Below are 72089 nucleotides of genomic sequence, written 5' to 3' on the forward strand. Positions count from 1 at the left end.
CGTCGTGCAGATTCCGACCACCTAGTTCAAATGAACACGTCACAGTGCACGGACGTTTTAACGCGATATCGCTAAGGTTCCCCTTGTGCAGAAACCCGGCCGTCGTCGTCGGCGATGTGAGCACAAAATGCGCGGAGAAGGAACCCAGTTGTGCTGCCCAGGTCACGTGACCTTGTGGCGTCGTCGTAACTGGCCTATCGGACTGTGAGGAAACTGCCCACCGTGGAGGGAGGCACTTACTGATTATACTCCGTTTTATACATAGCAGGCATCGCTGCCAAAGCTAGCGTGCCTGTTCACGCAGGCTAAGTACGCGACCAAAAAAAAATTTCTGCCTCTCCCGTAACTGAGAGTGGAGTAAGCATGAAATGTTTACGGGCATAACACATCGGTTGTAGATGGTACTAGTCAAAATCTTTAAATGGGTCTAGTGTTCAACACACCACACCACACTCTTCTTGTTGCGTCCAAGCAATCGCCTGCAATAGTGCGGGCTTAGGTAGGCAGCCGCGAACCGTGGCGGCCTGGTCGCTTTCGGGAGCGGCCGCATAATCATGGCGTTGTCGGCAGGTGTGAGCAGTCTTCTGTTGTGGCGTATCACTCGCAAAGCGATCGCTTTCCGCAAGACGCTTCCTACCTCTCCTTTCTTCAGGCTCCATTGCTCGGCTTAAGCAGCTTTTACGGTGGCTGCATTGAAATGCAGGACGATGCAGAAGCGTACGCGGACACGACGAGACGCATGCCTGACAAGAATGTATATGCAGCGCGTTCGAATGCTCCGCGAGCGTGTATACATCTGCCTACCAAAGGGGGAAACGTCATGAGCTGAAGGCCCAGCGGCCGGTCTTTTACGTGCATGAGTATGGGACCGCGGCGCCATCCTTGGGGACGGCGCGGGAGCAGTTTTTCCGCCCAAAGCCCTTCTCGCCCTGGAGCTCCCCTCCTGCTTTAAGCGGCCCACTCTCAAAGCCCCTAACAGATCACGTATGAGTCTCGTTAAATCTCGTACGGTACCCAGATGCTCTCGTTTAAGCTCACGGATGTGTGGAATTCAGTGTCCGGATGTTGGCTCTCGGTCTCGGTGTGACGTCACCACACTGCCAACAACGGGGGCTAAAAGCATTTCACGCTGAAAACAGTTCGCCACTCTACCAAAGGGAACACAAGCATATTTCGTTGTGGCAAACTATAAGTGCTGTGGCTGGCACCTTCTGGAGCTCGTTTGACCTCTTTCCAAAATTTCGTCCAGCGGCTCAACGAGATTTCGGGAAGCAAGAATTGCATGTGGCGATATGATACGTAGTTGGTAGGGCGAACCACTCTTACTCAATCCGCGCATTGAAAGTAGTTCACATTGGCTGAAAATTGTGCCCACGGGACCTGAACACTGAGCGCCTCACAGCTTCGACTATGATTTTCAAAGCTACAATTTCGGTTTAAATCGCTCTTAGTATCCGTACAGATGCTGACATAAGTTTCGAGAAGAACGAATGATACGTAGCGGAGTAATGTGGTTCCGCGGAAGCACTACTTCCGCAGCCTCTGCAGCGTTGCCTGCTATGCATGGAACGGAGTATAGTCGCGAGAGGCTGCTATACCGCTGCGCCAAGAGCAATTAGGACTCGTTCCCTTACGTCGCGGTTTAGGTGTCCACCGAGATATGCGAGGAAGTTACTGCGTCGATTCCTTTCCTCAAACAAATTTTCATTCTCATTTTACCGCCAGCGATCTATGAATGCAAAGTCCAGAAGGACCAACTCCGCATATATGAGCATTAAACCATTACGCTATCGCACCATATCCTTAATAAGGCGGAGCGTAAGTGTCCCATCCATTTTTGTTATTGCGTCCCTAGAGCTTCTATCGATGCAGTGTCACGACTCGGGCTCAGCAGTAGGACGCAACAGCCGCTCAGCCACAGCGGGAGGCCGGTGTCAACGTAATCAATTAATTGCTTAAATAAATATAAAATTAGTTTGAAATTATTGGGGTCGCGCAGAGGTTGTATATATGATCCGAAAGGCCCGAGCGATCAACACAACGAATTTAATGGCTGAGAATACATTTCCAAAGGTACTTTCAGGATCTCTTCGGAATTGGTAATGAAGCGGAATTAGCGACACCGGGGGTATCTTTTAACTCTTTACAGGTCGTTATTTTAAACCTTGCGAAAGATAGGTCGGCGCAGTTTGCGCAGGTGCATTGTGCAGAACGGCGGGCATTATGCATGTCATAGAGCTGAGGGATTAAACAATTAATTGACTAAATTAACTAATATACTCTTTCACTTTTGTTCTGAAGGGCCAACATTTTAGTAAGAAATTGAAGGTTGTCTATACAGAAGCTGAGTGAGGTTTTTAAACTGTATTTATTGACAATGCATTTCGAAGCAATTAACGTCAAAAACACGCATTTTTTAAGCACGGAAAGTTGGTTTCCCGCAATGCACATTTTTAAAATGGCGTCTCTGGGCGCAGTAGTGTCGAAGAAACCGCGCTAACTGATTCTACGGCATAGAATCGACAAACGGCTACCGTATTTGCTGTATTGGAAATGCGAGCGACGCTATTTAAGAATTGTGCATTGCGGGAAGCCAACTTTAGAAATAAAACATGAGTCTTTTTGACGTTCAATATTTCGAACCGCATTGCCGATAAAGAAAATTTAAACACTGGACTCAGATTCAAAGTAGATGGCCTTCAATTTCTGATTATAATCATGGCCCTTGAAATCCAAAGTAAAAAGTTGGTTAGTGAAATAGCAGCGAGGGACTCAGACGTGTCAACATCGAAATTGTACGTGACCGCAACGTATTTTGCAGATCGACCGTTAAGAGCCAAGCCAGCGCACTGCATCGGCTGCCACCATCATCGCACGGTGTCATCGTATGACACCCACGGAAGGCAGCTACGAGCACTATACTCCGTTTCATACATAGCAGTAAACGCAGCCAAGGCTGCGGCGCCTGTTCGCGCTCCTCGTCCGCATCGTAATGTAGTGCGTCAAAAGTAAAAATCGTGATGAACTCAGAACTAAAGTAAATGTTGGTTGATATTGCAGTATAATGATAACGGTGTTTTATTTTGCGAAAAGATTGCTTTTTTTATGTTCTACAAAACAGGGTGCCTTAGTTTTTTGGGTTCTTTTTTTCGGTCCCTCCTGTATCAGGTTTTCGCAGCTAGGCCGGCCGCGCAGGCCGGCCGGTCATGTTGTCTGCTTGAGCGGTTCACCTGAAGCATTTCCTTCCTCCGAGACCTGGTGCGCTGTTCTCTTTTCTGTAAAAATCACCGACCGTACAACCACTGGAGGCCACTCACATGATACGCGTAGCAAATGTTATATATAGACCAGATTTTTTTACCCTCGCACGCAGGCTGCGGGCGCGCTCCTACTCTCGACACCAGTCGCCATCTGTCGGCGCGCGCGGCCCGAGGAACTGCGGATCGCGCCGGCGCCGCGCGTAGAACGCATGTTTACGTGTTCGCTTCTGCCGTTGTTGTGCTCCATCAGCTAACGTATAAGGGTGTGTGCTGTGCGTCACTACTCACATTTTCCCTCTTCCAGACAGTACTGCGGTTATCTTGTGCGCAGTTACTCGTTAACGTGACATCCGAGGGTAGTCGACCAGGTAGTGTGCGGACTGGAAACCGGCACTTCTAAGCAGATTTCTGCGCTGTCGTGTCGATTGTTGTCGCCTTTTACGTGCGATATCATCTATGATAATTTTATGCATCAGAATGCAGATCTATTGATTTGACTCAGTGGAGTAGTAACTGGATAGGCGAGCTGCCGACTGAAGGTTGTCCCGACGGAGCGCGTGTTTTAGATCACCAGTACGTGTTCGGCATCCTTGCGCTGAGCTTGCACTTGTTCCCATTAAACACATTTCATGCACAGGATTGTAAGCACGACCGCTACCAATTTCAGCTGCTTTTTCCGCACGCATGTCACGGGGATCTGGAGGGTAAAGGTTTATCTAAAGTATCTTTCTACTGTTGGTATCTGCACTAGTTTGGTTTGGTTTATTAAGGTTTTACGTCCCAAAGCGACTCAGGCTATGAGGGACGCCGTAGAGAAGGGCTCCGGAAATTTCGACCACGTGGGGTTCTTTAACGTGCACTGACACCGCACAGTACACGGGCCTCTAGAATTTCGCCTCCATCGAAATTCGGCCGCCGCGGCCGGGGTAGAACCCGCGTCTTTTGGGCCAGAGCCGAGAGCCGTAACCACTGAGCCACCGCAGCGGTGCGGTATCTACCTTATTCACAGGAAAATACTATGCGCGATTTCATTACATTTTCCACACTTAGCCAAACGGCTACGCAACGCTCTCACACGCGGCGCGAGCTCCTGAATAAAATAACGCGACCTCGGACCTCAGAATTTGTGAAAGCTGGATTAGCTGCTCATATCTATTCAAGCTTTGATAAATTAAGCGAAAGTACGTTTTTATGCACCAGGTTGCATAAACCACGACAAAATTTGTTTTCTGTTGGCGCTGCGATTCATTTGAGCTCACAGCGGTAATTTGTTGATAAACTGGCGCGGCGACAAGAAAGCCCTGTTTGTGGAAGGGGGGGGGGGGCTTTATGGCCGGCCGGCAGGAAGGAATAAGAGTGCATGGGAATTGGAACTGCATGCTGGCCGCACACCTAATGCTTGATATTGAACAAAAAGGTTCTTTGCGGTGGAGCACCAGGACGGAATTCGATATAAGCACGAGCGCGTTCTAAGCGCCGGCACAATTAACCTGAATGTCAAACTAAATGTCATTAAAACGTGTCAATGTTATCGCTTTGATAACGTAAATACTTCCTGCAACACAGCCACGCAGCAGAAGTATGCTCGACAGTGTTTTTTTAGCGCCCGAAGCGCGGCTATATGCAGGCGCGGCCGCGGAACTGCCGCAGCCCCGCAGTCCCCAAAGAAACGCCCGCACCGCGGCGCGCCAGTCGGTGGAAAATGGCCGCGCCCGGGAGAGGCTCAAAATTCTGGTCTATACCATTCCATAACCTACAGCACCAGTTGCTACACTACCAGCACCAGTTGTGACAGCAGTGAAAAACAACGATAGTGGATTACGATCGAGCAAATGGACAACTTTAGTTACAAAGATGATATTTACAAAGATTAAAAACATGAGAGCGGATGTCAACAATTAAATGCCAGCCACAACGTTCACTCACGCTGCGCTTACATCTCATTGGTGTGTAAGAAGCCCGAATTTTTACTCGTATATATTGTTACCGCGAGAGGACGATGACGAGCTACTGTGTGGAGAACGAACAGCGAGCTTCGTCAACCTCTTTGTGCGCCCTATTCAGGAACCACGGAACCTCATCGTCGGCTTCTCATAATAACAATGTCAACTGCAGCGGCAAGTGTGCTAATATACGACACCACTTGTTGCGTTCGATGACCTGCGCAGCAGAATCTCTGCTCACTGCCCAAATACACAGCTTTCAACAATCCCCATCCATCTCGCCGCACTAGCTCACACCCATAACACACCGAATCCGACATCTAATACAAAACATTACTACGAACGGAAGCACTTCAAAGAATTTTCCTTGTGACAACAGCTCAAAAGTGTATACTTCCCGAATCAGCGGCTTTAAAGTGAGCGGCGTCTGAGTACGCCGATCAATGGCGGGTTGCCGCTAGCCGAAGCTGCTCGGAATAATCGACGCCGCTCTGAATTCTACCACCACACAATTAATGATTCATTGTGTGCCGCATGCAAAAGAGTCACTGAACGCCCGAGAACAGCACTTCGCAATCACGTCCGTCGCCAATACACTACACTGCTTTTTCCCTTCGAAACAAGTAAGCAGCGCAAGTAAATAGCGCAGTGTTTTTCAAAGTATTCATTCGAGTTTGACAGTGTCGACTTTCTACCTAAGGGTAATTATAAGAAAGATAAAAAAGAAATGAAAAAGAAAACCCAGCCAAGCCGGGAGTCGAACCTAGGCCCTTTGTAAAATGAACACACAGGCGCGCGCTTCGTACCACTCAGCCACGACTTTTTTTTTCTTTAATGCATTTTCACAATGGGTACAAAGAAGTAAAACTTGTCAGCAACACTTGCACTGACACGGTAGGTTAAATTTTTTTCAGTTCAACCAAGTCATCGAACACATTTAACCAAGTTGGCTGATCAGGCAGTGCCTGATACACTTCCCTCAGACGTATGACACCTTCAATGAAATGCTCGCGTGGAGATCTCACAACTACTTCTGCATTGTTGAATTGTGTCCTTGTGTTCCATAAACTATGGAGGCCAAGGAGCATAATAGTGTTATAAGGGATGTCCTGTTTTACTACCGGTAAGAACCTGATGCCATGCGGGTGTAACGGTAAATCTTTCTTTAAGGTTTTTTGAAGCACATCCCAGAAAGAAACCGCATCCCAACAATCTAAAAACACGTGATGTATTGTTTAAGGTTTTTTACATAGAAAACAATCTGTTGACCAAGGGACAAAGCGTCCTTTATCATGCATCCATGTTTTGACCGACAGAGTTCCTGTATGAAGTTTGAAGAAGAAAGTTTTCAATGATGGGTAAACTGGCATTCTTTTAACCCTTTTGAGCACATCTGCTCCTGGGCCTCCGCAGTTTGACAATCGGTAAATGGGTACAGGGAGCATTTGATTCAATTAAATCTTTATACCGTTTTTTTTCTAGTGGCATTGGAGAGGTACTACATTGAAAATCGCACTTGTAACATTCTGTACGCAAGCACAACTTCCCGCAGATAACCTCTCACTGTACCACGCATGTTTTCAACAGAGCATACTACAACTCCTGGTAGCAATCGACATAAACGAACTTGCACAACTGTGCGAAGAAAAATATCGTTCTGGTCGCGAAGAAACATAAAGCGGGACCCGATCTGTCGTACAAACAACTCAACAAGACCGAGACCTCCTCTCTTCACGGGCAAGAATAAGTTTGTTCGACTAGTTCTTTCCCATGTCGACGCCCAAATAAATACAGCAAAAACCCGATGGATCCTTTGAATATTGATCCGCGAGGAGCTCAACACATTCATGACATACCATATTTTGGAGATGAGGAACAGGTTACACACAGTGGCGCGCGACAACATTGATAGTGGTCGCCCCTGCCACCCACTGGCCTTTTCCTTTGCCATTGCCACCTGTTCATTCCAGTATGGTTCGGGGTTGCTATAAGAGTTCAGCGGTACTCCAAGATACGTCGTCGGAGTTGTGGCCCACCGAAGTCGGGAGTAATAGTCTGGCGTCTCCTCCTAGTCACCATGCCAGAATCCATAACTCTTCTCCCAATTTATTTGCACCCCGGTGCATTTGCAAAACTTCTCAACAACAGCCGTGGCTTCACAGATACTCTGTTTACTTGAGCAGAACACGGCGATGTCGTCAGCATAAGCTAAGATTTTAACATGCACTGACAGTGACCTGAAGCCAGTTATACACTCAGCGTTTAGTATAGCGAGACAAAGGGGCTCAAGATAGATTGCGAACAAGAGGGGTGACAAAGGACATCCCTGCCTCACTGAAGATCGTACGTGTAGGCTTTCAGTCAGCTCCCCATTAACAATGACGCGCGTTGTGCAGTTCGCGTACGCCATTGGTACGCCCTCCGTTATTACACACCCCACATTAGCCTGATCTAGCAAGCTGAACAGAACCTCATGAGATACACGGTCAAAGGCCTTTGCGAGATCTAGCTGCATCATTGCCACCCCTTCGCCTAGTGCATCGCAGCATTCAAGCACACTTCGCGCTATGTGTATATTAGTGGCTATGCTCCGACCCTTGATACCGCAAGTTTGATGACTCCCCACTAGCATGGTTATGACGCCCTGAATTCGCGTTGCCAGAATCTTCATGAATATCTTATAATCTACGTTGGTGTGTTCTCTTTATTAGGAACAACAAAGGCATAACAATGCAATCGCTCTTTTCGTGTGAAAGCGGTCGTCTCCTGGTCGCCGATTTTTTGTACTGCGATCTGCCTTTTCGAGTTATGTGTGTGTATGCACCAAATGTAGAAAAAGAACGTAAATTGTTTTTTTGACCACTCAGCCACGACGCGAGGCTTTTTTTTTCTTTATTGCATGGAAGAACTTCCGTAAAAAGGGGGAAAACTTCAATCAAACTGGTTCGCGTCTCAAGGTACCGGGCTGCTTAATGCGAGCCCGCCATAGCCCTAACTCAACACTGCATCCCCATCAAAACATCAAAATTCAGGGAGGCACACACATGCATCTAGGCACGGCAGCCAGCTCGGAGGTTCTTCGCGTGCAGCATATACACTCCTCACCAAAGCACACTGTTCACGAAACACAGATTTGGGCGATCTAGGGGGCTCGGCATGTCTGTCCATCATACGGCTTTTTCAAAGACTGAATAGTCCCATCAACACAAACAGATCATAAGGCACAAAAGAGTTTTTGCCAACCGGCAGAAATCTAATAGCGTATGGTGTAATTTCAATGTCCTTCTTAAGAGTTCGTTGTAGTATTTCCCAAAAGAACATGGCCTCACGGCACAGGATGAAGCAATGATCAATTGTCTTAGGCACATTACACAGACGGCAATTCACATTCCAGGGTACAAACATCTCCTTGTCATTAAGAAATGTCTTGACAGGCAGCGTCGCTGTGTGTAGTTTGAAAAAGAACCTTTTAGCGGCTGCCTGAATGCACATCCGCCTAACACGCTTTAGAACACTGATGTCCAAAGACCCCAGATAAGGCTGCTGATACAATGGTGTAGGGAACAAATAGTCTGTGAGAGCCTGGGTCATCTGTTTTCTCGAGAGGCTATAGAGGTAATCTAAAGAGAAGCGCACAGTGAGGAAATTGAAAGTGTCAGCAACCTCCTTAAGGAATCCGAATAAAGTCCCCTCACGAGCCTGCACAGTCGGTGCGAATGAGTAAGGCAAATGAAAACTAAGCCGCCTAATGGGCACAGCTACCAGAAACGGGTGGTTTGCCGATTTCAAATAGAAAAAAACGGGAAACAAGTTGATGCACGAACAGGTGAACAAGGCCCACTCCACCACCCTCTAAGGGAAGGAACAAGTTGTCACGCCTCATGGGCTCCCATTGAGAGCGGACGGATACATTTTGCTTGTTTTTTGCAGCGGACTACTTTCGTACCTTTGGCAGCGTTGACAGCTATGTATGAAACGGAGTAAAGGCGCCTGCGCAAGACCGGAAAAAGAGCCTGGCGACGGCACGGACTACATAAGGAGCAGCGGTGTCACACCCCTGGCATAGCAGCGAGCGACTCAGTCGTGTCAACATCGAAATTGTACCTGACCGCAACGTATTTTGCAGGTGAGTAAATTTTTCCTTGCGTTAGTTGCTACACTGAGTCGCTCGCTGCTTGAGATTCACTATGGGTGAAAAACAGCCTACTACAATCAAAGAGCTTGCTAAAATCTTAAATGAGCTTACGGCTAATATTGTAAAGCTGGGAGATGATGTTACAAAAGTCAAAACATCCGTTCAGTTTATGAGTGACAAATTTGATGCCATTCAAACTACCCTTACTGAAGTCTGCACAGAGCTAAAGGATCTGCGGAAGGATCACGACGCCCTGAAAAAAGAAAATGAAGAACTGAAGAAGGAATTAGCTGACACTAGAGCAGACCTTATTGAAATGAAACAGTACAGTAGACAAAACAACATTGAAATTAAAGGACTGCCACACAACTCCTCGGAATGTCTTGAGGACACTATCCAACTTCTTGGTGAGCAACTAGGCACTCCGATTGAAACTTCCGAAATTGATGTTGTACACAGGGTCCCCAGAAAAGAAAAAGGAAAACGAAACGTTATCGTCAGGTTCATCAGTCGTTCTTCTCGAAACAAGGTGCTCCAGGCAGCAAACAAGAAAAGGCTAACTGCAGCAGATTTTGGGCTTGAAGGCACAAATCCGGTCTACATAAACGAACGTCTTTGTCCGGAGTACAAGATACTGCTTGGAAAGGCCACTCAGCTGCGCAAAGAAAAGGAGTGGAAAATTTCATGGGTATCGCAGGGCAAGATTCTTGTACGCAAGACTGAAACATCCTCTGTCATCCACATTTCACGAGGAGACGGTCTTGGAAATATTGTATAAATTTCATATTCGTGAATGAACTCTGAGATGTTCTCGGTACAGGAAGTAAATAACTGCAATACTTTGGCCAATAACTTCAAGGTCTTAAATTGTAATATCCTTAGCATTAATAGAAACCTGAACAGCCTGTCTTTATTATTAGCTCAACATAACTATCAGTATGATGTGATCACTTTGACAGAAACATGGCTAAAACCAAAGGAACATATTAATATAACTGGATTTAACATGGTCGCTGCTCCTCGCCCTGGTACACACAGAGGAGGCGGTGTGTTGTTGTGCGTGAAAGAAGAACTTGAATACAAAATTATCTCCTCAGTGGATAATCAGACGCAGCAGGAACATGACATATTAATCATTGAACTAGTTAATGCAATAAACATTGAAGTAATTTACCGGCCTCCTAGTTCTAATGTGGGCACGTTTCTTGATTGTCTGGAAACAGTTTTTGAACAGCTAGCGTGAAGGAATAAAATTGTATGGTGTGTGGTTATATTAACTTAGATTTGCTTGGAAGTTCTTACGATGCTTACAGAACACTTTTTGAGTCTTACGGATTTTCTAGTGTCATAACACACCCTACTCACGTTAGTGATACTTCTGCTACGCTTATTGACCATATTTTGTGCAATTTTAACTCGGACGACACAGTCTCCGCAGTAATCGATGATAGCCTCTTTACCGTCTAACGTACCCAAAGCCGCGATTCGTTGCCGCCGCGGTGGCTCAGTGGCTATGGTGCTCTGCTGGCCCGAAAGACGCGGGTTCGATCCCGGCCGCGGCGGTTGAATTTCTTTGGAGGAGAAATTCGAGGCCCGTGTACTGTGCGATGTCAGTGCACGTTAAAGAACCCCAGGTGGTCGAAATTTCCGGAGCCCTCCACTACGGCGTCTCTCATAGCCTTAGTCGCTTTGGGACGTTAAATCCCATAAACCAACCAACCAACCAACCAACCAACCCAACCCAACCCAACCCAACCCAACCCGACCCGACCCGACCCGACCCGACCCGACCCGGCCCGACCCGGCCCGACCCGGCCCGACCCGGCCCGACCCGGCCCGGCCCGACCCGGCCCGACCCGGCCCGACCCGGCCCGACCCGGCCCGACCCGGCCCGACCCGGCCCGACCCGGCCCGACCCGGCCCGACCCGGCCCGACCCGGCCCGACCCGGCCCGACCCGGCCCGACCCGGCCCGACCCGACCCGACCCGACCCGACCCGACCCGACCCGACCCGACCCGACCCGACCCGACCCGACCCGACCCGACCCGACCCGACCCGACCCGACCCGACCCGACCCGACCCGACCCGACCCGACCCGACCCGACCCGACCCGACCCGACCCGACCCGACCCGACCCGACCCGACCCGACCCGACCCGACCCGACCCGACCCGACCCGACCCGACCCGACCCGACCCGACCCGACCCGACCCGACCCGACCCGACCCGACCCGACCCGACCCGACCCGACCCGACCCGACCCGACCCGACCCGACCCGACCCGACCCGACCCGACCCGACCCGACCCGACCCGACCCGACCCGACCCGACCCGACCCGACCCGACCCGACCCGACCCGACCCGACCCGACCCGACCCGACCCGACCCGACCCGACCCGACCCGACCCGACCCGACCCGACCCGACCCGACCCGACCCGACCCGACCCGACCCGACCCGACCCGACCCGACCCGACCCGACCCGACCCGACCCGACCCGACCCGACCCGACCCGACCCGACCCGACCCGACCCGACCCGACCCGACCCGACCCGACCCGACCCGACCCGACCCGACCCGACCCGACCCGACCCGACCCGACCCGACCGACCGACCGACCGACCAAAGCCGCGATTCGCACGGCTACCCGTTTTGTCAGCAACTTACTGCGCGGAAATATCACTGCAGTTTGAGATAAGATTCTACGCGACAGTGACGTAAACAGAATGTACGCTTGCTTTGATAATGCACTTTCCCAATCTGTAATAACTACACCCATTCGAAAGAAGTATTTTGAGCAGCCGGTTCAGCCATGGATAACACGCAATGCTTTGGAACGTTCCCGCAGCAAAGATTACTGATACAAAAATCACAAGCAACACAAAGAAAACTGCTTTTACAGAAACCAATAGAAGTTTTTCAGGAACAAGCTAGTTGGAATGCTACGCGGTTGCAAGAAAGCATACTACAGTCGAATTATTTTGGAAAACCAACAAAACTCAAAAAAGCTATGGCAGGTAATTAACTCGGTTTTCAAGGGGCAAGTGCACCTACCGAAGCTCCCAGATTGCGCCCTGTATGAATTTTCAAAGCTGAAGATGGCAAATAGCTTTAATGAATATTTCATTAATGTTGGTCGTAGCCTTTGTATTTTTTGATTTAACATCCACCGAAATAAAGTCCTTGGTGTTGTCTTTACCCACTGGTAAAGCCGCCGGTTGTGATGCTATAACCACAAAGTTTCTAAAAGCGACTATCGATATACTTTGTCCATTCCTAGAAAAGATATTTAACTCCGCCTTTCACTCCGGCACGTACCCTGATATTCTTAAAAAGGCAAGGGTCTCTCCTGTGTTCAAGTGTGGGAATCCAGATCTGTTAGAAAACTACCGGCCTGTATCAGTCCTATCTGCAATTAATACATTATTTGAGAAACTTATAACAAAACGAATGTTAGACTTTTTATTAAAATACATTCTCATTGTATCCAATCTGCACGGTTTCCGACCCAACAAATCAACAAGCACAGGCGTTACATCCATTGTAAATAGTATATATAATAGTTTACAAAATAGAGAAGTAGTTTTTGGCATATTTTTGGACTTAAGGAAAGCTTTCGATACGGTTGATCATGAATTATTATTGATGAAATTAGCTTGCTATGGGTTCCGCGACGTAGCGTTAAACTTCTTTCGAAGCTATCTCACAAACCGACAGCAAAGAGTACACATAGAATCAGACACGTCCGACTTTTTGCTAGTCTCCCATGGGGTACCACAAGGATCGGTATTAGGGCCAATTCTGTTTTCCTTATACATAAATGATTTTCCCAACTGCTTAAAAGATGGTGATGCCGTAATATACGCCGATGATACAGCTGTACTCATTTACAGTAAAGATATAAATAGACTAGAAGAAATTGTTAATAAAGAATTAAATAATATAGCTGAATGGTTTACTGCTAATAAATTAACGGTAAACTGCACAAAAACAAATTACGTAATTTTCACATCTGCAGGCAGCAAAAACAAAGGTTCTATTAACTTAAGGATTGGTCAGAAAGACATTGATCAAGTCGAATCATGCCGATAGCTAGGTGTCACGCTGGACTCGTCATTGCATTTTAAGGAGCACATCAGTAACGTCTGCAAGAAACTAAGCCATGCATGTTTTGTACTTTTTCAAGCCCGACAATACTTTCCCCTTAAAACGCTCAGAGCAATATACTTCGCAATTTTTCACTGGCTGCATTTGTTTTTCAGTCCCGGACTGTCCGGGACTACTTGCGGACTCGAGTCCGGTATTTGTTTTTCTCGGGCAGCCCGAAAGCTCCGCCCACCTGCCTGCATCGCCATAGCAACGCGTTCGTTTTTAGCCTATGGCAGTCCGCGGGCTGCTGAGAAGGCAGCAGACGATAGCTGCGCGCCGCGCTAGCAGCCATATTGAGTTAGACTCCGTGTGCATTTTGAGTGCTTTTCGTGTTCTTGGAGGTCGATATCATGCGTTAAACCTTCACATGAGCTCCGCAACTCATCTCTGAGCCATCGCAAGACTTTTTGTTCTTGCATCTTCGTTTATTTTCTTGAAATCCACCGCACACGGACGCGCGTTCGAAGCTGCGAGCGCGTATTGTTTGCTCGTGTCGTCAAGAGGTTCTTGTTTCCTTGTTTTGCGACATGCTGTCTGTACGCTTACCTGAAAGCATCGCAGGTGAATCACTCGTATACTGGAGCAGCTATAGAGCTTGTTGTCAACATTTTTGCGAAGGCTTTCGTCTGTCTGCCTATCCGCAACGAGTTGGACTACTTTGTGCGAACTTCGCCGCAAGCAGTAGCGGCAAGCATACCTCCGAAGCTGAGTTCTGTAATGCACCTACGCTAAGCTGACAGTACAGTCTTTAAATCGACTCAGTATCATGATCGACCGCTCGGCGTTGCTTCGGCGTCGTGGTGGCCGTGGCTTGCGTCGTCTGCTAGCAGATGACAGCGTCCTTGTACGGTAACCGAGGGGGAGCCAGGCTCTGGCGCCGAGTTCGAAAGCAGCCTATGGCAAGTCGGTCATGTGACCATGACGCTATTTCCTGTCAGAGCGGAAGCCGAGACCTGTCAGCAAGTAGTCCGGTACTGGAAAAACAAATGCGTCCACTCTCATTTCACATACTGCGTTTAATCATGGGGCTATACCTATCCTTCATATCTAGAGCCACTCATCATTCTGCAGAAACGTGCTCTGCGCATTCTAACTTTTTATCTTACAGAGAACACACTGCAGCACTATTTCCCGAACTGCAGATTATGCCATTCACAGTCGCACGGGATTACAAAACAGCCTGTGCTGTGCATAAAATACTGTCAAGCAATAACCCATTTCCCTCGACCATCTTTATACCCCCAAAAAGGCTCACACGAAATGAGAATAATTATAATTTTAACTTACCCGCCATTTACAACACATACAGCAGGCGATTATTAACATATACAGGTACAAAAATCTGGAATGCTCTTCCAGTAATGGTTAAAATTTCTCTCGCTTGGTAAAGGACATTATCTATAAAAATAACTTTCAATCTATAGCAGAAATGTAGTCTACTAAAAAGTGTATTACTTGGTTTGTATAGAATGAGCTAATACTCTTTAATCTGCATTTATATATGATTCAATGCTTGTAACGAACGTCCTCTGTTGTCTTTTCTTTCATTCATTGGTTGCATATGCTTGCTTCAGTTGATTGTAGTTTTGTGTAACATCTTCTATTCATATAAAATGTACATTTTGTTTCTTATGTTGACGCCTGGGCACGCTATTTTGTACACTTATTACATGGGCCCGAACTAGCAGCTTGCTAAGGGCCCAGATGCTTTTATCACCCGGTTTGTATAACCTTCATTCAAAGGGAATAAACTGAAACTGAAACACCTTGCTGTACAGTCCACCCGCCTAGACCGCACCAAGTGTCTCTCGCAGCGCTTAAAATAATGAACTGTAAACAGCAAAAAAAAAAAAAACGCCCGGTAGAATGGCCTGCACTTTCTAACGAATTAATTCAATGAACGGAGTATTCCACTTGAACGCACTCTCTACTGCTAAGCACCGAACAGAGGCGCATGGCGGTAGGTAGGCCATAACTTATAATTCTCGTGTTTTTTTTCTGACTTTTAGCCATTTTTAGCACTTAGTTACGTTTATTGGCTAGTATATTCACGGGATGTTCAAGCCTCCGCGACTCGTGATTATAAAATGCTTAACAATGCTTTCTCTCTCCACAATGACGTTGATTTCCAGGCGAAATCAATGTCATAAATTTTAATGTATGCCTGTATCTTCGCAATAAGCGAACAGCGTGTTGGCGTGATGCTAAGTTAACGAGGAGATTGCTTTTTTTGTGTGTTACTCCGTGAACCGTTGGATAAAACAAGATCATCTCTGCTTCTCATTCTTGCACTCTTACAGCGCTTGTTAGGCAAGTGCACCGTGTCTGCGTTTCTATTAGACCTAGCGTTGTTTCTAGCGGACCGTTATCGCGCGACGTACTGCCATTTGTTCCCTCTCTGAAAACGAACCTGCCTTCCGAGATTACGACCAACGCGTCAGACGGGTCCGTGGAAGGGCGAAGAAGTAATCATTGCTGTTATGGGTGCGAACCCTTATCTCAGTGCCGCTGGATCGCGTAAAATCTAATCCAAAGCGCAGGAACTTCCCCGTCGGCCGGGTTACCCCCCTGTTGCACGATTCGTTCGTAAGAGCCCTCTCCAAGCGGTTCCCCGTTTCGCTTGTCGGGACCCGCTAGGGTCCTCACTTCACTCGAATGCCAGCCTTCAAATAGGTCACTTTTCTTAGGGGGAATTAAGGGAGGGCTCTGACAGCAACTGGCAGTTTCATGTGTCAGTGGAAAATATTTGCCAAACAGCCTGCCACGCGTTAACTGCCACACCGCTGGACCTGTAAAATATTTAGAATAGCCACTTTGGTCGCAATGGTCATGCCTAGTTTAGAGAAAAGCAGATCACAACGCTCCCACAATTCAGCTGCCGGGACCATTACTGGTGCGCCGGGAAATAATGTACATTTAGGAGCAGAACTTGGCATTAAGCTTCAAACGGTAATCGCATCCCTCGCGCAGGCGACTCAAGCGACACGTGTCGACTGCAAATTGAAGCACAGGTTAACTGCTTTCAGGATTCGTAATGGGGCTGCAGAACTTGTGAGCCTAAGATAGACTTTGTTTTCAAGACGGCCGCCCACTGCCAGACTGAGTTTGTACGTTGACGTCAATTTCACATGTTACGGCGTACATGGTAAATTCTGGCAGGCGCAATCCAGCCCCGTTTTTTGAGCTCTTATGAGTTTTCAATGCATAGTTAGTCATTGCCAATTTAATTTTGTATTTTATCAAGGTACTAATCAGCACGCATTCATCCTTTACATCAGTACCGTAATACCATAACGCTGCACACAGACACAAAATCACATTAGTTCACGGGCTAGTACTTGTATAACTTAACGCTATGGGCGTACTAACATTTAGTCGGTGAATGCAGAGTCCTTGATCTTTCCTCTGCGCTAAAATCTTCTTAGTTCGACATTTACACAAGTATTTCAGTGTATAAATTCATCAGTGGCAACCTCGCATATCCATAACACGTAAAGACCCACCAGGGTCTCCTTTATGTGACAATGAACAAAACATTTCTTATGGTAAAACCGTGAATAGTTACGACAAAGCCACTGTTTATTTTCATAGGTAATTGTGGAAATCAGTAGCGGTAAGCATAAATAAGATATCATGTACTCGCCCTTATAAAGGCGAGCTGAGGCACTTTCTACAACTTGAAACGGGAATACACTGCATCAAAAAAAAAAAAAAAAAACTTTCTGACAGCAAAGAAAGACATGGGCATGGGCACTGGGCGACAACTTTTCTGGCAAGGAGCAGAAGGTTCGGGGTTGAAGTACACTATCTTTCTTCCTACGCAGCACAATATAGACGACGGTTGTAGTTATAGGGTTCCTCTTAAAACACGGTGAATTGACAACACTCAACATTTAAGGCTTATTAACAGCACAACTGCCAACTTTAAACATTACAGGCTCACGGAAAAAGCAGTTTCTTTGATTTTAAGTTGTTTTGGCACGCCCGGATCCAAGAAGCTTCCATAGATGGCGCGTGCGGCGACGCAGCGTTAAAAGTGGTAAGATTTTAAAGTAGCTAAACCGAGCAGACGTGCAAAAGCATGTGTTTATCCTGGTTGGCTCATGGTTCTGCTTTGCTGGCTCGTCAGCACGTCTGGCAACGATATTAGAGCCAGGTGAAGCTCTGGTGGAGGTTAAGGTGACCTGATATGTTCGCACCGCAGATGGAAGTCGCAGAAAACGACGATATGCAAAGCAGAGCGCGAAAGTGTGCTGCAGTCTAACACGAGTTGTGGTTAGTGACGGCGATATATCACAGTGCCCTCTTGCAGTGGCAAGCGAAGCTCATCTGTTCGCACAGCCGTGGGTTCGGGACCCAGTCGCGGCAATATGCTAGGTTTTGCCAAGGTCACCTTCAAGGTCAAGCTTCAAAGAAACTGGAGCCGGTTAGGCTTTTGTCAAAACTGTCTTGAAAATCATTTACCACTCCATATTTCATTGTCACCTGGCTTATTGTTGCAACTCTTTACATGCCTACAAAAACGGGTGGCAGCAGTCAATTCCTTCATATTACATTCCGAAATTGGAAGAGAGGAATGTGATGCAGAAGCTAACAACTCCTCTTATGTTTCACTTCCGGGATCATCCAAACCATGAATTATAAGGTTGCTCCTTCGGGATCTGTTTTCTAGGTCATATACAGATTATGGCTGCAATGATTTTTTTTCACGATTTTATGAAAAGATACACGAACGTTTCTGGTTCGGTTTACAGTCTAAAAGTGCTTCTTAACAACTATAGGTGACGGTGTCTGTTGAGGCTTTAAATCAGGTTTCTTTTCATGTTCAATAAAGTTCGTGTACACATGTGAGTGCTGCAGTTTACTTATAGGTTTTTACTCCTTACGAGAGGCATCCTCGGACTCTGAATTCGAAATATCGTTTTGTATAAAATGTACACACAGCCTTTAGCGAAAATACCAAAAAAAAAGTGAACACAAGAAGTTCTGTCCAATCAAAACATGAACTTTTGAAAGGAGCACGCATATCGCTGGCACTCATTCAGGTGGTGTGTGTTACAATGTTGCCGAAACACATACACACACACGCACACTTGCCATGAAAAACACATGCTCAAGCGAATGAAAATACGAACACACGCGCGCACACACACACGCAAGCAATCCCGCATTGGCATTTCGAGGCATGAAATTCTGTTAACAACCTTGGCCTCTTTTACGCTGGTGCGAATGAGCACGTACGCCTTCGTGGTAAAGAACTCTCGCTACGAAAACCTTACTATAGATTAAGCGGAAGTACAAAACAAAGCAGATTCATACTATCATAATGCTGAGGTTTTCAGAGTGCATCAGGATTCAGGCAATCCCTGAAATTTTCTCCTGTTACTGCGGGTAGCAAATGTGCCCGATTGTCGTTGCATACATTACACCGACAACAGCCCCTGGAAATTCTCCAGGAGTACTATCTAGCGTGCGTCTTATTGTTCTAGATAAGCCTGTGGGGCCTTCTTAGTTTCTCAGTCTTTACACCTATCTCGAGGAGAGGGCAACTGCCCTGAAGTTCATTTACAGGTAAAATCTCCTATCCCGAGAATTATTACTTGCACATGGAAACCTTCCAGAGTGCAGCTGTGTGTAAGTCGGCGTTGTTGGTACGGCCTATGATAGCACTAGGTTTCGTGGGCTTCGAGTGGCTTGTTATCATCGTACACAGATTCCTTCTTACCGCGGAGTTCTCGAACGTACGTTCGTCTAGAGGTCTTTAGGTTTGCTTTTGCCAGACAGATATCCTTTGCTCTTTCGTTTCCATTTCGGTTTAGTTGGATTGACGTTACTCTCAAGGCAATTTATTCTTATCTTAAAAGAAAAGGGTACCAGTGGAACTGTGGTTACGTCATGAAATAAGAAAGAGAGGGGCAGGGGGGGGGGTGCTCAGACATGATATTACTACTGTCGCCTCCCTTCGTCTAATTTTCCTTTTATGCTTATTTAAGGCCTAATAAACCTTATGCAGTTCTCCGGCTGCTGTATAACCAGTGCTATACTTTTTTTGGAATCTGTAGTCTTTTTTTTCTCGATAAACTGAATTTAATGCTGTTTCTGGTTTGCTTGGCTACGAAGGCAGATATAGAATGGAAAGATCTCCCTTCTGTCACGGAGTGTTTTGTCGGCCCTGATGGTAGCACGGTCGCAGGTTTTTATTTTCAAATTTCGCAACTTTATCTGTTAGACCAAGAGCGCACTAAGCTGTGATTGGAAATAGGTTAAAAAAAAATCTCACTATTCCACAGCTGGCTAAGCTTCAGCCCACAGGCTTTGCTGCTTTAGGTGCTTACGAGGCAGTGCTTGATTTAAGAGGCTGATGTTTTTATCTACAACGCGTGCTGTTGTGAGAGAGCTGGAACTGCAAAATTCAGTCGGTAATAACATACTATGAGGAATAAAAGGGTTGCTAATGCAAACGTAGCTGGCTAGAATGCTTCCTTTCAAGCACACCAGCATGTTACTAATGCCAAGTTGAGAACTCGAGGTTTGTTTGTATACAGGACGAAAAATAGTCAGCGGCTTTCGTCATGTAAACTTATGATTTACCGGCTATTTTCAAATTCTTGGCAGAAAATTTTGAGGGGGCGTGTTCTATTTTGGCTCCGAGCCTTGCGGCCCATTTCAGAGCAGTAAATGAAAGTGGGGTGTGGGGCAAGTGTAATTTCTTTTTTTTTCTGTTGATTCCATTTCATATTAAAGGGCTCGTGGGTCAATTTACAGGCTTAGTTTATAACGATATTGTATTATCACCCCAGCAAGTTAAGAATCGCAATGGAAACCAAACTAAAATTGGAATAAAAAGGTTACACTATCGTGCTACACTGCTATTAGTGCTGTCTATGCAATTAAAGGGGCGTGTACATTCATACCGATTGCGATAGACTGAAGGCTCGCCTCAGAGACCTGCGTAATCAGTATCGAGAGCTGCGCGACCAGTGAACGGTGCGAGCGAGAGGGATAAGGTGTGACTTCAGAGGGTAACACCGCAGCTCACCTTATCAGAGGAACACGTGGTCATAACCGCCGATAGAAAAGGAGATTCGCCATGTCCCGCTGCAGCAAGAGCGGTTTTATTAGCCGACACGTAGGTCGTACCTCCAAACCAGCGACTCCTGGAAGCACCGGTTGGACTTCCCAGTAAAGGGTTTGGAGGTAAGTGTCAGCACAAGAGAAAGATTTATGACTGGCGGGCCAGCGTAACCATTCGCGCTAAGTATTCGTTTTGCGTAGGACACAAACGCTAATGGACCATGGTGAGCTCATTATCTGCTAAAGGCGGCAGGGTATCTATCCGCAAAAAAATGTACTGCGTGATTTTCTTACTTCTGATTTGAGCAAGAGCTCTGCAAACGATATGAGAAATCTCGCTCAGCTGCTATTTATTGCCTCTGCGGCAAATAGCGGTGTACGCTGTAGGAGAAGTTATTTTTCTGTTTGATTAGGTAAGAGAGGAACTGCGAGTTAAACAATCGTAGGGCATTTTAAGGCTGAACAGTGCCGACGAGGGCCGGTCCGGAAGCTACATTGTGTACCACTCTACACATTTAAAGGAAGTTAGCGGTGTTTATGATTCACATTCTTACACCGTTAAAAATACATTTATAGAAACAGTTACTCCTTGCGCGAGAGTGCTTGCCGTTCCGATGCGTCATTTTCTTGAGGGGTGATAAATGTAGGGAGCAGCTGTTTTTCCGTGACGCCCAGCCCCCACGAACAACAATTAGCAGTAGGCTCTCTTTGACACATGAATTGATAATATGGCTTTAGCAAACAAAGGTTCTTAGGATTTCCGATTTGGAAACGGCCATCCCGTCCGCATGTATAGACATACTGAATTGGCAACGAACGCTATTCGTCCAACTCGTGAAGAGAGACGTAGAATAACTACTTTGTCTGGTTGGTTTATTACAGCCTGAGGCCTCTTCTCGAGCAAAGAAGAAATGAGCAGCACAGGCTCTCTTCTCGCTATGTTATGTTTGCGCTAGCAGCATGCTAAATCCGGCACCTGATGTATAAAACTTTCACAAGCAGGTGGCTATACCGAAAGAAATAGTTATCCTAATCCCAGCTTTGTAATGCATTCAATCGCCGTTTATTGTAAAGACCATTAAACAAGAGCAATGGAGACACCTGCAGTTCTTGGTTCATTTTTTCAAGCCTCAGACCGTGCGAACGTGTTCTCACCTATAAGAACAGACAAAGGAAATTTCACCGCAGCGGAGATCAAACCGAAACTGACACTAGAATGAAAAAAAAAATGGCCTTCAGCATTCTTATTTGGTCATATAGACATTTACGGGGACTCTGGGGAGTTTAAAGGTCATAGTTTTGGCAAGTCGGCTGCTTTGGTTTTTTTTCTCGCGAAACGATGAAACGCTTCCCGTTATTTGGCTGCTTTTTGCATGAATGAACAAAAATAAAGGAGCGCTTATAATTTGCTAAAAGTGTTTATGTGCGTAATAAGCAGCTACATTGAAAAGGTGACAATATTGTGCGTGATAATTATAATGGCACACAATGCGACTTACTGAGACCGTAGAAATTCTGGGGCAGACGAGCGCCTACCACATTAGCCCAGTGAGATCTCGCCTGTAGCGCTTTGTCACTTTGTATGGCGGTAATGGCATGAGGGACTTTGGGAGAAACTGCGCCTATTGTTAGCATGTTGATTATTGTCGACACAACTTATCATAACCGAAAATTAATGCGTTCCCTGCCTACGAATGGAACATCATGAAGGCGCGCCTTGCATAAACAGCAGCACTTTAAGAGACGGCACTCTCGAAAACCTGCCGTGGGTAATCATGGTCAAGTTCACCGGTTTCTATGGCTTTACTAAACACTGGAGGAATTTTAGCATGTGTCCAGAATTACTGAGAGGCAGCTTTTTTTTTATTCGAAACAGTGCCAAAAATTCTGCTCGCATATATCATTTTGAAACTTGCACAAGCCGTGATTTCTACCTCGATCAGCAAAACAATGTTCCACTGCGCCGAGATCCTTTATAGAAAGTAAAGAGAAATGAACCACAAGGCTGATGTGAATAAAAGCCATTTCCTTGCCATGCCTGTTCTACAATATGAAATATGCGTGTACAGTAGTTGTGCCATTGTGTCATGCGAGCTGCTGTCCTTTGCGCTGCAGTTATTGGCTTGTGTGTATCCGTATAACGTTTGGTTGCTACCACATAGCTATTCGTTGTGACCCGGCTTTGTATGTTTGTGTTATATCTCGCTTGTAATTCCATTTGTTGTTCCTTTGGGTGTTAAAATGAATATGTAAAAAAAATATTAAGTGTGTAAATAAATATGCCCTACGTATATCGTCTTATGGGGGAAGAGGGCATTATAAACTTTTTTTAACATACCTTGCTGAAACTTAGTACGCAGATATATCATAGAATGCTGATTTCGAATATGCATTAAGATTTGAAGTATCCCGGGTGGAAATAAATATATATCAAAATAAGATATCCTAATTATGTCAATGTTTTATGGGCCTTTATAGTAATTTATGAGTTAAAGTGTTTTTAATAATAAGCATACATTTGAAGAGGCCCACAATACATCCTAAAACAAAGAAAATGCCAATAAAGTCATTTTGTTCATCATAAATAGATAACAAAGTCGAAAAGAGCAAATATTACGGCAGTAATTACCTCACACTTGGTCCAATTGCTAATCTATGTCTTTTGAAGGAAAAAAAAAACTTTAGGGTGTGCGGTGGACCTTTGTAAACGCTTACATATTCTGAAGAAAGCTTTTTTTGGCGATAAATTGCTATAAAGGCCCGAAAGAAATGGCCTAATAGGGACGTTTTTCTGCGATAAATTTCCTTCCCGGAGAGACATTTGAAATCTAAATGCATATCTGACATCAGCATTTTGATACACCTGCATGTCAAAGTTTAACAAGTTATGTGGACAAATAAAAAAAGAAATTTTTAAGACCCTCATCTCTTCTTAGGGTGGAGGGAAATTTTAGATTTTGGCACGGTATATAGCGAAGCTTGGGAGTCTCTTTAAGCTTTCTCTCAAGACTTGCTTAATGAAAGGTCAAGTGGTAACGCAGCTTCTACCCTTGTTGTAGTCATTTTCATGTGTGGCTAAAAGCCACTTTATAGTCATGTTGCCTAATTTGGTCTCGAGCTTTATAAGGGACCTTATTGCAATATATACTTTATTTATTCCACTGAGTTGCTTTTTAAGTGCTTTAATATGCCTCCTGTACCACTCGAACCCAACTTTATGTAAAATTATAACCATGTCGCATAATTCGCCTAAGCGAAGATACTTGTGCGCCTGCAACACTTCGTTAAACAGCTGCATTCTTCTTCATTCCAACAGCTCTCCGGCATAGAGGAAAAAATGAGCATCAGCCAAAAAGAAATTGAAATTCAGGAACGGTAAGAATGCAGTTCTTCGATAGTAGTTTTCGCATGTTTGCCGTCACTATTCAATGTGTGTTTGTGCAGGCATAATTTGATGAGTTCAGAGAGAGACCCTGGTTCCTGAGAGGGGAGGGGTTTTGCGTAGGGGATCACTGTAGTGACCAAGTGATTAGGTCAAACCTGTTGAAATTGAAAGCAGCTGCCACTACGAATGCCTGTCCTCTGTTATGCGTCCATGGTGTGCATGGGCAAGTACTGAGGACAGTAGTGTGTTGTCGCTCTGCTGTCGAATCTGCATCGTTGACTTACCGTCAGCTTAATTAACGAAGCGTGGGTAACTACTTCCACTGCCCCGTTGATATACTCTGCAGCCTGGTGAAATTAACGGCGGCGCAACACGGACACTAACAAGAAAGGGGACACCACAGTGCCCCCTTGTTAGTGGACTGTCTTGTTAGTGTCCATGTTCCACCGCCATTCATTTCATCGTGCACAAACTCGCCCCTCAGGCCATTCTTCTGTAGCCTGTGGTGCCTAGCTGCTATTTGGTCGTTTTTTGGTCTGAGCTTCATGTGCGTACAGTTGGGGACAAATGTCTTTGGACCGCGTGCGCCGTAGACTAAGGCGATAGCTCTATTGTTAGTCGCTGACTGGGGACCACATTGGCGGTCGGGAAAGTCAAAATCCTCTTCTTTCACCTCCAGTGTGGGCTCGAGACGACAGCTAATAACAGAGCTGTCGTCTTTGTTTAAGGCACACGTAAAACTCTAGTTTGGCGAGTTGGTTCATGTTGAAAGAAAAAACTGGTAATGGCGCAAGAAACAGGGACACAGAAGGCACACAAAAGACAGGACTGACGCCAACTTGCAACTGGGGTTTATTGCACCAAGCCTGCCTTTTATACCACAACCAAGCCATATCAACAAATGCGCAAACGTTGTACATATGAAACGGCAATTCATGCGAACACTGGCAATAAAGTAACGCTGATCATTACAGAATCTAATCTAAACAGAACTTGGGAAGCCAACTTATTTTCTGGCCAGTGTGTTGCTTTCTTGTTTCTTTTTTCTTTTTGCCTTGGTTGACGTTGTTATTGTTTCTGCTGGCCAGAAAATAAGTTGGCTTCCCAAGTTCTGTTTAGATTAGATTCTGTAATGATCAGCGTTACTTTAATGCCAGTGTTCGCATGAATTGCCCTTTGATATGTGCAACGTTTACGCATTTGTTGATATGGCTTGGTTGTGGTATAAAAGGCAGGTTTGGTGCAGTAAACCCCAGTTGCAAGTTGGCGTCAGTCCTGTCTTTTGTGTGCCTTCTGTGTCCCCGTTTCTTGCGCCATTACCAGTTATTTCTTTCAAGGCACACTTGGTCGAGAAACGTTTGTCCCCTATAGTAAGTGCAACACTTTTGCACCAAAACCTCCACTCTCCTTTTTTCCTTCTCATCCCTTCAGCTTTGTAACAAGCCAGTCTGGCCAACCCTTCCTTGAAAGTGTTTCCTTCGCCCTGCAGATAGTGCAGAGCTAACTAGTATGCTGTGTTCGAGAGTATTTTTAGACTTCTATCTCACGCTTTACCGCGCAATAGCATGAACGCAAGCAAGTTTGGTCGCGTGATGCCTCAGCCAATGCTGGCATCCTAGTTTCAGCGGCTCATTCAGAGCTCTCAATGGAAGCTAGCTCGTGGATGAAAGAACAGGGAATAACACCTGGGTTGATTTGATCGCCAGTCAGGAACTGCGTGTTACGAGTAGGGACTGACGACCAACGCATTATTTAATATTAATACTGCCTTCAGCTTGCGCTTCTCGACGCGGTGACAAGCCTTTGTAAGCTAGTACACAAATCGCCAACTCAAAATAATTTACGAAGTGCTCTTGACCCTGCATCTTTGTTTTAGGATTCAATAGTTACCGCGATTTTCATTAGAAATCTTCACACCATAAAGAAATAATGTGTGTGCGCTAAGTGGGGCCAAAGAGCATTGGATCATTGTTCCCAGCAGCGTACTATCAAGCGCGGGAAAGAAATGGTGAAATATGTTGACACACGGCATCGTGAGTGAACAACTTAGCAACTGCGCATTACAGGATGGTTCGGTTTAGGGGGGTTTAACGTCCCAAAGCGACTCAGGCCATGGGAGATGCCATTATAGAATGGTTATTGTATTTATTCATTAGTTCGTACTATGCTCTTCGCGGCTTTGGGAACTGAACATCGTTTTTCTTTTTTCTTTTTTTTTGTGTGCAGCGAGCTGAGAAGCCAGCTTGAGTCAGGACTTAGGAAACATGGAGCATACAGCCCGGAGGAGATTGACGAAGTGATGAAAACGTTCAAGTATTTCGGACTGAAAGCTATTGATCACTTGAAGCACGTAAGCAAGGAGCAGCTGATCGCGAAGGGTATACCTACAGTAACGGCGACAATACTCAAGGAGGAATTTTCAGGAGGAGATGGTAAGTAAAGGAATGAAAACAATAATTTGCGATACACCCTTAGGCGAAAAGTTTATGATTTGGTAAAGAGCAACACTGATGTGTTGCATGTCTCATAAAAGGCCTGAATCCGATTGTCACCTTGACACCTGCGGTGAGTCATCCATACGAGAGCCGGCAAGTACTGAACCTCGAATCTCTGTGTGCTCTTTTCTTTAAAAAGAATAATGGCCTGTGTGAATAATAGCGTTTAACATTTTATTTTTCGAGGTCCCGCAGAACAACCTAGGCACAACTGCTCACGAAACCACATGGACTGAGCCCCAGAAATGTCATTAATCCGACAGAAAAAAACGTTTTAAAACCTACAATGTAACACATTCACCGAGCTGAAATCCTTGCAGATCTGTATTTCTCAAGAGCGATAAGAAACGTGGTCCGAACGTTTCAGTAAGCTGAAAGTGCTCACGGTCCAACAATATTGTAAGATTTCGTTCTGCAATCGCGGAGCTCATACTGCACACGAATTGACTTTGTCTTCAGAATTGGGCTCCTTTTCTCCTGCGGTGTCTCGAGCCGGAAAGGCGTTCACGCATTGGTCAAGAGGCTAAGGATATCCACTATATTCGTGAAAATCTTACCGCCAAGGCAGGAATTGAGCAGCATACAGACTGAGATGCTACAGAGAAGCGTCTTACTCTTTGTAGTGGAGAGTCGGGTGCCAGTACAATGCTATCAAGCGTTATAGTTGGCAGTGGAGAACTCTGGAAGTCGAAGGATCGGCGAAACGATTTTCTTAATCACAGCAGCTGTGTGTTCGCTTGATGTGGCTGGAATCCTTGCTACAAGCACAGATCGGGCCTGAGGTCGACCCGCTATCGTCGTTACCGTGAGTATCTCGGTGCTTAGCAAAGGAAGAAATACGGAAGCTTTTAAAGAGCGATGGAGAAGGCATTGTCTAGAAGGGAGAACGAATTTACAAGGTTATTACGACACAGTAAAAAGAAATTCTTTCATCAGGACTTGCCGAACGTTATTCGTAATAATCCTAAGAAATTTTGGTCCATACTAGCACTACGCACTCACCGTTCACGAGACATCGCCTTGTTTGACGAACGTGGTGTATCTGTTCTCACAGAGCTCCGCTCAGATACAATGAATTCATATTTTTCATCGGTGTTCACCCATGAGCACCCTCAAATATACCATCATTTCCCAATTCAAATTTTTCCCAAATGCCCCCATTCACATTACAGCGGAAGGCATTGTGAAAATAATTGATGGGCTTAAAATGTCGAGCGCACCAGGCCCTGACGGAATACCTGCGAAATTTCTTAAGACCACTAAGGAAAGCTCTAGCCTATTGCTTCAAGTGAGTTTTGAACAGTCATTGTTAACGGGTTTGCTTCCGAAAGATTGGGAAATAAGCAAAGTTGTGCCGGTGTTTAAAGCGGCTAACAGATCAGTTCCCTCTAATTATCACCCAATCTCTGTTACATGTATTGCCTGCAAGCTTCTAGAGCACTTCATATATTCACATGTCGCATCACACCTCGATCAGAACAATTTCTTTTTTACTAAGCAGCATGGTTTTCGTTCCGGTTTCACGTGTGAAACTCAGCATTTTGAATTAACCACTGACCTCCACTTAAATATCGACTCTTCATTCCAAACTGACATTATCTTTTTAGAATTTTCTAAAGCCTTCGATCGCGTGCCCCATCTTCGCCTCATGTCTAAACTCTCTGGACTGTCTATCGATCCTCTCGTTTTATCATGGTTACATTGCTTTAACAGGTCGCTCCCAATACACAGTAATCGACAATCATCCTTCAAGTACTACTAACGTAATCTCTGGCGTTCCCCAAGGTTCCGTTCTTGGCCCTCTTCTTTTTCTAATCTTTATTAATGATCTTCCTTCCGGTGTTTCATCCACGATTCGGCTTTTTGCGGATGATTGCGTCCTTTTTCGTCACATCGTTACTAACAGGGATCAACTATCGCTTCAGAATGACACACACATAATAGAACGGTGGTGTTCCGACTGGCTTATGCAGCTGAATGTCTCAAAGTGCCAATTCATGCAAGTATCTCGAAAACGTTCAAACATCAGACCCGCATATTCACTCCTGTCAAACACGGTAACCCAAGTCCAATCATATCGGTACCTTTGAATCACTGTCTCCAGCAAATTAACCTGGTCGGAACACATCTTACATCTAGCATCTAGAGCACCAAAATCGCTTGGCCTCATCCGAAGATCCCTCTACCTAGCCCCCCCCCCCCCTTTCTGTTCGAAAATTAGCATACGAAACATTCACCCATACCATACTTGCTTATGCAGCGGCTATAAGGAATTCTCACCAAGCATACTTAATTAACACCTTAGAAGCCATTCAAAACCTAGCAGCCCGTTTTATATCCTCCAATTACAATAGACACAACAGTATCACCAGGATTAAATCTGCACTTAACATTCAGCCACTAGAGCTCCGACGAAAAATTGCACGACTCTGCCTCTTTCATAAATTATATTACAATTTTCCTGATCTTCGTGAAACATCATTCCTAGCTCCCATCAGAACATCGCGCCGCCTGTTTAACCTCCTCAGCATTCAATGTATACATGGATTGACCTTAGCATTTTATAAATCTTTTCTTCCAACTCCAATAGAAAACTGAAACCTGCTACCCGACTTCATTGTTAACGAGCGCGACGCTACTAAATTTCGACAGGCATTAATTAATCACTGTACTGAATAAAAGATACTGCCCATTTGTCTCAAACTTCACGCAGTTACACTTATTCTTTTTCTGGTTGTTCTTGTTACCGCCTAATTCAGCCTTTCGCCGTTCATTTTTGACCAACGTTGTAGTGTTGCACCAACGGCTGCTGACTGCGCATATCTAGCTGCGTAGGAGTGTTGAAGGGTGGTTTCTTAAATTACCCAAGAAAACCGACAACCACATGGTGTAGAGCAGACAAGGGTAGGGAGATTAGGGACTCACTATAACTTATGTACATAAGGAAGGAACGCTCAGGGAAATGCGTGTGTGGGTTTTAACCTCTGATATTGATTAATGCATTAGTATTTGAAGGCTCTGGGCAAGAGGAGGTGGCAACCATCGTCTGTCAGTAGCCAGTGGAGAGCAGGTTGCCACAACCCAGTTAGCTGGTTGTCACTTGCCCACCGTGGCAGGCAGCAGTATGCCACCTCGGACATAACGACCTTTATGTAACCTAATTATGCCATCTGTTATATACCATTGTCATGATATAATGAAGCTCAGATATGACGAACTTAAGTATGCTATCTCAGATATAACGCACCTGAGTGTACTACTTCGGATGTGACTAACTAAAGCGTGTAAGTCTGGGATATAACGAACGTTTGGCTGCTAAGGCATTCAAACGATCCACTGAGGATCGCCTAAGAGTTCTTGATGGGAATTTACTGGCATGATAATTTTTTAATTTAAAGATTACAAAGGTGAAGGAAAACAACTTTTCAAAGCTATTTTCTTTCTTTTGCCGCGCCAAATGTTATCTACCAGTGTTATTTAGATTGATTTGCTTTTAATCTTGTACTACGCTTACGCTTTTCTGTATATGTCCGTCGTTTTTGAATTTGCTTTTACGTATTTCGTGTACTTGGACCCGAACTAGCCGCTGGCTGTGGGTCCAAAAATTGTTTGTATTTCCTGTAAAAGAAATTCGAAAATAAATTGAAATTGAATTGAATTTGAAAAAAAAACCAGGATGATCTACGTTCTTCGTTACGGACAACGGTGGAGCTGGTGAACGGCCTCATGGATAGGTTAAACACAACCCGAATGCACTCGAGAGTAGAAGGTGGGATAGCCACAGCCATAGCTGAGTTGAAAAAGCACCGCACATGACATACGGAGGTTCTGATCCTACTGGAGGCATGTAGTTGTTTATCTACTTTCTAACCAATTACCTTTGAGGTAAAATACACTTCTATCTCCTTTAGTCATTTCCGTCATTCAAGAGCCCAAATTATAAATAAAATACAGATTCTCCTTATCGTTGCTGGGTTTCGGTGACTGTTCGCTTCCTTCTATGTTACGTCATTAAGTAAGGAAGAAAGTGCCACTGCGCATCAGTGAGGATGGGTAAAGTGTGGTCAGTATATTGGCTTATGTTTAATCTCAGCAGCCGCGTCGAATCTTTTAAGGAATGAAGCCCTTCTTATCTTTTGTATAGCTAGTAGAGCTAGGCGCCTATTTGCAATTAGAGATCTGTAGCCGGTCATTAGAGATTTGTAGCCGGTCATTGACTAACATGGTCAATGAGCATGTCAGTTTTTAGAATATCGAAAACACGATTACCCTCGATGCAACAAAATTTGGCGGCATCGTGCGAAAATGCATGGGCTTTCGAAAGCATGCAGGCAAAGCGATGCATCGGGTGCGCATAACTAGTAGAAAACGCCAAATTTTGTCGAGCCAGATCGTGGAGGATAATCCCGTTTTCGAAATTCTAAACGCTGTTATGAATATCACTAAACCCCAGCTGGAAACCTCGAATTCTTACTAGGCGCCTAACTCTATTATTCAACAGATAATAATTAAAAATTAGTTCACCAGCTTACTACTCAAGACAATCCACCGGTTTCCTGGTGTCCGCCAACACTGGTGATAATATGCAGCAAGAGGCATATTTTTACCCCAAGAAGCTATTCCTGAAAATTTTGGAAAGTGGTCGTTTAAACAGCCGGTATTTATGTACACACATTTTTCGCAAACTCTTTTCTGTGAACACTCTGCCGAAGACGAACTGGCAATTGGGAATATCTGAAAAAAGGCAGTAAAGTCTGTAAGGAAGTCTATCGCGAATCTATAGACCATTTTTTATAAGGAACGGCACGTCAACTTCCCAGCACTCTATTCAAGCTTGTGATATCGAAACAAATATTACTCTGTGATCGCCGTCTAGAAGTGGATATTGCTGCAGCCGACGCTCTGGGATGTGCGACAAGAACTGTATTCACTTTGAGTTTTGTTAGTTTGTGTACGAGTTAGTGTTTGTTTACGAGTTTCTTTGAGTTTGTTTAAGGGTTTTAGTTTGTTTATCAAACGGCTGTTCGTGGCGGTACCTGTGCTTCATTTGTTGATTATGTTTTAACTTATGAAAGCTGCTTTTTGAGTGAAACTAGCCTCTTTATGAAACTAACGCGGATATCTACTTATGAAGGCCAATTAAAATAGGTCCACGGATCCACTTCAACTCCAATTGCTATTTTACCTCTTTGCTTGCTTAGCGTCACACCTGGTCTTTTTCATTACAGCCGGAGACAAGAAGTACACCGGGGATGCAAAGAGCTTCTGGACGGAGTAAGATCACTTGAACTTTGTTGTCGTGGTTTACTCATCTACCTTTTTCAGCTTTTCATTAATTCTTTCATTGGGAACTTGCTTTTCTGTCAGCATGTTGTTGCCCAATTTTTTCGGGTTATGCGACGACTTTTGTAATGTGGCACCCTCTTTGGAAAGAGTAGTTGGAGATAGTTTAAGGCACTTTAACACAAGACAACAACCGCGACAACAAGGTGACTTTGCTTCCAACGTAACCAGATGACTGAAAAGAAGAAATAGTTCATAGCGGACCGCTTCTTGTCTCTCCGTAGAACAAACTTGTTTTTATAGGCGCTGAGGTGTATATAAGGTCAACTGCTGTAAATAAGAAGGTATTCAACTCCCTCTTTATTAGATGTGCTGTGTGCTGTATGTATGTATGGGTGCCTTCAAACTGCCACTCTATTAGTTGCGGTTCAGCCGACTTACACTTCTTCCGATCTGCTTCTTCGCATGCGCAGATTCCTGTATCATGCCTTCGGGCCCCACTAGAAGCCGATTTCCCGCAGAGCTTGGAACATAATGGCAGACATTCGCAGAAATTTGCTCCCTGCCGGAGCATATACAGGAACACTGTGCTTTCTTCCCATCAGGAGATGTGTGATTCGAGTTCCTTGGTAATGCTTTGCGATGCCCTAGTTTTACAATAGGCTACTTGCACGCATCGTGAGCTGTTATAAAGTGAAATGAGGAAGTTCATGTACCTGAAAGTATGCACCCAGTGGCACTGAGCACCCGTGGATGTTTGAACACCTTTGCAGGAGGAAAAAAAAAATGTTTCGGCCCTATTTCGAGGGCCCCACATATGTAAAAAAACCGTATCTAATTCTTCCTGATAAGATATAAGGTAGCTATAAACTAATACGTCGATACAAGAACTCGCTTTGAGTTTGCTGTTAGGTTCGGTTATTTATTGTTTGTGCTGATCTGTGATAATGCATCTATTTTGGCCAAAATCATGACCGCAGCATGACACCAATTGCGCCAAACAGTGGTGATTACGCCAAGACTTGGTCATTGAAATTGAAGGATCCAACTAAACAACTGACGCCTACGTTTGTGTAAACTCATTTTGGGGTGCTAAATAAGGAGGTAAATGAGGCGCGGGTCCCGTCGATCCTTATCGCTTCTTTGTTCCTGTTATGTTTAACGCCGTCTTCACAACAGATTACAAATGTGAACCATAGAGCCCAAAGCAAAGTATTACTTGAAAGACAGGCATGGAAAAAAACTCTTCCTTCCAATTGACGTAAATTTTTAAACCATCACTTATAAACAGTTCAGAAGGACACTTACACTGGAAGAAATGAAAAAAAAAATACTGTGCGCTACCTTCACGCCGCATCAAAGACAAATTGTGAAAAAAACTATAATGTCCTTGCTAGTCAAAAAGATGGTTCGTTACAAGTCACATTGTCGGGGGGGGGGGTTCTTTTCTAACCATGCCTTCAGATTCAGTTTGAATGTAGTGACCTTCGATTTTTTTTTGCTTGAAGTGTGATTTGGGCATCCAGAATGTTCTCAGGTGCGCTTGCTTGGGAAGATAAATCGGTCGCACGAAGCTCTGCGCTTTGCCTTTTATGCACGTCTATGTTACTCGATATTGCGAACTTCTTCCTTTACCGAATCACGCCTCTAAACTTGCCAAGATGCCTCCTGTTCGCTTGAAGGAGCATGCAGTGGTCTGTTGCTTGAAAGCGCATTTTCTGCCGTAGGTATAGCTGAACGTGCGTCACCCAGCAGCACAAGTGCCACCAGCTCTCTCAACGCTCTCTACGGAAGGGGGAAAAAATTAATGAATATTACCCAGGCTGAGCTATGAAACTTGTAATATAAAATAAATTAGGCGCCTAACTCAAATAGGTAGAAAGGTCATCATATTACATTAGGAGACCGGCGTGCTATTTAAACAGTATTTAGTAAGGTTTTCCAATTGAAAGACTGCTGTTTTGACTCTAACATGTGACCACATTTTGGAAAAGGAGGATCGCACTTTACGTGTTTGCTGAAATGGTAACTGTGGCTGTAATGTGGAGATAATTAATTTTGCTTTTGTTTCGTTTTTCAGAGTCTCCAAGTTCGGGAGGGAATGTCTCGCTGCTTCGGTTGGAGACTTCATGCGAAAACTTGTGGATGAGTTCGTTAAGGAGATTTTGCCTGTGGTGTTTAAAGTTAAGGCGAAAGCGTTGGCTTAAGCGAAGTTGAATGCGAGTTAAACGGAATGTATAAACGTCAGTTATTCATGCTTTCCTTATCGTGGTCTTATGTACAGTTACGGTCAAAAGTCCTAAGGCAACAGCGTTCAGCTATAGAGAAATGAATGTCCTAGAATGCTCCCTGTAGCGGATCATTAAAAACACAAGTCAAGTAGAGAAATTCTATACATCCAGAAGAAACCTTCTTCTAGCATTTCATGGTCCATCGGTCTTTAACAGTACCGTAATGGCTCTATTATGAGGCTGAAGCGAAAAGCCTTTGGCCTTAGGTCTTTTGGCCAAGACTGTACGTATTGCCACCTTGAATGGCAAACTTAGGTAGCATGCGCTTGGACATCAAAGTGGACAAGTAAAACTGGAGCGAAAGCAAAACATGTTTTCATGTGAACTCTTAAGCCTGATCATTGAGTAGTATGAGCCCAGCAATTATCAGCGATGATAGGAATGAATAAAAAAGTGCTGAAAAATAAACTTTGCCTCTTTCAACGTTGCTGCGAGAGCATAGTGCATCTTGGACATTTTGTAGCCATACCGAAAGTGAGGAGCACTCTCTCACGGTATTCGACTTACGCTCATCCTTTCCTGATCTCGTATTATGTAGTTGACACCTGCGTTTGCCTGCCATTAAACTGTTACAACAGGGCTACCCCACTGAAAAATGGTCAATTCATGAAGGAAGTGGTGGGTAATCAGTTCAGAAACAACTGCCAATGGTAGCTTAGAAGCCTTTTCGATTTATAAGCGCTACTATCACGCCTTTTATTCCAGTTTTATGCCGAATATTTCAACATGGAACGCGGCAGTATTTTATACTTCAGGTTTTCCTTAAATGTAGTGGGCCGTCCAGTTTTGTAGGAGATAAAGAGAATTTTAGTTCCTGATGGACCTATTTAGACGAGGTTCACGGAAACAAGGAAGGGGCTAGAACGCCTCGAATGTTCTGCGCACTCTGTGTACACCAATAGCTGCAGAGAATATGTTAATGACTTCAAGAAAGAACTTAAGCATCTGGCGCCAGGAGTTCCTAAATAATTACTTGGGGGATCGGTTTGCAGGAGAATAGCGAGGCGAGATGTAAAAAAAATCTGGTTCGCATCTGAGAGGTTGACCTTCTAATTTAAACACATGATGTTAAATTCCCAGTATATGAATTCCAAGTCAGTGGAAACAAAATGAATTGCAATACACTTCTGCTCGCGGTGCTTGGTTGCCCAGTTGGTTGTCGGCGGCGTAAATACTGCAAGTGAGAGATCTGGCCGTCAAGAAGTCTCTACAGCTTTACAGGCCTACGTTTCGATGCCGCAGATGCGAAGTAAGTTCCCGGAACAAGTGCAAAGCCGCAAAGCCTGTCTTCCAGCTTTGCGACGTAGCCTCAGCCCCGGGTCAGAACACCCTCCACAGTATGAGCATGAGTGTCGCCATTCTCATGCCTTTTAATTTCTTAATGCAGGTCAGAGCAACGACTTTTGTAGGCGGTGCTTCGTCTTGTTTTAGTCCTGTCACGTAGTTACCTTTTTTTAAAGCTAACCGCGTTCTGCCTTTCTTGTTTTGCCTGTGGCTGTCTTCTTGTTCAACATTCTTTTTCTGGCCTTGTTGAATTATGACAAGTCGCTGTCTGCAGAGCGTTTAGCTGATAAAAATACCAGCTGGGGAGATCGCCACCAGCTTTTAAACGATCGCGAAGTGATGAATAATTTGTCAGTGTTTAATAACTTTATTACCTTTTACCACCGGACAGACCTCGAACCATACTGGCGCTCTTCTTATGGGACGGTAGTTGCTTATGTCAGCTTTGTCCCCGTTTCCTTTATATATCATGCTCATCCTGCTTAGTGTCCACCGAACGGAGGGTTTCCCATCGATTATCATTTTGTTCGCTACCTCTGCTAAGGTTTGTTTTGAATATGGGCCCAATTTCTTTATTAACATAATGGGAATACAATTTGGCTCTGCCGACGTCCTGCTCGGAAGCTTCTCTGCCCTTTCCAATTTTCTTCGTCCAAAGAAAGCATTGGTGAAATCGATTTTCTCTTATGATCAATTGCGTGCATCATTTTGTTTCAAAAATTTTTTGTTATCATTATTTCCAGATGTGCCATTGACTCTTCCCCTTCTTACCGATGCCTTGATCTGTAGCTATAAATAAACCCCTGCTCTTACTAGCCTTATTGCGCATAGAGTTCAGATGTTTGGAAAGTTTCTTAGCTGGTTCTATCTACTGTATTTACTATTGGCAAGAACTGGTCCTCTTTTCTTGAGATTTTATCATTCACTCACTTGAATTGCTTTCCTCTCTGCGTTTATATTGCCACGTATCATTGTTGTGTTTGTTCGTTCACGCTCAAGGCTGCAGGAAAGGGTTGTTATCACTTTTGTTCGTGACGCGAGAAGCGACCAGACTAATCTCGAATGATCGCAGCCATGAAAGGCTGCATCTAGGTTTTTCCAGATTAGTGTAGATGATCTTGTCCTGTTATCTGGAAGTTTCCTTGCCGGCTTTAAATTGAGCGATGCCGCGAGCGGCGGGCATTCGTAGTTCGACGATTGACGAGCACGCTTGTTGCTTACGCCGCCACTGAGTGATTCAGTTCTTTTGAGGGCGCAAGTCAGCCCAAATAAAGAGCTTCGTTTGAAAGTATTTCTGGTGTCTTCCTGACCGCTGGACTGCCGTCACTACAACGTGACATCTGGTGGAGGTGCTGGGTGGCCTTTCATGTTCCGGACACCCCCTACAAGCCGTGACGCCAGCCCTCTGAGTCATCAACCGCAGGACCTGAGTCCAGTCCACCGCGCTAGCCGACGCCTGCAAGGGGACGCACCAGAGTTCGGGAATCTGCCGGACCCTACCCGGAAGCGAAAGCCAGCAGCAACGTCCACCATGAGCTTGCCCCAGACGACGACTCCAATCATTCTGCAGCAGCCCCGGGAGCCACCAACCTTCGACGCTTCGCCTGGCGCCGACCCCGAAGAATGGCTGGAGCAGTTCGACCGAGTGGCTGTCTTTAACAACTGGGACGATGCCATGAAATTTAGGTACGTCTTCTTTGCCCTGGAGGGACCAGCAAGAGTCTGGTTTGAGAATGAGGAAGCCAGCCTCGCGAATTGGGCAACCTTCAAAGAGCAGCTTCTCAAGACTTTCACAAACGTCGTGAGAAAGGAGAGAGCCCAGCAGCTGCTACAGTCTCGCATACAACACCCAAACGAGACCGTTGCAGTGTACACTGAGGAGATGAAGCGTCTCTTCCGGCGTGCCGACTCAAACATGAAGGAAGAAGAAAAGGTCAAGCTGCTTATGCGAGGAGTTAAAGAACAACTCTTTGCCGGCCTCGTACGGAACCCACCGAAAACCGTGGCGGAATTCATAGAAGAGGCCTCCACGATGGAAAAAACACTTGACGCCCGAGCCCGCCAATATGAGCGCCAGCAGCGTGTTTTTTCAGCAAACTGCCTGGACGCCGCTAACAACGATAACCTGCGGGAGGTTATACGCCAAGTAGTACGAGAAGAGCTCCGACGATTGCTGCCAAATGGAACGCCGCCGCAGGTTTCACCACTTACTGACGTAATCCGGGACGAAGTTCAACAGGCCTTGGGTGTGACGCCGACACCCACGCAGCCTCTGCAGCCCCCAGCCATGACTTACGCCGCAGCTGTGCGCCGTCCTGCACCTCGACGACGGGACCCAAGCCCCTATCGCCCTCAGCCAGCTGCGTTGGACCGCCGCCCACTCGCCCCAACCCGCCCGTCCTACGAGCGACGCGCGCAGCCGAGGAAATGCGACGAGTGGAGAACTCCCGACCAGCGCCGCCCACTATGCTTCCACTGTGGCGAAGCCGGTCACGTCCTCCGGCACTGCCCATACAGAAGACTGGGCATCCGAGGGTTCTCTTACTACGCTCCACGACCCCGACCCGGCCAGCGACCAGCCGAAATCGAGGAGTTTTTGCGTCGGGAAGAATACTCATCGCCGAGCCGCCTATCACGTTCCCCGTCGCCATCGTCCCCGCGCTTTGTATCTCCTAGCCGAGGTTACGCCATGCGTGGACGCTCCCCCAGCCCCCGAAGGTTAAACTAAATAAAGCAGCCTCTGGAGGTGAGGTTCTTCTAAGCGCAATGATAAAGATCCTCCATCGACGAGTACTCAAGACCATGCCTCAACTACGACGACAACACCGATGACGACAACACCGATGACGACAACACCGACGACGACAACACCGACGACGACAACACCGACGACGACAACACCGACGACGACAACACCGACGACGACAACACCGACGACGACAGCTCCGACGACGACGACACCGACGACGACGACGACGACGCGGCCAGACTTGAAGCTTTTACCGTTGCCCAGTGAAGTAACGTCGCAGTACGCCCACCGCAGCCTCACTACTCGACGAAGCCGAGATCGTACACCGAAGACAACGTGCAATGCGAAAACGCGAACAAGTGACCTTGAAGTTATGATCGACGATCACGCGGTTACTGCCTTGGTGGACACCGGAGCTGACTACTCCGTCATGAGTGGGTCACTCGCTGTCCGACTCAGGAAGGTAACAACTACCTGGGATGGCCCGCTGATCCGCACCGCAGGTGGCAACCTGATTACGCCGTCAGGACGCTGCACCGCGAGAGTTACTGTAAATGGGAGAACCTATGCGACAACCTTCCTGATCCTACAGCAATGCTCGAGAGACGTGATTTTGGGAATGGACTTCCTGAACGAACATCGGGCGATCATCGACCTTCGATCTAAGTCGATCAAGCTTTCCACGGAAAAAGCCATACCTGTTGCGACGAGCGCGACTCATCACGTTGCCTTAAACGTCCTCGATGAAGCATTGAGCGTGCCACCCCGATCAAGTGTTCTCGTCGGCATAGGTACTGGAGACATCGAAAATGCCGAAGGCGTTATCGAGGGGAACACCCAGTTACTCCTGGATCGAGGATTGGGCGTCGCGAGGGGAGTCGCCGAAATCCGAAATGGCCAAGCCCAGGTATTACTAACCAACTTCACCGAAGAATACCGGCATCTAAACAAAGGTACGACGATCGCTTTCCTCGACGAGCTGGCAGACATCAGAGACGTATTTGCCCTACCCGACCAACCCGCAGAACTATCTGACCAAGGCCATCAACCCACGTTCGACATCAACCCGGCATTACCCCGGAGCAGACAAGACCAAATACGCAGTCTTCTTCAAAGGTACACCGATTGCTTCTCATCAGCATCGAATGTGCGACGAACCCGGCTTGCCAAGCACCGCATTGTCACAGACGAACACGCGCGACCACTGCGACAGAGCCCCTACCGCGTATCGCCGCTAGAACGCCAAGCTATCCGCAAGCAAGTTGAGGAAATGCTTCGTGACGACGTCATACAGCCATCGAGGAGCCCCTGGGCAGCACCGGTCGTCCTAGTGAAAAAGAAAGACGGCACCCTTCGCTTTTGCGTCGATTACCGCCGCCTGAACAACATTACGAAGAAGGATGTCTACCCCCTCCCCCGCATCGACGATACACTGGACCGGCTGTGCAACGCTAAGTACTTCACATCGATGGACCTGAAGAGCGGCTACTGGCAAATTGAAGTCGACGAAAGAGATCGCGAGAAGACTGCGTTCATCACGCCAGACGGACTCTTCGAGTTCAAGGTGATGCCATTCGGCCTCTGCTCTGCCCCAGCGACGTTCCAGCGAGTAATGGATACGGTGCTCGCAGGCTTGAAATGGCAGATTTGCCTAGTCTACTTAGATGACGTTGTTGTCTTCTCCTCAAGCTTTGAAGACCACCTCAGAAGGCTTCGGATAGTGCTGGAAACGATCAAGTCTTCAGGCCTGACACTGAAACGAGAGAAGTGCCACTTCGCTTACGAGGAGCTGCTGTTCCTTGGTCACGTCGTAAGCAAGGATGGAGTTCGACCAGACCCCAAGAAGACGGCTGCGATCGCAGAGTTTCCACAGCCTAATGACAAGAAGGCTATACGCAGATTCCTTGGATTATGCGCTTATTACCGGCGATTCGTCAAGAACTTTTCGCGCATCGCTGAACCTTTGACCCAACTTACCAAGGCTGACGTGCCTTTTAAATGGGAAAGGCCGCAAGAGGAAGCTTTCAACGAACTGAAGCGCCGCTTACAGTCCCCTCCTGTGCTCGGGCACTTTGATGAAAACGCCGAGACCGAAGTTCATACCGATGCAAGCAGTGTGGGCTTAGGAGCGGTCCTCGTTCAGAAAAATGGCAGACAGGAGAAGGTTATCGCGTACGCTAGCCGTTCACTGTCGAAAGCCGAGGCCAACTACTCGACCACCGAGAAAGAATGTCTCGCCATTATTTGGGCCACGTCGAAATTTCGCCCCTACCTGTACGGACGACCATTCAAGGTTGTGAGCGATCACCATGCTCTGTGCTGGCTAGCCAATTTGAAAGATCCCTCCGGCCGCCTTGCTCGTTGGAGCCTGCGCCTTCAAGAATTCGACATAACTGTAGTCTACAAATCTGGCCGCAAGCACTCCGACGCAGACTGCTTGTCGCGAGCCCCCGTCGACGCAGCACCGGAAGAGGAAGACGACGACGCTTTCTTAGGACCGGTAAGCGCGAGCACTTTCGCGCAGCAGCAGCGCTCGGACCCTGAGTTGCAAAGCCTGGTTGATTATCTGCAAGGCAAGACCGCATCGCCTCCCCGAGGGTTCAAGCGCCAACTGTCGTCCTTCGTCCTTCACAATAATGTCCTTCTGAAGAAGAACTTCGCGCCCAACAGGACAGTGCATCTTCTTGTCGTGCCCAAAAATCTCAGGCAAGAAATTATGCAGGCATGTCATGATGAGCCGACTGCAGGACATCTCGGGATTGCTCGCACGTTGCACCGCATCCAGGAGAAGTACTATTGGCCGCGGCTAGCTACCGACGTTTCGCATTACGTGAAAACGTGCCGCGAGTGTCAACGACGCAAAACGCCACCGACTAGACCAGCCGGACTCCTGAACCCCATACCACCGCCAACTAAGCCCTTTCAGCAAATCGGGATGGACCTACTCGGCCCCTTTCCTACTTCATCATCAGGTAACAAGTGGATCATCGTGGCCACCGACTACATGACCCGCTACGCCGAAGCAAAAGCGTTGCCTAGTGGTACCGCAACAGAAGTTGCAAAATTTTTTGTCGAACAAATTCTCCTCCGACACGGCGCACCCGAAGTACTCATCACAGACAGAGGAACAGCATTTACAGCGGAACTGACGCAAGCCATTTTAAAGTACAGCCAGACAAGTCATCGGAGGACAACTGCCTATCATCCGCAAACCAACGGACTCACAGAGCGTCTGAACAAGACCATCGCAGACATGCTCTCCATGTTCATCGACGCCGAACACAAGACGTGGGACTCTATTCTGCCCTACGTGATCTTCGCCTATAATACTGCCACCCAGGAGACAACCAGGTTTACTCCATTCCAGCTGGTATACGGCAGGAAGCCCACAACAACACTCGACGCAATGCTCCCGCACGTTTCCGACGAAGACAACCTCGACGTCGCCGCCTACCTTCATCGCGCCGAGGAAGCCCGAAGACTTGCACGGCTTCGCATTCAAGACCAGCAGCACACCGACGCCCGACGCTACAATCTGCGCCGACGAGACACGCATTACAAGCCAGGTGATCGGGTTTGGATATGGACGCCAGTTCGCCGCCGTGGATTGAGCGAAAAGTTGCTGCGACGCTACTTTGGCCCGTACAGGGTTCTCCGTCGGATCGGTGACCTCGACTATGAAGTCATCCCCGACGCCACGACAGCATCTCAGCGACGCCGCCCACGCCCGGAAGTCGTACATGTCGTACGCCTGAAGCCATATTATGAACGCTAAAGCACTCGAAGTTTCATTTTCCGTGTTTATTTTCATTTTAAAGCATCGAGACGATGCTTCTTTGGAAGGGGGGTAATGCCACGTATCATTGTTGTGTTTGTTCGTTCACGCTCAAGGCTGCAGGAAAGGGTTGTTATCACTTTTGTTCGTGACGCGAGAAGCGACCAGACTAATCTCGAATGATCGCAGCCATGAAAGGCTGCATCTAGGTTTTTCCAGATTAGTGTAGATGATCTTGTCCTGTTATCTGGAAGTTTCCTTGCCGGCTTTAAATTGAGCGATGCCGCGAGCGGCGGGCATTCGTAGTTCGACGATTGACGAGCACGCTTGTTGCTTACGCCGCCACTGAGTGATTCAGTTCTTTTGAGGGCGCAAGTCAGCCCAAATAAAGAGCTTCGTTTGAAAGTATTTCTGGTGTCTTCCTGACCGCTGGACTGCCGTCACTACAACGTGACAATATATATTTACTTAAATTATGATAAATTTGTAGTGGCACCATTTAGCATTTCTGCGTGGTTCACAAATTACATTACGTAATCAGTTGCAGTTTTATCCGCTGTTGATAATATGCAGTTATTTTTTACACACTTATAACAGGAGGTCCCCTGTGCAGCCGTTGGCTTTGACACCTCGTCCTGTTTTTGTAAATTACGAGTACACACTCTTTGATCGTTTAAAACAAACTGATTCTGATCAAACAGGATAGAAGTCATATGCAGTTTATGAAGGTTTATGGTTTATGGGGGTTTGACGTCCCAAAGCGACTCAGGCTATGAGGGACGCCGTAGTGAAGGGCTGTAGAAATTTCGACCATCTGGGGTTCTTTAACGCACGCTGATATCGCACAATACACGAGACTCTATGATTTTTCCGCCATCGCAATTCCACCGCAGCGGCCGGGATCGAGCCCGCGTCTTTCAGATTTGAATTGAATTGAATTGAAATTTATTTCAATATTATGAGTACTGAGGACACGCAGACAAAAAGCCATACTTGGCTTGACGAGGTCCGCGCTCGGTTACAGGGCATACAGCATAACAGCTTAACAAATTACATTGCACCATGAGAATGCACAGGCAATAAATGCAGATCATTCTAACTGACAAAACAACCAGCAATTATAGAGGCTAACACTAAGCGTGTAATGAGAAGCACTTGGAGGCACTTATAAAATAGGTAAAGCGCGGGAATTTAACAGGGTTGGTAGTTTGTGCGACAACATTTGGTTTCCATAATTAGTGCGGGCTCTTGACACCTGCCAGGGTACGTTCACTCGCAAAGATCGCACATGTTCTTTTGCACTCAAACCTGAAAGACATTGAAGGAATGTGTCATTGTGTTTAGTTGATGTTTGGTATCGTTTTAACAGCGTATCTTTATATAATGCTGTTACAGGTTTAAGATTTAATGACGTGAAAAGGAGTGCAGTATGGGCGTCGTACGGTTGATTGGCAATAAGACGCACCACTCGTTTTTGTAGTTTATACAATTTGTCTACATTTGTTTGTGTTGTGGTACCCCACACCAGGTAACAATAGCTTAGCTGGGACAAAAACAAAGATTGGTAAATTAACAGTTTAATGTTTTGAGGCAGAAAAAAACGTAACTTACACAAAATTCCAACTGTTCTAGAAAGCTTATTTAACACAGCTTCTACTTGCTCGCTCCATGACATGTGTTGCTCAAAAAGCACACCAAGGCTCTTAATTGTGCGAACAATCTGTGGAACCAAGTTTTAAATGTAGGTTGCTATCAATGACACGTTGTTTCGGCCGGAAGAGTACAGCCTTTGTTTTCAGTGCATTTATGGTTAGAGAGTTTGTATTGCACAGGCGTGCAATTTTTCTAGTAGCCGGTTTCACTCGACTAATTAGCTCGGACAAGGTAATTCCTTTAAGAAATAGGCTTATATCGTCGGCATAAATTACAGATTTAGAGGTATTGTCAATTTTCACGACATCATTAATATACAAGTTGAATAACAAAGGACCTAATATGCTACCTTGCGGAACGCCTGCTTGGATAGATTTTATTTCCATTTACTGCTACCATTTACACCCTTTACTGCTACCAATTGGCAGCGGTGTTGAAAATATGACGATAGAAGGTCCAGGAATGTTCCTCGAAAACCAAAACAGTTCAATTTAGCTAATAGAGTGTGAGGGTTAAGACAATCAAATGCCTTGGAATAATCGACAAATATGCCCAATACATCCGTATGCGATTCGAACGAGTCTAAAATATATTCTTTTTAAGTTAGAAGGGCCGTTTCAGTAGAGCATCCCTTTCTGAAACCAAACTGAGAGGTTGTAATCAACTGGTGTATATTGGCAAAACTGGTCATGCGATTGTGAAGTAACTTTTCTAGACATTTCGAAAAAATTGACAAAATCAAGTTAGGACGGTAATTAGTGAAGTTATTTTTTATTTACATGATACTGCAGACCTTTTTGGTCCAATCAGGAAGGGCAAAAGCAAAATGCACAAGAAATGGTTAGAGAACATATTTCTGTCACCTGCTTTAAACAGAACGGTTACTTTTGCTGCCTGGAGCCGTCTAGGAAAGGTTGCTTGTAAAAACATTAGGTTTATGATATGTTCTAGTACGAAAGAAATAATATGTACTGCATGCTTAATTGGCGATATTTGAAGATATGAAGGTATCCCATTGTCTGTCTGCATCAGCTTCTGGTTCCCCTTTTGTTTGGGATATCTGTGTTCTCTAGAGGCTGCCTCTTAGGTTTGCGTTTTTTCAGAACGCAAACTTCTTAAAGCGCACCGCTTAAGTGCCATCTCTTGACGCTGCGGCGTACTCTGGAGCGCTCTTAGTTACCGTGGCCGCTACATGCCGGCACTACTACAGCGCGCAGTTATCTCAAGATGGGATAATAAAAATGCGAATCTGATCGACAAAACAAATTGGAAGTAGGGGACCTCGTCCAGGGTAAAAAAAAATCACCCCATTGATCGCTGAAGTTCGCGATGCAGCAAAAGGGGGCAAAGAAAATTCTGGAGCCATATAAGCTGTCTGGGTAGAAAGAATCAAAGAAAGCAGCAACGAATTCAAGACACCAAGGTTTGTGGTTTATGAGGGTTCAACGTCCCAAAGCGACGCTGTGCGTATCAGGGACGCGTTAGCGGAGGGCTCCGAATAATATCGACCATCTGGGGTTTTTGTAACACCACTAACATCGCACAGTGCTCGGGTGTCTAGCCCGTTGCCTCACTTGAATTCCGACGGCTGCGGCCAGTACAGAACCCGTATCTTTCGGGTCAGCAGCCGAGCATCATACCCAGACAGCCACCGCGGCGGCTGCAAGATGCTGAGGGAAGATGTTCATAGGGATACAAGACTGTGGACTACATTGCGTCAATTATATAGGAGTCATGTAGGAGTGCCGATAAGGTAATTTTCGAAATAAAGGAGCACCACAGGACAACCTAATAGAAAGCAGCTTAGAACTTACTAATATGAATTAGAAAAAGGCGGACGCAGATATGCATAAATGCAAGTCCGTAGAGATAGACGAAATTATGATGAAGCTGATTAATGAACTTGCTCCAATGAGCAAAAAAACTTTTAAAAAGCATTGGAATCAATCATAACGAATGAGCAAATTCCTGACGGTTGGCGACAAAGTAAACTGAGTTAATCAATAAAGGGAAAATAGACAGGGTAAACAAACTCTTTAGACCGATTACGATAACATCTGTCATTACAGGCTTGCAAAGCAGGCGGTGAAATTAAAAATGCAGTGATGGAGAAAAAGAAATTAGATCCTCGGAGAAATTCAGAATGGCGTCAAAACTGGGCGCTTAGATGATAGCCTGTTCTAGCTTACCCAATGCGTAGAAATAGCTAAGACAGAAAACGAACCTATGTATTTAGTCTTCCTGGAATAAGCGGTGCATACGACAACGTGAACAGCGAGCTCCGGTGGAGCACACTGAAAGATGGAGGTATCGGTGATGAGATAATTGATTACTACAGGAAATATACTGAGATATTAAGGTTGAAGTTACATGAGAAGAGAAAAGAAGTGCGACAGCTGTGGAGGTACACAAAGGATTAAGACAAGGTTGTCCTGTATCACCGCTGCTGTTCACGCTTTATGTGATAAATATGGAAAGAAGGCTACAAGGAAGTAATCTAGGTTTTAATGTGTCGTACTGTTTAGGCGCAAAGGTCCAGAGCAGTGGCTCCTAGGCTTAATGTATGCTGACGATAATGTACTGCCATAAAATAGCCGGGAAGATTTGCACTCTTGTTAATTGTTGTGGAGGCAATAAAGACGCCCTAGGCGTCATCTTTAGCGCAATTAATTCAGGTTTGATGATGATTTTCAATGATACAATTGATAAGGTGCTTACAAAATAAGGCATGAAATACACAGAAGGTAAAAAACAAATATCTCCATGTATGGGTGAACTAAGGATAGATATACACAGAAAAGCACAAACAGACGATTAAGGGTGCCGCGGCAAAGAAACATAGGGCATTCTGGGGGTACAACGAATATGTAGCACTGAGAAATATTTGGAAAGAAATAATGGTGCCGGGGTTTACTTTCCGGAATGCGGTTCTGTGCTTAAGGACAGAAGTTTAGTCGTGGCAAGAAATGAAACAGAGTTGTTGGAAAATTAGCACTAGGTGCCCGAAGAAGGACGGAAAGCTCACGGTACATTAGTGCATAAAGAACACCTGATGAATCGGCACGATAACAGGTAGGCAACAAAGCTATTTAAATAATTATACAGAAAGTGCTCTTACTCACAGTGGCGGAAAAGAAGTAGAAGGTAACCAGTAAGTATGCAGGACGAAAGGACCGGTAAATAAAGCGTTTCAACTTAAATCAGAGGTAAAAAACGTAGAAGGCGAAAACTTGCTTAGTTTAATGAAAACAAGCAAAGCGTAGTACTACATCGAAATTGGAGCTACAAAAAGTAATTTAACCAGAAAGTTAAAACATGTACAGTGTGCGGTAAATCTGTAGAAACGATTGATCGTCTTATACTCGAGTTTGGTGGTATCCGTCTGAATTTTGATGCAGGCACCGTAACTTTCCATGAGGCCCTAGAGGTCCGAGATTGCAATGGTCATGTGAATGAATTTACGCGGTGGAAGTTAGCAGAGAGCGATTGGAAGATTGATAGCTGAAAAGTAGAAAGGGGACACAAGGTTAGAAGTGTAGGATGAAAACTTTTCTTTGAAGGAAATGACGAATTTATAGACCAATTTATTTGACCGTTAAATAATAGAAAGCCGAGCATGGCGCCGCCGCCGCCGCCGCAGCCGCCGCCATCCATCCATCCATCCATCCATCCGTCCATCCATCCATCCATCCATCCATCCATCCATCCATCCATCCATCCATCCATCCATCCATCCATCCATCCATCCATCCATCCATCCATCCATCCATCCATCCATCCATCCGTCCATCCATCCATCCGTCCATCCGTCCGTCCGTCCGTCCGTCCATCCGTCCGTCCGTCCGTCCATCCGTCCGTCCATCCGTCCGTCCGTCCATCCATCCATCCGTCCATCCGTCCATCCATCCATCCGTCCATCCGTCCATCCGTCCATCCGTCCATCCGTCCATCCGTCCATCCGTCCGTCCGTCCGTCCGTCCATCCATCCATCCATCCATCCATCCATCCATCCGTCCGTCCGTCCGTCCGTCCGTCCGTCCGTCCGTCCGTCCGTCCATCCATCCATCCATCCATCCATCCGTCCATCCGTCCATCCGTCCATCCGTCCGTCCGTCCATCCGTCCGTCCGTCCGTCCGTCCGTCCCTCCGTCCGTCCATCCGTCCGTCCGTCCGTCCGTCCGTCCGTCCGTCCGTCCCTCCGTCCATCCATCCATCCATCCATCCATCCATCCATCCATCCATCCGTCCATCCGTCCATCCGTCCGTCCGTCCGTCCCTCCGTCCGTCCGTCCCTCCGTCCGTCCATCCATCCATCCATCCATCCATCCATCCATCCATCCATCCATCCATCCATCCATCCATCCATCCATCCATCCATCCATCCATCCATCCATCCATCCATCCATCCATCCATCCATCCGTCCATCCGTCCGTCCGTCCGTCCGTCCGTCCGTCCCTCCGTCCGTCCATCCGTCCGTCCGTCCGTCCGTCCGTCCGTCCGTCCGTCCGTCCGTCCGTCCGTCCGTCCCTCCGTCCGTCCGTCCGTCCGTCCGTCCACACATCCACAGAGAAATCACGAGTCAAGACGTCGTTCTATGCAGAGAAGACGAAAGTCCACTTTTTAACGCTACCAAATTGCATTTGTGTACTTTTAGATATGAACACAGCTGCTTGAAAGCGCGTTCAAGTGACAGTTACAAAAAAAGAAGTGTAAGGCATCAAAGACAACTTAGAAAAGCTATACACGGAATCTTGTGAAGCTAAACGGAAAGGAAACTGTAAGCGTAGACACAGCGGCTGCAGAACTACTGCTCCACTGTATGTTGTAGAGGAAAAAGGCCCGGCTATAACAAAACCTCTAGGCCGGAATAGGCTGGAAAGGCTTCTGCTGGATTCGTAAACCATCAGTACTAACACAGATAACGCTGATGGGAAGCCTTTGCGGAAAAAATTAAGATTTTCGTAACACGCTCGGATCATTCGCAACTTCGAAACCAAAATGGCCGTCAATCCCAGCTTTATGTCCGTATTTTTAAAAGCCATGTCTGTTACATTCGCTACTTATGAGGCAGTCAGGGAAGAAGTTTGAAGGTTGGAATGCAATGGCCACCTAAGTCGAGCAAGTACGCTACTTCGATTGTACCGCTTCTGAAAAGTGGCGATGGAATCAGCATTTTCAGAGACTACATAGTGATAATAAAACAAGTTTTCAAGATTGATCGTTGGCCGCTACTTTTTCCAGAGGATTTGTATTCAATGCTGACTGGAGGCAAAGTATTTTGTGTGCGGCACTTTCCAACGACTACGAGCGAGTTAATCTTAGTGAGGGATCCAAGCCAGTGTTTGCCATGAGTGCACATCAAGGCTTGTACGAATTTCGGAGGCCTCCTTTTGCAATTTCGAGTGCATTGGCTGTATATCAGGCCAGGTCAGAGAAAGTTCTGGCTGTCATTTATAACCTCGGATGCTCAGAGACGAGACACGGAACAATGTAACAACCGAAGGGGCCCCACACAGTGCGTCTGGCTGAGCGGCGGAGTCTACGTGAAGGCGACACGAGGCAAGCCTTATTAGCACAGATGGTATTGTTGAACAGGTTTTCAGCCCATTCGCGTACAGGATTAGGGCTCAGGATCGTCTACAGTTAACTCCTGTTGATTGCCCCCGAAAGTGACAAATCATCAACCATGCAGAGGAATGAATAATAGATAGATTGTGGAGGCTCAGATGCCCTAAGAGATATTTGAGAATTACAATTTTCTCAAGAGGGTTCTTTGAGGTATCTGGGGATTTGAAAGAAACAAACTTCAAGGAAAGCTTCTGAGGTACTGTGGAACCCGGGCAACCTGACCAGAGGCGTTACACGAGCAGCTAACGGGGCGCCCACCCCACGAAGACACACGAAGAGTCGCAGAAGGAAACCCGGAGCTTAAGAAGACCGTATCTTTGCCCACTGCTGGTGAACACCGTGCACCTATGGGCAAAACCAAGTGGCAACATCTTCACTGCAATGAAATAGTCGTACGTGAAAATCCCGGGGCGGATACAGCACAGGATACTTCATGAAAAGGGGTAAATGCAAACTGAAGTAGGTTTGGTTTCACTGAAAAGAGAAGAATGTGACGCCTACATTCAATGTAAGCACGTCATCATAACATAGGATGACACGAATAAATGCTCACTCTTGTTTCGTGCTTACCATTGCTGTATTGGTTTCTTTCCTCAGCCATGCCAGATCAGCGGCCCGAAAGCAAGTTTAAGGAAAGACTTTTTTTTGAGTAAAAAGATGTCGTTTGTGGAATACTAATCCATTTGGTAGCGAAGAACGGGAGCCAGGTGGGTGATGGTAAGAAGAAAGGTGGTTCATTTCTAACAGTTAGCTTTTAACTCTTACAGCTAGGCATTTAGTTAAAATTAGACATTTGTAACTGGTCTTTAGTTGTGGTCACATTATTTTTGGGAGTTGCGAAAACGTGATTAAACTTGGCGCTGTAGCTACAAGCTTAATCGTGCCTTTCTTTGTCTTTCGTCTGTTCCGTTGGCATTCGTGCCTTTCGTTGCCAACGAGAGAACCGAAGCCCATCAGTAGTTCTTTAAAATATTTTTTTAGGTATAAAGATGGTTTGTTTGACATACTTAGTTGCGCAAATAAGAAATCAGGTGGGTTACGTTTACTAGAAAGCTGTTAACTAACTTCTAACCGTTAGGTTTTATCGAAAAATGGTACGAAGCTGGTTATATATTCAGGAATTTGCAGCTGGCCGCTAGTAACAGACAAATTACGCTTTTAAAATTGGCGAAAACGCAATTACATTTGGAGTTGTGGCGCGAGAACAAGTCCAGTCCAGTGATCCCGGGTTCGAACCGCGGACCAAGACGAATTTTTCTTTATCTACTAAGTTCGTATGGAAGCTGCGCAGCTTTCCTTTGTATATGTTTGGCGCCGCTTGGGTGGATGCCAATGAGTAATTAGCTCCCTTATTACAATTTGATGTGATATGTCGGATGGCTGTGACACGGTCCGGTAGAGGGCCAATACCATGGGCTTGGACGCAATAGTTCAGAAAATCAAACTACACTACACTGAATTCTTTTTTTGGGGCCGTTAACAGAGACGCCAAACTGGCTGGGCCTTGCGGGTACTTGACTGAGGTGGAGCGTGTGAGCCTCGGCAGTGGTGATGAAAACCAGAATGCCGTCTAGACAGGGCAAGCAGCACGTCAAACTACGTAAGGCCTGGTCAACGAAGCGCAAAATCTGGGCCGCTTTGCGAGCCGATTAGTGTAAGAACTACGGACTTAGGAATATCTGAGGGAACCACAGAAACCTGCGTGAATGCCTTTATAAGATAGACCTTGCTGCATATTCAGCATCCGTATAGGACGTATGTAAAATCCTGGATTTATCAAATCGGGTAACGGTGTGGGAATGTGGCCTTGTTAAGAGCACTGTAATCACCGCACGGTCAGCATTCGCAGCTCTTTTTGGCCAGCATTTAGAGTGGCGATGGCCAAAGACTGGAGGAGGGACGGATGAAGCCAAGGCCCCGCATGTGCTCAAATTATTATTTGGCAGTGAGACGATCAGGTACGGGGTGACGAGCTGGAGCAAACACGGGATATTCAGTCCTCACATTATTATTAGTCACGCTGTGAGCAACCGGTTGCAGTAGAAATGGCGGCCGAAAGGCGTCTGCAAACTCGGCAAACTCGGCAAGTAAACCTGACCGAGGTTTGGAACGGTGGTGTGCTCTAGGAGAAGCCGGGAGAGTGGAGCGCGACAGAAAAGTCTTGGACGGCTCAGCTCCTCTACAGCCTATAGTGGCATAAGAGCCTATAGTGTCATACAAAGTTGACTCCGATGACTGGCGCTCGCACTTACGCGATATAGCGTTATATTTTTCTAGTTAAATAGGAGGCAAAATACGTTTTCAAGAGAAGAAAGACATTGAACTTCACCCAAGACGGACTATTTAATTGCACCGCGAGAGAAGAGAAGGGACGTGTTAAAACCTGGTGTTGGTGATTTCTGCGCTCGAGGGTCGAAGTTTGTTCAGTGCAAATTGCAGCACTGAGACAGGCTTCATAACTGACACTGCGACAGCGGCGCTGCGCTTCTGTTTAGCTCAATCTCGTTGGCGCCAGTTCTCTTCTGTTAACGGAAGAGGTTGGGCTAGTTGGTAAGTATTCATGGTTGACGAGCGTAAAAAGACGAAGACAAAGAGAAGAAGGAAGACAACACGACACAGGTGCTCATTTCTGTCATCTGCTGTGATGTACGCCTGTAGGCATGTAGGCACGTACGCCTGGACCGTTGCGGTCATGCGCGCGGCACGTAATGCTAAGGCACAGACTGTAGTACCACACTCGACGCCACCGTTCAGAACAGAGTATCTTGCAAATACGTCGTGTGTGGCCTGTTGATGGCAGTAGTAGGCCGCACAGAACTTGAAGGTCAGCAGGACAGTGGACAGACCTGACGTGCTATGAAGCTGCGCAGGCCTTGCAGGCGGTAATGGTGAGTAGCGAAACCATTACGGCTGGCTTGGAAACATCATGATGAAACAAAGGCGAGCCCGATGCAGAACAAATAAATTGCGCAAACGTAAGAAATTTGGCTAGTTGGTACGCGTTCATGGCAAACGAGCGCAACAAGTGGAAGACGAAGAGAAGACGGCAACACGACACAAGCGCCTTCTTCTTCTCTTTGTTTCCGTCTTTTTACGATCGTTAACCTTGTTTGCTCTTCTGCTTGAGCGCAGCGCTGATGTCTACGTGTACAGAGTGTCGTGATTCTCCTGAGAGAAAAAGTCCGCTCCGATCTAATTGCGCATTGCCGAGTATTTTAATCGGGGCGCTTTTAATCTTTCTTCAGTTCCGTCGTGTCGCAGTCCACTCGCTTCAGGGCTGCTGCGGCTGGGCTCAAAACTACTTTTAAGTCTTGCACAGACGCACACAAAGCGTCTGAGAAGCGCTTCAAAATTTATGGCGGCTTTTTACTATCGTGGGCCCTGCGCGAAGAAAACAGTTTGAATGGCCTATGAGGCATGGACTGTGTGGACGGCTACTATACGCGAGGCCTCACCCAATGATGACCGGAGCTTGATGAGGTACAGTCTTTGACAAAAGTAACCAGGCTCCATGGTTTGCTTCTCATTCGTATAACAGAGCCCTCACAGCTTCCGTAAAGATCAAAAAGTTTTTTTAAGGTGAGAACAGGGGTTCTTCTTACCATACAGAAATTTAAAGCTTAAGGGCTGTCATAATAGCGTTAATATACGACTGAGAAGAAAAACATGCAGCCTGGTTACTTTTGACAAAGACTCTACGTGCAGAGGACCACGTGATCCGGTACATCACCACTGACGCTCAACCGACAAGTGGGCTATTAACAGCTGCGCTGTAAAAGCGGTCATGATGCCACTAGTTCCGCTTTTTGTTACACTAAACAAGCGGTGGACGCATTACGATAGAGGGCAAGTGCTTCTGAGTGAACAGTTGGAGAGAAGCGCTTAAGGGTAACTGGTTATGTAAGCTGATTGACTCACTTAGACAACCTTTTTCGTTAGTCGTAGAATTTTTTTTTGTTGAACCGTCATTTTATCTCTGTCTACACATGCTTGGTTTGGTTTATTGGTTTATTGGGGTTTAACGTCCCGAAGCAACTCAGGCTATGAGGGACGCCGTAGTGGAGGGCTCCGGAAATTTCGACCACCTGGGGTTCTTTAACGTGCACTGACGTCGCACAGCACACGGGCCTCTAGAATTTCGCCTTCATCGAAATTCAGCCGCCACGGCCGGGATCGCAACCGCGTCTTTCGGGCCAGGAGCCGAGGACCATAACCACTGAGCCACCGCGGCGGGGCATGCTTGGAAAGGAATATTTCTCTTCGCAAACGCTAGAGTTAGTTTTTATTTTATCCAGCTATATAAAGCCCTGCGAACGCAGAAGTCACTCGTGGACTGGAAATCTGAATGTGCCTGTGCCTCACTTAGGGACTTAGCGAAATAAAGCCAATTATTATTTCCGCACTCTTTTTACATGGATGGAAATAAAAAGTAGTCCAGTATTACAGGTAATATCTACTACTCCACGGAGATCTAAAATGCACTTTTCAGGTTCCCACAATACCTGCCTAATTCCCTCTGAAATGATAATGGTTTTCTCGGGATGCTGTAGATATTAGCATTCTGAAGAGTTTGAACTTGTTTCTAATGAACAGGGAAGATAGTGGAATTATCCGTTGTCATATGATAACGTTAGAATCGTTATGCTGATTCAGGACCTGCAAAGCTGATTTCTGTAACCTAGACTTCCAGCTCAAGAAATATTTCTGGCTAGAGAAGGCTTCACTAGACACTTTACCAGCGTTGCTTTTGGGCCGGCAAAATTTCAGTGTATGAAAGTAATCCTTTGCGATGCTTCAATCTATTGCTTAATGTTTTCATGCCGGGAGAAAGATTGGCCAAGACAACTTGTAAATTTTAAGCGGGTGCGCACAGGCTTTCGATTAACGCGAGCACTCCGAAGTTTCTCAGAACGTCGACCACACAATGCGCTTTCCATTCTGCTCATGACAGCTCGTCCCTTCTTCTTTCTTAGAGACTAACATATTCCAGATGCCGTTTATAATGCGGCATTTCGAACTGCCGCTTGTGTTCGTCGATTCCGTGTCACCAGCTGTAGAGCGAAATTGGGAACGATGAGTCGTAATCAGACATTCTGAGAGAACCAACGCACTGTTTTGTACTCTCTAGCACGGGGATAGCGCATCCCGTGCCTAGTGAACTTCGGCTTGTGTGACTGCCCTCTTACGGCGTCCATCGTCGACGAGCGAACCGGTGGAGCCGCGCTCTTTATAGTGGCGCTTATTTCATCTCATTGACCACTGACAATAAACAAAAAAATAGAGAGGACGTACAAAGGTTGCGCTGACGTTTGAGCCCATTCGGAATTCTCCACTCTAGATAACTTTCAATGCAATTTCTGGAGCCCGAACAGGCTGAATGCAAAAACAACCGAGAAGGAAATAAAAATTAGACAGCGCTGCAATCTGCTGCATTGGAGAAATGCGAAAGTATTTGCGCCTGAACTCAGCAACTTTTTCTTTTTTGCGAGTGTTCGTTCTGTACACAGCCGCCTCGGTGACTGTGGTTATGCGTTCGGCTGTTGGCTCGAAACACTCGGGTTCAAATGCGGCCGCGGCGGCTGAATTTCGATGTAGGCGAAATTCTAGAGGCCCGTGTACTGTGCGATGTCAGGGCACGTTAAAGAACCCCAGGTGGTCGAAATTTCCGGAGCCCTCCACTACGGCGTCTCTCATAGCCTGAGTCGTTTTGGGGCGTTAAACCACGTAAACCATCAACCAAACATCCCCAACAAACTTCATCGTAGTGCACATCACGACGCGTTCACTTCGTGCGTGGCGTACGCGTTGCGTGTCCACCTGGCGCACAGAGGGCCTCGGTTCGAAGCGCAATGCCTGTGAATTCTTTCTTTCGAATGAGGTCACGAAAAGGTACCACATCCTCTGGAGGCATTTTCATGTGGACGCGCTCTACTCACAGATCCTGTAAAGGACACTCATGAGCCAAGAAATTCTTCCGCATTAAAAACACCTTCGGGGACGCTTGTGTTCACCTTGATAGCGTTATGCGCTAGAGTGACATGAAGTTCGAGGATGACATTAATTAATGTGTTTAAGTATTGATATTTTTATGTTCCTTTATTTTGCTGTTTTTCAATGTCTGTATGACTTGCCCTGCCTTGTATGCTGGGCCCTGGGCCTCGTCAAGCTGACAAAAGCAGCTTTTAGCCCAGGTGTCCCACCAGAATTTTTTTTCTGGAAATAAACTGAAACTGAATGCTGCGGGTTACTACTGGTTTACTGGGGTTCAACGTCCCAAAGCGACTCAGGCTATGAGGGAAGGAGGAAAGAGACTTTAATGGATAATGGAGAGGTCTGCCTGGTTATGGGCCTGGCATGCTACTCCAGATGAGGATCAAAGAAGAGGGTGAAAAAAAAGTGACATCAAACATACTGAACACTCACGCACTCTCTCACACACAATGAGTATCAAAGTATGTCCACTAAAACCGTGTCCCTTAGATGACTATCAAAGTATGTCCACTAAACCCGTGTCCCTTAGAAAAAGCTTTTGTCCCCTCGCTCAGCCGAAGTCGCATCAGTTCAGGGTCCAAGGACATGCTCCAGGTGCACGAAGCCGTCCTGACGGAGTCCTAAAGCACTTAACAGTGCCTTGCGATGAGTACTAAAGATTTGGTAGTGGCAGATCAAATGTTGAATATCTTCGCGCACACCACATGTCGGGCACAGAGGGCTACTTGATACACCAATTTTATAAAGATAGAATTTAGTAAAGGCAACGTCCAGACGAATTCGGTGCAGGCAATTACAGTCACGTCTATTCAAATTCCGGGGCATGCGGAATTCACAAACGGGGTCAATGCGAAAGAGGGGTCTGTATTGACGCCGCGGATCACACCACAAAGAGCGTTGCATCTGCCAGGCTATAGTAGCGAGAAGTCTCGCGCCATCACTACGAGAAAAGGGTATCGGTAGAAACAAGGAGGTGTCGCCATGCGCCGATCTTGCTGCACCGACAGCACGATCATTGCCTGCGAGGCCACAGTGAGCGGGTAACCACTGAAGCACAACATGGTGACGTAACTCACAGGCCTCGGTGTGTAACCTATTCAAGTCATCGACGATCTGCTCTTGATGGCTTCCTGGTGAATTTATCGCCTGTAGTGCAGCGCGAGAGTCACTGAAGATAACCCACGCTGTTGGCGGTTGTTGTAGGATGTAAGTAAATGCAACACGCAGAGCAGCCAGCTCGGTAGCAGTAGTCGAGGGGCGGTGACTGAGTATCGCTGAAATTGTGGTGCATGTTGACGGAATCCAGGCGCCAATCGCAGATGATAAGGACGTGACAGAGCCATCAGTGTAGATGTGACGGTACGCATTGTACCAAATATGAATGTGCTCAAGCGCAAAGTATATAACTGCAGGATTGGGGGTGTTTGTTTTTCTTTTAATGCCAGGGATTGTGATCTTAATGTGCCATGCTGCATACCTCCAAGGTGCGGTGGAGGTTGTGACAGGACGCTGGTACTGTGAAGGGAGAATGTTAGAAATTTCCTCCATGCAGTACTCAGCGAGTGGGTGGCTTGGTACACGAGCCACAAACCGCACCTGGGCACGAAGGAGCTCCTGGGTTAAGAGCAGTGATGCCGATAGACGTCTGCTCTCAGCTAGAGTACCCATTGTGGAGGTGTTTTTGGAAAGGCCGAGACAGATTCGCAAGGCTTTAGCTTGCATGGCTTCAAGGATTTTAATATTAGTTTGCGAAATACCCTCCAGAGCTGGGAGACTGTAGCGTAGAAGGCCTTCACAGAGCGCTCCATACAGACGAAGTAATGATGGTGTGGAACAGCCTCTTCTGCTGGTGGAGAGCATACGAAAAATAGAGGCGTAAGAGCAGAGCTTGACTTTCATCTGTTGCACATGTGGGGACCATGACAGTGACCTGTTAAACGTTGCCCCCAGAAATTTAGGAGTTGTGACGTACGGTATTAGAGTACCAGCAACTTTCAGCCCGTAGCGCGAAAGCTCACGCCTTGAAAATGCAATTGCTGAGCTTTTATCGGACGACATGGCGAGACCGCGCTTGCTTAAGAATGATTCAATGCAGCCTATTGCCCTCTGTAGACGGGCATGCACAATGCGCCTATTGCGTCCGGTACACCATATACAGATGTCATCTGCATAAAGGGAGATTTCAACTGTCGGTGGCAAGCATTTTTCCAAGCCAATAAGTGAGAGATTGAAAAGGGTGGGACTTAGTATACCCCCCGGAGGTACTCCGCGAGATATTTGATGCGGAGCTGTGTCACCTTCACATGTTGACATAAAAATCGATTTCTCGTGAAGATAGTCACGCAGCCAGTTATACATTCGTCCGGTAATGCCAACTGATTGTAAAGCTGAGTGAATTGCCTCATGTGTGACGTTGTCAAATGCTCCCTTCACGTTAAGTAACACTGCAATGGTCATAGACCGCACTGCTTTGCTGCGTTTGACACAATTGGCAAGGGCAATAACATTGTCAATGCTGCTGCGTCCTTTTCGAAAACCAGACATGGTCGGAGGATAAATTCCCCTGTTCGTCAGGTCCCAGGGTAAACGGGAGTGAACCATTTTCTCCATCAACTTCCCGACGCAACTTAGAAGGGCTATAGGACGATAGGCGTTTAAGTCAGTTGATGGTTTTCCAGGCTTGAGGATGGGTATGACACGCGCACGCTTCCAACACGTTTCAAGGCGGCCGAACTCCCAGGAGGTGTTATAAACTGCGAGGAGTTGAACCTTGGCGCTAGTTGTCAGGTGAGAGAGGGTAGTGTAGCTTATTCTATCTGGTCCAGGGCAGGATCTTTTATTGGTAGTTGCCAGAGCCGCATGAAGGTCATCCATAGTGAACGGTTCGTCAAGGAGGGCGGTGTTAGGTGAAGAGATAAAGCTTTGGGGAGATAGTGGCACCAATACGGCTGATGAACAAGCAATTACCTTAGAACAGAAAGCCTCCGCTGCGTCGAGACGAGAAATATTCGCATTCAGAGCTACGCACTCAAAAGGATTTAATGGCGCCGGCTGACTACTGAGGCTGCGCACAATACTCCAAATCTTCGAAAGGGGCTTTCTGGGATCAAGCTTTGCGCAGAAAGATCGCCATTCCCGTCTTGCTAGTTTGTCCAAAAGGCGCTTAACGTGTTTCTGTGCACGCCTAGCAACGCTGATGTCTTCTTTGTTATTGGTCCTGCGTGCTCGTCTCTCTGCTCTGCGGCGAATTGCTCGAAGTCGCTCATATTCAGCATCTACACTTGAGTACACTGTTGGTAAGGTTATAACTTTAGTGCTGGTCGTTTTAGCACGTGCTACAGCATCAATAAGTTTTTCATAATCAAGGTGGGAGAGCTCCAATTTCTCTACTGTTTCAGAGAAAACATCCCAATTCGTGTAGCGTACCTTACGCCGCTCGGAACTTAAGCACCACCAACCTTAATGTATGTAGGTAGATGATCGCTGCCATGAGTTTCTATGTCTACATTCCAGGTTGCTGAAGACGACAGATGCGCAGAAATCATAGAAATGTCAAGGGCACTGGACCTTGCACCTTGATAAAACGTTGCCAGGCCGTTGTTTAGGAAAGTTAAATTGTTGCACTGTGCAAAATCAAATAACTGTTGTCCTCTGGCTGTTGATCTGGTGCCTCCCCAAGCAGGATGGTGTGCATTGAAGTCGCCCGTCATGATGTGTGGTGCAGGAGTACTGCGTACTATATCCTATGAGGGACACCGTAGTGAAGGGCTACGCCGTAGTGAAGGGCTCCGGAAATTTTGACCGCCTGGGTTCTTTGACGTGCACTGACATCGCACAGTACACGGGCCTCTAGAATTTCGCCTTCATCGAAATTCGGCCGCCGCAGCCAGGATTGAAGCCGCGTCTTTCGGGTCCGAGCACCATAACCACTGAGCCACCGCGGCGCGGCCAATGCCACGGGTTAGTGACACTAATTAACTACACTTTGCTTTACTGTAATTTACACATGCCGTAATAGTGGCTGAGTGGCTGTGGTGCTCGGCAGCTGGTCCGAGAGGAATGGATTCGATCCCGGCTTCGACAGTTGCATTTGGATGCAGGTGAATGCTAGGGGCCCGCTTATTGTGCGATGTCAGCGCAAGTTAAACAACTCCAAGTGGTTGAAATTGTCCGCATCCCTCTAGTACGCCGTCCCTCATAGACTGAGTCGTTTAGGGACGTCAAACCTCATAAACCAAAACAATCTACATACGTACTATGTCCGGTTAAATGCTCGCGCAAGGCCTTCGTTTATGGGGACTTAAAGAATGTTCTTTGATGGTGTTGGTAGAGTGTTCGGCTTGCTACTCAAGCGGCAGAGGTTTCATTCCAGGACTGGAACTACCAGTTTTTCTTTATGCGAAACTGAGATGGCTTTCACGTCAAGACTACCTCGACCAATGATGAGTTACGAGTCATGGCGCAGGCCGGGTTTTCTATTCAGCGGCACGCCTACTACTGTGGCGTTAAAATCACCAACTCAATCATAAAAATGGATCTCAGCCACGTATGCCAGCGCCAAGAACCTCAGTTCTGCAGAAATATGTAATGCACAGACTCATACACTTCCCTTACGCGCAATGCCATAACCTTCAGCTACGCCCCGCCGCGGTGGCTCAGCGGTTACGGCGTTAGGCTGCGAACCCGAAGGACAAGGGTTCGATCCCGACCGCGGCGGCTGAATTTCGATGGAGGCAAAGTTCTAGAGGCCCGTGTTTTATGCGATGTCTGTGCACGTTAAAGAACTCCAGGCGGTCGAAATTTCCGGAGCCTTTTACTACGGTGTCTCTCATAGCCCGAGTCGCTTTGGGACGCTAAACCCCAATAAAACTATAAACCAAACTCTTGAGAGCCAATAATTGCGAGTATAAGCAGTCATGCATGTTTTAAAATGGGGCAACCATTCACAGGCTCTGCAGTGAGGTAGCAAATGGCTATCTGTAACACGGTGTGCGTTAAATTGGTGTGGCGTACAAGAGTTGTCTACTAGTAGAAAAAAGATATACGTGTAGTACAGTCGTCCACAGTCTAGTCTAGACCGCTCGTACGAGGCACCCGAGAGTATACTCACGTGATTTACCAGTAGCCTAGGCCTACAAACAAGGCCGTATCGCAGGTGCACATTTACGTCGATCGTGTTTAACTGAAGTCATCAAAACTTACATAGGGCCCAGGAGGGAGCGGAGACTGTCAAAAATCCAAAAATCGAGTGCGCCACCAAAACGCTCTGGACAGGTATCTGGACGACTGTACAAGATAATGAATGCAAGTTTGAATAAAATAACATGGAAGTAAAGGAAAGTGATTTGTTTTCTCCAGTGGTACTTGGCTAGGAATGTAGCTCTACCAAGAGCATTGAGAAGTGGGAGCTCATTTAATCAAAGGGGATGCCGTTGTGTTTTTGAAGCGACCGTAAGTGAAGGAGCTACCGTGGTGCCTCATGGCACAGTCGTACTTGATCATCTCCAGTACTCAGCGGTGCTTATTAAGAAAAACGAATGAACGAACTGCAGGCCTGTTGGAGTCAGCTCGACTTTGGCTGAAGCTGACTGAGCATGTTAGTTGTACCCAGCTTGTTGAACAAACCAATTACCATTAAAACTTAAAACCACACTAAATCTGCGTTGGACTCCGAACCATTGCATATCGTCGGTTACCCTCTGATCACTCCTGGGACCTAGAATATTGCAGGTACTCAAAAAAAAGGATCTGGTCTAAACCCACGGTTCTTAGCGGAAACAGTACTCGCTGAAAAATTTACAATAGGATTCATATTTGCTTGTTCTAAGCCAATGCATCCTCAGTAGGTTCGAAACGAAAATACGCAAAGATAATTATTATGACCGTGGTCGTAAGAAAACATTAAAAGTTAGGTAATTTACAAAATAATCATAACACCACCCGTCTCCACATTAAATGTAGACATCCTTGGTTGTGTTTAAAATGCAGCTTGCTATTGTCTCAGAAAAGACTACCAAAGCTTTCTCGCAATGTTCCCTCAATCTACGACGAAACCCTAATGAGTTAAATGCCAGCTACTCGTGCGATACGCGTGCTGAATGGCTGCATGAAACAAGGGGATCAACGAAAATATAGGAGCCGCATTGATTCATGGCGAGACGCGCGGAGAAGAAATCGCGTCGCGTTTGCAAGAGAAGCAGCTGTGATAATCCAGGGTAGCGCAGGGAAAATAAAGCGCTAGAAAGGGCAGCTCTGACAATTTGAAACGCGTTTCCCTTTGTATGTCAGAATGGCTTTCTGTTTTTTCAGGTGACCAACATGAGAACAGGGAACTTCCATCAGGGTCTCATGTTAAGCAGAGTCTCCTGACCAAGAGTTGCCGAAACTGATATGGTGTATATGTTACTTCCTTGTTGATTTCGTTGGTAGTTTGACACGCTTCTAGAAGGCTGTGCTTAAAGGGGGCGCAGAGCCACCGACGAAGCAGCGCTTTTTAACGCAGTAGATCTGCGGAGGTGTGTAATTCTATTTCTTTCACATCCTCTTCAGTCCCAAACACAGTACAAAGGGGGGTAGTAAAACAAACGAAAACTAAGGCTCCTTACAACAATAGAAAAGTGCGGGAAAAAAAGACCAATTTTGGAATTCTTTCTTTACGAAATGGCAGCGGTGGAGACAATAAATTTACTACACTGAGAACTACTTGTCGGCATAAAATGCAATTGGCCGCAGCGGTGGATCAGTGGTTACGGTGCTCGACTGCTGGCCCGAAAGGCACGGGTTGGACCCCGGCCACGCCGGTCGAATTTTTATGGAAGTGAAATGCTAGAGGCCAGTATTCGGCAAATAAGCCTCCAGTAAATGGCAAACATTCAGCTACATGTAATTTCTTTACAAAAATGAAACTATTAGCGCAGCCGATGTCCAGATCATTGCTATAGAACGCACATTTTCATATAAATATCTAGGTGTCGTGTTTCACAATCACTTGCACTGTCGAGCCCAGATGGACGAAGTCTGGCGAAAGATAACGCGTAGATGCCAAGCTGTTGTTCAGGCAAATGATTATTTAGACATGTCAGCATTGTGTATGCTCTATTTTCGTTTTATTTGAAATAAAGCGAAAACGACACATTACGATAGTTGGCAATTACACCGTGTCTAGGCTTGTGGGGTTGGGCTTGCTATACGTATTTAAAACATTATTCGACTTCAAAACCGTGCACTAAAACAACGTAAATTTTTTAAGAAATCTTAAACGTCTCTGTTGTGTGTTGCTTGCTCTCATCCCTAGTGCTGTATGTTTGAGTTGTATATTTTTTATTTCTTTTATGCTTTGAGTTCATGTTGGCTCAATATTCACGCATTTATGCATGAGTCTGCTCTTGGAATTGGGTGTATGCATATTTAGTTCTTGTTTCCGAAACTAGCCATTGGCCGGAGGTCCTAAAAAGTGTTTGTTGTTTGAATATTTTAGAAAATTTAAATAAATAGGTCAAAATTTGAATGAAAACAGCGAGCGATACGCTGCCGTGCCACACCACGTCATACTGTACCAAACATTTCTCATGCGTACCTGGTGCACTATGGAGCTAAAATCCATCCTGGAGGATATAATTATCATTGTCACCTTCAACAGCCCACGTACGCCCTTCCCAGGACAAATGCCTCTCCCATATTCCTCCAATTAACGCTGCCATGCGCCAATTCCGTCACTCTCATTCCGGGATTCTTAACCCCGTCCGCCATACTGACACCGCTGCCGCGGCGTGCTACGCTTGCCTTCCCATGGAGCCCACTTCGTTCAGAAAAGAGACCATCTACTCACTCTCCTTCGCGAGGTAAATGCACATGCCCATTTCTTCACCTTAAGTGCAGCGACGAATTAATTTTACGACTTCCAATCTGCTCTCTTCCTGTCAGGCAACGTTATACATGTTTTCCTCGTTTGAATTCCTCGCTACGCTGTCCAAAACTTTATCTCAAACCTTTTCTTTAGCCTCCAAATTTCCTCACCACACGCGAGCACTGCAAGAAAAAAAATGATTGCGTACTTTATTCTTGACGGATACTATTGAGCTGCGGTCCATATCATAAGAGTACCTGCTAAATGATAGGTGCAATGTTAAGAGATCGGAAGCGGGCGGAGTGGGTGAGGGAACAAATGCGGGTTAATGACATCCTTGTCGAAATCAAGAGGACGAAATGGGCTTGGGCAGGGCATGTAATGCAAAGGCAAGATAACCGCTGGTCCCTAAAGGTAACGGATTGGATTCCGAGAGAAGGCAAACGTTGCAGGGGGCGGCAGAAACTTAGGTGGGCGGATGAGATTACGAAGTTTGCGGAGATGCGGCGGCCGCAACTGGCAAAGGACAGGGTTAATTGGAGAGACATGGAAGAGGCCTTTGCCCTGCAGTGAGCGTAGTCAGGCTGATGATGATGATGATGCTAAATTCTACTCTACCTCAATCTTATTGTCCAAGTTACTTCACGCTTCTAGTCTAGATATGCAGACGCTATTTGTGCCAAGGAATGCCTTCGCTTACCAATTCCAGCGCTTCGCCGCTCATTGGAAACTGTTTTTCGCTTCGCAGACCGTTGAAGATAACAATACTTTTCTATGTATTACTCTTAAGATCCAACGTTCTGCTTCGCGTGGAGAACACTCTGCGCAATTTGTCCCCTTTAGGATGCACTGAATGTGAAAAACCAGCGGAATTGCTCTCGCTCCGCCCGATAAGCTGTGTGGGCTAAAGAAAATCACCTGACACTAACTTATCAGATGCAACACACCTGCTCGAACAACGCATGGCGTTTTGTGCATGGGTTTTAGAACTTGAAACCACAGAACACTGTCACGCGCTTCTTAGATAAGTTGTCAGGCATGCGGCCCGCGCAAGGATTTAGTTTCGCGCTCGCAAAGTAGTAGTTCCTCTTTCGTTTCCCTGAAATTGATTGATTGATTGATTTATGGGGTTTAACGTCCCAAAGCGACTAAGGCTATGAGAGACGCCGTAGTGGAGGGCGCCGGAAATTTCGACCACCTGGGTTTCTTTAACGTGCACTGACATCGCACAGTACACGGGCCTCTAGAATTTCTCCTCCAAAGAAATTCAACCGCCGCGGCCGGGATCGAACCCGCGTCTTTCGGGCCAGCAGCCGAGCACCATAACCAATAAGCCACCGCGGCGGCCTTCCCTGAAATTGTTGCGTTCTGTTTTGCAAGACGGGCTGTATAAAACGACGCGGGAAAACTTTACTTACGCCACTCGCTTCAACTCGTCTGCTACGAAGGTATTTTCCCACTGTATTACTTGTTGCCACGGAGTAATTGCAACTATTTCAATGGGCTTAATATCGCTGTCTTCGCACTGTGCTGGAGCTTTTAGCATAAACGCTGCTGCTGGAAATAACTACAACACATGGGGTTGAAAGAAGTCTTGTTGTCGTCCAAAGAAAAGAACGGCCGCCAGAAAGGGGTTTCTAATGATTTGTAATGGTGTGTGGACTACCTTTCCAATCGAAATGGAATACGAGCAGTAAAGCTTCGCTATCAAATCGACTACAACCTACAGCTAGAAACCGAATCGAATACGAATCCAATAGTAATATAGCCGAGTATACGACGTATCTAATAGTTTTATTAATATTCGTTGCTCTCCGATTATTCTTACGAACAAGCAGTCGTGCGAAACATAGATGCGTCAGCAGTGGCTCTGCGGTGCTATAACGTAGGAAGTTAATGCTATAGCTGTTAAAATACGCACTACTAATCTCCCCTTAAGGGTCGCAACACGAAGTCAGTATATTAATACGAACGTCAAAATATGCGTATAGGAAAATTACCTTTCGCCATTGGTGACTAAAAGTAATAGACTAGAGTCACAGCTCAGAACGTGCATGAGACAGGTGATATGCCATGGCCTCCATGATCGTGGTGCAAGGCAGTGTTTGCTGAAATTGACTGAGCCCTGCCACGTCGTCCAGTCCAAGAGGCAATGTATGGACATTATGAACGCCGTCGCAGGAATAAATCGTGACTGAGCGCTGAACCCTTCATCCCGCGCATGCGGATTTGGCAGGATGGTACGCGGCGTCTGTGTAGGCCCTGTTTTTGGAAAAGGCGTGAAAGAAAAACGTGTCGGCCTTTGTTCGAACCTCGTTGCAATACTGCAGGAAGTAATCGAGCAGTTTAGAACGATTTTGAACATTCACTGTGCGATTCTTTCGAATAATCGAAGCGGAGTTAGTTCTATTCGTTTTTCGAATATTCGCAGAGCGCAAGTGATTTGTAAATAAAGTATTGTTTCATAGCAAGTATTGAGGTCTCCCCGCTTTCTTTGTTGTTTAGATAAAAACGACCGTTGAATATTTGTCGCTTAGGTACAGTTTTGAAACATGAGAGGTTTGCAGGAATTTGAAATATCTCCGAGATGTTAGCAACAATCATTTTAATCTTCTGAGTACTTCCATGTTCAGGCAGGAGCTGCTGAAAAAGCGATAGTGGGCAATAGGCTGGCAAGACCATTTGCAGAATGAGGTAAACGCATAAAGATCGACATGATGTATCACTTATCAGTAGAAGAAACGTAACAATTTTCCCACATTTTCAAACTCGTAGTAAATAAAGAGAGGCTTTCCTTTAGGAATGTTGAGAAAGCGCTGAGTACTGATCAACCTTTGCAATATTCACGTGCCTCAAGCGAAAGTGACAGCTATAAAGAAAACTAGAATTGTGGGCTGGGCTCGTTTGTCTAGCTCTACGATCAGCATATGGTTGTTGATCATTTTTCATGATATGGTCATTGGATCACGTTTCTTTTCGCCACATTCAGGTCCAACTTCTCGCGGCACTTGTGGCATTACGTCTATTAGGTTTCGATATATGATGTATTGATTTGAAGTTTTATTTTGGCGTTGCTTGTTTTTTAGCCATGTTTCCTTGCTGTCATGTGGGTTTCGGGCGCATTTATAGGCTGCTCTTCGTTCTGAATAAATTGCTGGTAGTTAGCGCCAGTCAAGTCTGCATTTTGTTCGTTCTCGCCATTTCATGCTGCTTCCTGCTATCACGCAGATATAAAGGAGGCGTGCTTGACTGCTCCCGTCCAGAGCTAGAAATTTTTTGGACACCTAACGGCCTTTCTTCTGACAATAAAGTTTAAAAGAGCATCTAGTAAACCTCGGCCACTCCGTCCCATTTTTACGATGTATTCGCGCCTGTCGACGTCTGGCATTTCTTTCGGAGGTAATACGCCAGCTAATACGTTTCACTTACCACCATAATGAGCAGCAAACCGAAGTGCAGCTTGCAAGTACGTTCGAGTGTCTGTTTCGCATTGCATTTTCTTCCCAGTCGTTTTAAGCATGAAATGCTTTTAGCCCCCGTTGTCGGCAGTGCGGTGACGTCACGCCGAGACCGAGAGCCATCATCCGGGCACTGAAATCCACCTATCCGGGCACTGAAATCCACTTATCCGGGCACTGAATTCCAGTCATCCGGGCTCTGAATAAAAGGAAAGTTTATTCAACAGTGCAAACAAACAAAACATTGAAAACACACTCATGACTGAGGGCAAAACAAATGTATACAAAGTGGGTGGCCACCCAGAAACATTATGACCTTATTTTAACACACCGTACATATGACAAATTACAGCCTATATATAGTGCATAGAACGAACACTGACAAAGAAGAATCAGCCTCCCGTAGCAACGACGCACGGGGGGGGGGGGGGGGGGGGCAAGGATCTTTCTCAGGGTGCAAGGGTGGAAGAGCGGGCTAGTTGGTAGTTCATCTTGAGGAAAAACACAGCGCACTCTTAAGACACGGACAAAGAAAGGCAAGACGATACAGCGCTGACTTCAACTGATTATTTTATTGTGGAGCAACATATATATATACGTTGGAAAAGTGGGCGGGAAGACATGAGTAACATCTGCTGTGTTTGCACGCGACCGAAAGATAACAAACTGCAATTGAAAATAACATGAGGGCAAGAGTGACCCTTGGAGGGAACAAAAAATGAAAACTAGACAAGATAAAGAGACAAGTGGAGGGGCGATTAAACGGATCACGCTTAAAAGGATGACGCTTAGAAGGATGACGCAAGCAGGCAGTACAAGAGACAAAAAACACTAGGAGATGACAAGGGAACAAAATGCACTAAAAGGCCAAAAAGACCATTAAAAAATTTTTAAAACCGATAAAAGAACCAAAAGGGACGTTAAAAGCAGAAGACAGATAACAACCTTGTCCAAAAGGTAAAAGAGGCTAAAAGACGAATTTCGGAATCCTACAGATTAAAATTGCTTTATGCCTGGCTCAAATAATCTAACTCACGTTTCGTTAGCGCTATCGAGGGTGTGCTAACACAATCTTCACCTAGCTTTAGAATGTGGGCGGCTTCTATAATTTCGCGTGTGGATTGATGCGCGTTTCTCGCGATGACCGAGCAGTCATGAAGGAAAGGCTCGCAGGAACCGGAGGGACACTTTATACAGTGAACACCCAAGTTTTTCTTGACGGTGTTAGAGACAGTATTTGAGTGCTCCATAAGACGCTCATTGAGGCAACGTCCGGTTTGCCCCACGTAGGCCTTGCCGCAGCTCAAGGCTATCTTGTAAACTACACCAACCTCGCAAGGAACGAAGGGTGCACGGTGCCTAACAAGGCAGGCTGGCTCTCTCACAGCCGGGGCATTCACTCTGCGACAGAGCTTGGATAGCTTGTCGGGCGCCGAGAACACTACTCGGACACCTGCCTTTTGTCCAATTCTTTTGAGCCTGTGAGAGAGACCATGCAGGTACGGCACCACAGCGACTTTGTGTTGGTGGTCTGGGGCAGCACTCACTTGGCTTCCTTTGAGTTTCCCCAAGAGGGAGCCGGCTACTGAGATCAGAAGGTGCTCGGGGTAGCCAGCTTTTATCAGCCTCCGATTCTGCTCTTTCAGACTATGGTCCATCGAGTGGACACAGGACTTCATTAAGGCATTTGTGAAACAGAGGTTCACAATGCCCCTCTTCACGATCTTGGAGTGAGCTGAACTGTAAGGCAACAAGGACTTGCCCCCTCTTGGCTCATACAACCAACACAGGTGATTTTGTGCCGTCGTTAGCCTCAAGTCGAGAAAGCGTAAAGACCCATTCACGGGTACCTCATGGGTCAAAACGAGGGGCGAGAGGTACCGTTCAAACACTTGGAGCACTTCTGAAACTGAGCTAAGAAAAGTACGTTCATTACTGGCCAGAATTGTTGACCGTTTATCTTAGCTCCACTTTCATTACCTGGGGTGAATGTCATTTTATTCAAAAGAGCGGAGTATGCATCGGCTCATGCATTGCTCCAATCTTAAGCGATATCTACCTCGCCCATCATGACCGACTGATAAAAGAGCAGCTCTGTTCGTCAGCAGCCGTGAAGGTTTTCAGGTTCGTGGACGATTACCTAATCCTATTGGCCAGTAATGAACGTACTTTTCTTAGCTCAGTTTCAGAAGTGCTCCAAGTGTTTGAACGGTACCTCTCGCCCCTCGTTTTGACCCATGAGGTACCCGTGAATGGGTCTTTACGCTTTCTCGACTTGAGGCTAACGACGGCACAAAATCACCTGTGTTGGTTGTATGAGCCAAGAGGGGGCAAGTCCTTGTTGCCTTACAGTTCAGCTCACTCCAAGATCGTGAAGAGGGGCATTGTGAACCTCTGTTTCACAAATGCCTTAATGAAGTCCTGTGTCCACTCGATGGACCATAGTCTGAAAGAGCAGAATCGGAGGCTGATAAAAGCTGGCTACCCCGAGCACCTTCTGATCTCAGTAGCCGGCTCCCTCTTGGGGAAACTCAAAGGAAGCCAAGTGAGTGCTGCCCCACACCACCAACACAAAGTCGCTGTGGTGCCGTACCTGCATGGTCTCTCTCACAGGCTCAAAAGAATTGGACAAAAGGCAGGTGTCCGAGTAGTGTTCTCGGCGCCCGACAAGCTATCCAAGCTCTGTCGCAGAGTGAATGCCCCGGCTGTGAGAGAGCCAGCCTGCCTTGTTAGGCACCGTGCACCCTTCGTTCCTTGCGAGGTTGGTGTAGTTTACAAGATAGCCTTGAGCTGCGGCAAGGCCTACGTGGGGCAAACCGGACGTTGCCTCAATGAGCGTCTTATGGAGCACTCAAATACTGTCTCTAACACCGTCAAGAAAAACTTGGGTGTTCACTGTTTAAAGTGTCCCTCCGGTTCCTGCGAGCCTTTCCTTCATGACTGCTCGGTCATCGCGAGAAACGCGCATCAATCCACACGCGAAATTATAGAAGCCGCCCACATTCTAAAGCTAGGTGAAGATTGTGTTAGCACACCCTCGATAGCGCTAACGAAACGTGAGTTAGATTATTTGAGCCAGGCATAGAGCAATTTTAATCTGTAGGATTCCGAAATTCGTCTTTTAGCCTCTTTTACCTTTTGGACAAGGTTGTTATCTGTCTTCTGCTTTTAACGTCCCTTTTGGTTCTTTTATCGGTTTTAAAAATTTTTTAATGGTCTTTTTGGCCTTTTAGTGCATTTTGTTCCCTTGTCATCTCCTAGTGTTTTTTGTCTCTTGTACTGCCTGCTTGCGTCATCCTTCTAAGCGTCATCCTTTTAAGCGTGATCCGTTTAATCGCCCCTCCACTTGTCTCTTTATCTTGTCTAGTTTTCATTTTTTGTTCCCTCCAAGGGTCACTCTTGCCCTCATGTTATTTTCAATTGCAGTTTGTTATCTTTCGGTCGCGTGCAAACACAGCAGATGTTACTCATGTCTTCCCGCCCACTTTTCCAACGTATATATATATGTTGCTCCACAATAAAATAATCAGTTGAAGTCAGCGCTGTATCGTCTTGCCTTTCTTTGTCCGTGTCTTAAGAGTGCGCTGTGTTTTTCCTCAAGTTTCTCAGGGTGATTGGCCCTTTCAAAATTATACACCACCATCCTCGAACAAACCAGCATAGTCGGTAAAGAGAGGGGGGGGGGGTCGGCCCGGCTAATACCGCAACGCCGGCATAACCAGCCGACCTTCGTGCACGACAAAGAAGCGTGTGTGCCACCGTCGCAGAAACCGCGCCTCCCCATCCGCTGCAAGCCTTTCAGACAGGTATTGCCAGATGAGGAGACGCAGGCTCTGCAACGCAGGGTACATAGCCGTCGCCGGTTGACGCCAGGCTTCGGCCAGACAGCGGCGACGCCACAAAACAAACATAGCGGACATAAACACTAGTTTGCCAAAATAATCCCGTGGTTGCCGGATGCCTGGCCCGGCACGAACTGAAAACATCCGATACACCTGCCACCACATTATCCGGGCAACACGGCACTCAAAGAAAGTGTGTCGCGCTGTCTCTCGCGCTCCACATTGCGCGCACTGGGCGTTGGGCACAAGGCCCCATGATAAGAGGCGTTCGCGCGTGGGGAGGACTCTCCATCTCCTCCTCCACTCAAAGTCGCGAACCTGCGGAGGGAGACGACTTGTGCACCACGTGCGCCACTTGCGTACCGCGGTGCGCCGCTGGTCGTCGGCGCCAAGGCGCACGCACGCGATCATCTCGCTCAGCCGAGACGCGGGCGTCTCAGTCAGGTCGACTCCTGGCACGTCAGTTCAAACAGACTGCTTAAAACCAGCAGCCGTTCTATAGAAGCGCAGAGGCCTCTCGGCCTGTGGACCTATATGGCGCTCAGTGGTGAAGAAGCGCCGCACTGTGCTCATCCAATAAAACATGAGCGAACGCCCAAGGTATGCGTCGCTCTCCACCAGCGTGGTTACGAGCTTGGCGCTGAGCGCACGCGCCATGGTGGCTTCACAGGGCAGCCCGAGTCCTCCTCTAGAAGGCGGCAGCTGGCAAAGGCGTCGAGCGACCTGCGCCGTGCCACCGTCCCAGACAAAGGCGCCCACAAGGGACGCGAGCCGACCCGCCGTACGACGCGGCATCACTGCTACGCGGGCCACATAGTGGGCAAAGGAGCACGCGCGGCCCTTGATGACGCTCACCCTGGCCTCCATGGAGAGGCCGAACTGCGCTGCCATCCTTAGCGCGCTCGTCGTGCGAGCAACAACTTCATCCCATGTCCGGGACGACACACCGCTGTGCTCAAAAAGGACTCCTAGCACTCGGACCCTGTCCACGAAAGGAATGGGCACCGGGAGGGGATCGCTGAAGGTCCGAAAACGAAGCGCCCTGCTCTTGCTGGCGTTGAGCTCGGCACCAGACAGCGCCGCGTAAGTAGTAAATACGGCCAGGAAGGCCTCAAAACTCCGGGCGTCTCGGACGAAGATTGAAATATCGTCGGCATAGGCCGAGACGACGATTGTTTCCTGTCCTGTCAATGGAAAGCCGCGAATGCGTTCGTTGGAGGCGACGCTGCGCAGCAGGGGGTCCAAAGACAGGACGAACAGAGCTGGAGAAAGAGGGCATCCCTGGCGCACGCCACGTGTTACGGGGAAAGGAGCGGTGACTGACCCGTTCACCAAGAGGTCGGCCGTGAGGCCCGAGTACAACGATTTGATGCGCTCAATGAAGCTGGCAGGCAGCCCAAAGCACCGCAAAACGGAGTATAAGGAGCGATGCTCTACTCTATCAAAGGCCTTAGCTTGGTCTAAGGAAACAAAAACCCCGCTAGTCCCTTTCGCGTGTGCGTATGCGAACACATCGCGCGTGAGCGTGAGCGACGCAAAGACCGAACGGCCAGGAACAGCGCAAGCCTGGAAGGGGCTAACGAGGTTTGGCAAAAGAAGACGCAAGCGAGCGACGAGAATCGAGGCGACCAGTTTGTAGTCAGTATTGAGCAGGGTTATCGGCCGCCACGCCACCGGGCATGACGACGTCGTTCCCTGCTTTGGTATCAACACGATTCGGCCCGCACCGAAAGACGGTGGCTTAGCTCCTTCCTCGAGGAAAGCGTTCACCAAATGCGTGAGGAAGTCCCCGAGCACATCAAAGAAGGTGTAGTAAAACCCGGAGACTAGACCATCTGGTCCGGGTGC

At 46.7% G+C, this 72089-nt stretch overlaps 1 protein-coding gene across 2 annotated transcripts; it reads left to right on the forward strand.

The window, feature by feature from the left end:
• The first annotated feature begins 20531 nt into the window (after window positions 1–20531).
• LOC149334026 (uncharacterized) lies at window positions 20532–34450 on the forward strand. 2 transcript variants are annotated; one of them, XM_089554996.1, is made up of 5 exons: window positions 20532–20683; window positions 23877–23935; window positions 26172–26377; window positions 31669–31714; window positions 33804–34450. In XM_089554996.1, exons 2-5 carry the CDS (start codon window positions 23898–23900, stop codon window positions 33928–33930), a joined length of 417 nt encoding a protein of 138 aa, XP_089411122.1. In that variant the 5' UTR covers window positions 20532–20683; window positions 23877–23897; the 3' UTR covers window positions 33931–34450. The 2 variants fall into 2 exon arrangements, with proteins under 2 accessions (XP_089411122.1, XP_089411121.1); XM_089554995.1 differs by lacking the exon at window positions 20532–20683 and adding an exon at window positions 20702–20784.
• The last annotated feature ends 37639 nt before the right edge of the window (window positions 34451–72089 follow it).

This window comes from Amblyomma mixtum, chromosome 8 (genome assembly GCF_055824585.1).
Source record: "Amblyomma mixtum isolate Tamu chromosome 8, ASM5582458v1, whole genome shotgun sequence".
Taxonomy (NCBI): domain Eukaryota; kingdom Metazoa; phylum Arthropoda; class Arachnida; order Ixodida; family Ixodidae; genus Amblyomma; species Amblyomma mixtum.

Excerpts from the sequence above, each read along its gene's own strand:
- LOC149334026 (XM_089554995.1), top strand. Across the intron at positions 26,378-31,668 it reads GGAATTTTCAGGAGGAGATG|CCGGAGACAAGAAGTACACC; the intron begins GTAAGTAAAGGA and ends TTTTCATTACAG. Across the intron at positions 31,715-33,803 it reads GCAAAGAGCTTCTGGACGGA|AGTCTCCAAGTTCGGGAGGG; the intron begins GTAAGATCACTT and ends TTCGTTTTTCAG.